Raw genomic sequence first — 70,635 nt, forward strand, 5'->3', positions numbered from 1 at the left:
TTTGTTGGAAATGTAAACAACAAGAAGGATCATTTTATCATATGTGGTGGTTATGTAAAAAGGCAAAATCATTTTGGGCACAGATGGGTAGGAAGATGCAAAAAATTCTAAAGATAAATATTCAGTCAAAACCAGAATTTTTTTATTGGGTTTTATGGATAAACAAATAGAAAAGAAATATGGAAGAATAATATTATATATGATTACGGCAGCAAGATTATTATATGCACAAAAGTGGAAAATGGAATCAACACCAACAATGGAAGAATGGCTATTGAAATTAATGGACTTAGTAGAAATGGATAAATTGACATGTTTACTTAGAGAAAAATCGACAGATACGTTTCTTAAGGAATGGAAGCCTCTCTTAGACTTTTTGTTGAAAGATCAAAATAAAATGATGATACTGGGATTTGACGATTAATTAAGACAGCCTATGGAGAAAAGGGATTCTGTTTGTATATATTAAGGGACAGGTTTGATGTATATTATATACTTATAGCTGATCTGTGACAAATCGGAAGTCAACTATTTTATTTTCATTTTTTGTTGTTGTATTGTTATGTTTTTTTGACTTTGTTTTGTTTGTTTTTGGAAAAATTTGAATAAAAAAAATTATAAAAAAAAAATGTTCCTCAATGACCAACTGGTTTGACAATAAACTATTATATGGGGTGTATTTTTACACCTGCGAGAGAGAGTGAGTGTGAGTGAGTGTGTGTGTGGCCTTTCCAATAACCCTGTGAGGTAGGGTTGGTGATTGGAAACCAAGGCAGCTCACAATAAGAAATAAATCCCTTTAAAAACCAATAACCATAAAACAAGTATAAATGCAAAAGAGCTTAAAGTGGCGTGATTCCAAATTTTGGGTTGGGTGAATGAAGTGTATTTATTTATTATTTGATTTATTTCCCGACCTTCCTCCCAGTAGGAGCCTAGGGCAGCAAACAAAAACAACTAAAAACACTTTAAAAATAATAAAAACAGACTTTAAAATATATTAAAACAAAACATCTTTAAAAACATTTTTAAAGCTTTAAAAACATTTTTTTTAAAGAAAAGGTTTAAAAACATATTAAAAAGCAATTCCAACACAGCCACAGACTGGGATAAGGTCTCAACTTAAAAGGCTTGTTAAAAGAACAAGTTCCTTATCACTTGAGGGTACAGTTTTCCCTGGTTGAGTAACCCCATTGAATACATTGGGACTCGCTTCTGAGTAAACAAACATAGGATTGCACTATAAATATCTTTACAGGTTGTGTAAACAGTGAACATATTTGATAGTCATGCTTATATAAATATTTTGTCATACTGTGTCCCAATAAGTATCCGATTTCACACTATGGTTGTACGATACTTCCTCTACATTTTAAGTATGCCTTGGGGTGGTCATGGTTCTCCATTGTTTTCATATTGAGGGGCAGATAGGCTGGGAGATGGTGAGTAGCCCATGGTCACTCACTACAGTTTATAGCTCATTTCCATTTTGAAAAATTAATTAAAACAATTTACATGCAGGCAAAATTTATTAAGTGGATTCATACAATACGTTTAAAGCACATCCAACTTGCATTTAAAGCGCACAACGTCTCCTAAAGAATCCTGGGAAGTGTCGTTTCCCCCTCACCGTTATAGTTCTCTTAACAAACCGCAGTTCCCATGATTCTCTGGTGGGGAATTAATGTGCTTCAAATGGGTGTTGAATGTGCTTTAAATGAATGGTGTGGATCTGCCCTAGATATGATGTGCATTCAAGAGTGAATTGAAAAGAACAATTTTAAAAGATACTTTTTACTCTTACTCATTTCTCAGACCTCTTTCTGAAGTGAAGGGTCAAATCTGTAAAGATGTTTGGAGCAGCCGCGTTAAAAGATAAGGGCAGGGCATTCCAGGCAGGGGGTTGCCAACCCTGCTTGGAGATGGATGTCTTTGCAGAGGATCCTTAGTCAAGCTTTACCAACAGCACAATCCAAACTCAGAAGTCAGTCCTGTTGAGTTCAATGTGGCTTAATCTCTTAGTAAGTGTGTTTAGAACTGTAGCCTTCAGGAGCATCCATCTGTACTCCCCAGTGCTCCCATCTAACATCTCCACAACACTAGGCTCCTTTGTCCCTACAGTGGCCTTCTGGTGACTGGCCTGGCTTGAAGGCACTTAAACCCTTCTTGCTGAAAGCAAGTAGACTAGATTAAATGTTCCCTACCCAGGCTCCATCTATTTCTATTTTAATTTCCAATCAGATTTTTTTTTAATTGTATGCTCCAAGCAACTGTGAGTGATGCTTAATGTATCATGCTTAATGACATTACTCGGTCCCGCCACATGACATCACTAGGGCCCGCCCCTCAAATCTTAGGTATTGGGATGCTTCTGACCAGGCAACCCTACTCTTCAAGTACATGAAAGGTTGTCACACAGAGGAGGGCCAGGATCTCTTCTCGATCATCCCAGAGTGCAGGACACAGAATAATGGGCTCAAGTTGCAGGAAGCCAGATTTCGACTGGACATCAGGAAAAACTTCCTAACTGTTAGAGCCATACAACAATGGAACCAATTACCTAGAGAGGTAGTGGGCTCTTGGACACTGGAGGCATTCAAGAGGCAGCTGGACAGCCATCTGTCGGGAATGCTTTGATTTGGATTCCTGCATTGAGCAGGGGGTTGGACTTGATGGCCTTATAGGCCCCTTCCAACTCTACTATTCTATGATTCTATGAATAAAATATTTTATTTCATCATGGCCAGCGACAGATCTCAATATGTCACAATTACATGTTGAGATTCAGTGTCATCTTGTACCAGTTCCTCTTTTTATGAAAGCTTTAAATAAAATACCAAGAATTGTGGCAGGGTCAGGGCAGGGGCTAATAGTATGAACAGGAACCGAGGCAAGGAGGGCCTTGTTTTGTGGGGCCTGGGGCAAATTGCCCCAGTTGCCCCCCCAACAGCCCTTTAGTTTTGCAATGTTACCAAATTGTAGGGCTTGTGCAGGATTGCAAAACATAGCAGTGTAACAGGCTCTGCTACTCCCAAGCTTTTCCCCAGCAATGCCTCTGAAAAGGGACCAAAGTGAACTACCTCTTATTTGCTGGTCTGCTTTCAGTGCACTCCTGCTCCAGTTCTAGGATCCAAGAAGTCTGTCATGTGTTGTGGTTAGCTCTCAAAGGATTACTCTCATAGAGTTGTAGGCCTATATTCTTTACTATGTTCACCACACACAGAAAATGGCTCCTGCTAACAAACTCTCCTCCCTAGCTACAAGGCGTAGGCTCTCAATTGGAGTGGTATAACTAGTCTTAGACTTGGCAACATTGTCTCAAAGTACAGCTTTGATCCACCGATTTTTACCTAGCACAAATGATATAAAAGTGGAAACTGAAACTGAAACATACTTTAAAGCTAACTGAAAGAAGAACATATTTGTAATTAGTACCCAAACAACCTGTAGAACCTTGAAAAATGGTTACACACTTGCTTTTTGTCACCCTAGCTCACTGCAGGCAGTACATTCAAAAACAACACAGCTACTGAGCTCAACTTCGTGCCCCCTCAGCTTGATACTCTGGGCATCTGGCCACCCAGCTTACCCACCCCTAAGGCTGGCCCTGTCCATGCATTCAGAGTATCCTGGTGGTTGTGTGAACATGGAATATCTCTTACTCTAAGAACATAAGAAGAGCCTGCTGGATCAGGCCAGTGGCCCATCTAGTCCAGCATCCTGTTCTCACAGTGGCCAGCCAGGTGCCTGGGGGAAGCCTGCAAGCAGGACCTGAGTGCAAGAACACTCTCCCCTCCTGAGGCTTCCAGCAACTGGTTTTCAGAAGCATGCTGCCTCTGACTAGGGTGACACAGCACAGCCATCATGGCTAGTATCATAATGCCGTTGTATAAATCTATGGTGCGGCCGCATTTGGAATACTGTGTACAGTTCTGGTCGCCTCATCTCAAAAAGGATATTATAGAGTTGGAAAAGGTTCAGAGGAGGGCAACCAGAATGATCAAGGGGATGAAGTGACTCCCTTACAAGGAAAGGTTGCAGCATTTGGGGCTTTTTAGTTTAGAGAAAAGGCAGGTCAGAGGAGACATGATAGAAGTGTATAAAATTATGCATGGCATTGAGAAAGTGGATAAAGAAAAGTTCTTCTCCCTCTCATAATACTAGAACTCGTGGACATTCAAAGAAGCTGAATGTTGGAAGATTCAGGACAGACAAAAGGAAGTACTTCTTTACTCGGTGCATAGTTAAACTATGGAATTTGCTCCCACAAGATGCAGTAATGGCCACCAGCCTGGATGGCTTTAAAAGAAGATTAGACAAATTCATGGAGGACAGGGCTATCAATGGCTACTAGCCACGATGGCTGTGCTGTGCCACCCTAGTCAGAGGCAGTATACTTCTGAAAACCAGTTGCCGGAAGCCTCAGGAGGGGAGAGTGTTCTTGCACTCGGGTCCTGCTTGCGGGCTTCCCCCAGGCACCTGGTTGGCCACTGTGAGAACAGGATGCTGGACTAGATGGGCCACTGGCCTGATCCAGCAGGCTCTTCTTATGTTATTATGTCCAGCAAAACATGCATGGTTTGCAGAATTGATTATATCTTTGCCAAGTTCCAAAAGTTTTAACAAAAGCCTGGAGAGACTTGAGGCGATGGCAGCACTCTGAGGGAGGAGGAATATTTGGAAGAGGAGAGGCACGCTGATTTTGAGCCAGCCGATCTGCTAGCAGGAAAATGCAGAAAGCTCGGCTGCTGCTTTGGCTCCCGCAGTTCCTGTGGCAGTGACCAGAAGGGTGACTGTTCTGCCAGGGTTTGTATGGAAAGGGATGCTCAATTGAGAACTAACACAGAAAGCTGCTCAGTGCTTAGGCCAGCCTATTTGTCCGTTGATCTGACTGTTTTGGCTGTCAGTGGATCTCTGGCAACGGTCCTTCCCATGACCTGCTACCTGGTCTTAGCTAAAGATAAATGATAAAGATGCCAGGGATTGGACCTGGGATTTAATCACTGCCCTCTGGTCCCTTCTCATGCCTATCCTTTTCTCCTGTAGTGCTGCCTACAGTTTGGGCAGTGGAGAAAATTAAGAAATGCTTTCTAAGATGAGGGAGCCGTGCAAAGCACGGCTAAGACCCCTTTTTGATTTTGCTTGATGCTGCCTAGGAATATAGAAAGCTACCTTATACCGACAGTCAGAGCCTTGGTCCATCAAGCTCAGTATTGTCTACACTGACTGGCAGTTTCAGGCAGGAGTCCTTCCCAGCCCTACCTGGAGATACCATTGGGGACTTTCTGCATACGAACCAGATACTCCGCCACTGTGCTGCACTCCTTCTCAAAGCTTGTCCTGAAGACTCAGTCTCTTTTGATGGGCAAATTCTGTACTCGGATTCAGGTCTTGCAACGTGGAGCTCTTGCTGCTTGTGTGGGTTTTTTTTTTTTTTTAATTCAGTGTGAACTGAAACACTGGCCTGTGACTTGAACTGCAAGCTTTTAGCAATTCTGAAATACTTCTATAGGCCACATTCACACCATACATTTATTCTACTTTAAACACTCATGGCTTTCCCCAAAGAATCCTGGGAAGTGTAGTTTATGAAAGGTGCTGAGAGCTATTAGGAGCAAGTGTCCTATTCCCCTCACAGAGCTACAATTGTCAGAGTGGTTTAACGGTCAGTCCTTCTTCCCAGAGAACACTGGGAATTGGAGGTCTGTGGAGGGAATAGGGGTCTCCTAACAACTCTCGGCACCTCCAAGGATTCTTTGGGGGAAACCATGACTGCTTAAAGTAGAATCATAGTGGAATAAATATATGGTGTGAATGGGGTTGTAGGGTGAATACTGAGCTATGGATGTGCCAATATATTTAGTTACAGGTAGAAACCAGGTCTACTGTATTTGGATGGATGGTTGTCCTATCTTTAGGTAACTTTAGTACTAACTAAAGTACAACTAAAAGGAAAAAAAACTTGTAACCTATCATCTTTCTTTCCCTCCCTCTTTCTCCAGAAGCCCTACCATTGCAACCAAAGGCCATAAAAGGTAAATAATGCTAGGTTCCATATAAGGGATTAAAAGCACAGATGCAAATTAATTCTCTCATTTTTAAAAGAATGCTTTTCCATTTTCTCCAGGATTGGGGAGGATTATCCAGGCACTTCAAAAACACACACCTATCTTTTTTTTGCTTGTGATTTGTGCCAGCCCCATTGTAACAGCAGTAGCGCAAAAACCTAACTTTTCAACTGCACCTACAGCTCTGCCCTTTCCTAAGCAAGTGAGGTGAAGGTGGGAGGCAAAAGGATCACAAAAACATTCTTGCACACTGCAAGATTACCTTTTTTAGAGACAAAGCATTATGTATATACTTAAAACAAAACAGCCCCATCACAGGTGAGGGAAAGCTGCCACTTGGGCTAGTGAAAATATGAATGCTGTCCAATAGGCACCCATGACATTCGTTTAAATTGAACAGCACTTGGAGACGTTGCTGATCTTGGTGGTGGTAAGAGAGAATTTATTTTTCCCTAGAAAGACGACTATATATTTCATTGCGACTGCAACAAAAATGGGATATATTACCAAAAACAGAAGCATCCCAAGCACGTATGTCTAGATCTCCTGTGCCAAATGAGAATAGCTACATGCTTGTGGTGGCTAGACAGGCCAATAGCTTTGAAAAGACCCCACCGATAAGGGATGCACCTTTGTTCATCACTTCCTGTGTCGGCTTCGTTCTGTGCCGTCAGCCTCTTTCTCTGACAACTCAGTTTCCTGTCTCTGGGTAAAGCGTTTCCCCTGAACGGAGACAGTGTAATAGAAAAGCATGTATTTCACTAACATTCATATTCTGCCCCAGAAATCTATTAAATAAACAGCCTCATCTGATGTAGCTAAAGTGTACTTAAGTCCATTGATTTCAGTGGACCGAAGCATGCCTTACTCTACGCAAGCTCGGGTTGTAAATTCAGACCCAGTCTGAACACAGTGCGAGAAGCTGGAACGCTCCACTGGAATGCCCGCCTATGAACTCCAACGGTGCAGTTAGAACTTTCCTGTGCTGCCTGTTGCTCCCTCGAGAATCCACCTGAAGCTAGAGATGTCTCTCCAAGTCTGCGCTGGCTTCTAACACGGAGTTTTTTCTATTTTTCCACAAGCAAACGTGACTCTGGATCCAACCAAAGCACATCCGCACCTAGTACTGTCCGAGAATCGAAAGCGCGCAAAGCATGGAGGTTTAGTCGCAGGTTCTCAAGACACCGATTCTGTCGCTTGCGTGCTGGGCTGTGACGGCTTTGCCTCAGGAAGGCATTACTGGGAGGTAGAGATAAGCGCTCGGGGTGGACAGTGGGCTGTGGGTGTTGCAAAGGAATCTGTCAAAATGAAAGGTGACGTTGCAGTCGGCCTGGATGACGGGATCTGGGCTCTGAATTCAGAAGTCCATTGTCTGCCCTGGCGGAGAGACTTCAGCAGAATCTGCGTTTATCTGGACTACGAGGGAGGGCGGGTGGCATTTTTTGATGACAGTTCCAGTGACTTGATTGCCACTTTCACAGCAGTTGCTTTCACTGGGGAGAGAATCTTTCCATTCTTCATGCTGCTGAGATACGGAGCCCAGATAAAATTACATAACTGAAACACGGAGCCAACTTTGGATGGCTTGCTTGCTAGAGAGGCTAGCCCAATCTAGTTGTCCTCCGGCCATATCGCAGAGAGGAAGGATGAAGTGTTATAGTTAAGTTGCTGCTTACCGGGTAATGTTTTCATATGATTGTTTGTATATCTAAAAAGCTGTATCTTTTTAAGTGAAAAATTAATAAAGCATCAATATTTCTCTAAGCGCTAGTATTTTCTTATGCCTCTCAAACACAAGGGTGGGGAAGGCATCAAACCACTGAAGCGTGTAAGAAAAATAGGTCTTCTCAGAGGTGAGCCAGCTTCATAGGCTTGTCAGAACTACTGGTGAACCCATTCTATTAAACAGGATCCTGGTGCAAAACATTACTATGACACACTCTATGTGGGGCTTCTCTTGGGCTTGACCTGAAAACTGAGGTTAGCGTAGGTTAACAGGAGAGAGACCCTGTCAGCACTTGACATCTTATCGAGGCAGCACCTACCCTTTGGAATCCCCTGCGTATAGATATCCGGCAGGCATCTTCACTGTGCTTTTGTTCCCTCCTACTGAGAGCGTTTTAGTTCACACAACCCTATCCAGACATGTAAAAGGCGATATGTGTTTACCTTATTGTCGATTTGAAATATTTTTAATAGCGAATTCCTTTAACCATCCGATTGTCAAGTTTAACGTTTTTAATTTTTGTAAACCACTTAGCAGATCTGTTTACAGCCAAGCGATATATAAATTCTTTTAAGAGTGAGCTGGGGATGGGAGGGCAGATAGCACCATCTCTGCTATCTTTTTGGCGGCTTTTGAAGACTTTCCTCTTTCAACAAGCCTTTTAAGTTGAGACCTATCTCAGTCTGCGTCTGTGTTAGAATTGCTTGTTAATATGTGTTTTTTTAAATGTTTTTAATCCTTTTTTAAAAGATGTTTTTAAAGCTTTTTAAAAAAATGTTTTTAAAGTTGTTTTGTTTTAATGTATTTTAAGGTCTGTTTTTATGGTGTGTTAAAGTGTTTTTAGCGTTTCTGTTTGCCACGCTGGGCTCCTGGGAAGAAGGGCGGCACATAAATCAAATAATAAATACAGGCAGGCAGCACCCGCTCACCCTGTATTTTTTGTTCCAGAACTGAGCTAGTAGTCCTTTCACATGATCCACACCTGGTTCCCTCCAAGCTTTCATCATTTCAGCAGCCTAAGGGGAGAGACTTGTCCCGGCTCTTTATTTATTTACTAGATTTACATCCCATCCTTTCTCCCAGCAGGAGCCCTGTTAAAACAGTTGGGTCAGAAACCCTTAATGATCTATTATAAACCCCCTGGATACCTGCCAGTACTATGTAGCGCTTGGAGAAAAGGTGAGCCCTCTGCAGAGAGAATCTCTTGCAACCAATTTGTTTTCAAAATACAAGTTGGAAAGCTACTAGTGCTACTGGCTGCAGGCCCCTTACATGGCTAATTAAAAGCCAGGTAGCTCTTCCCATGCCATTAGAAGATGGGTTGCTTCTAGATGAGGCAGGAATGTGCTGAGCCTCCCTGCTTTGTTGTGTAGGCCTTGCACTAGTCACCCAAGTTGTGAGCAGTGCCATTCAAATTTGATGTAGCCTACAGGTCATTTTTACGTAGCCTAAGGCACCTATGAAACCTTTCCCTACTGTATTTTATAAATATTGGCAATCATAAAATCAGTTTAGATTTCATTTAGCAGCACACCAGCTCTTCTATAAATCTTGTGGGTGGCTCTGAAAAGAGCCTTTGGGTCTCAGTATTTTGTCCCCCGGGGCAGGGTTATTTCATTTCCCCTCAGTCAACTACTAGAACAAGTGACGCAGAAGTCTTTGCTGCCACTTTTGGCATTTTGGCAGAAGGCTTGACTGTCACTTTTGGCACTCTGGCAGACTTGCCCACACTGGTAGTCGGCTTGCTGCTGGCAGCAGTATGCAGGGCTTCAGTCTTCTTAGGCAGCAGAACTGCGTGGATATTGGGCAGGACTCCACCCTGCGCGATGGTTACACCACCCAACAGCTTATTTAGCTCCTCGTCGTTGCGCACAGCCAGCTGCAAGTGGCGTGGGATGATTCGACTCTTCTTGTTGTCCCTCGCTGCGTTACCAGCGAGTTCTAGGATTTCAGCGCTAAGATACTCAAGCACAGCAGCTAAATAAACTGGAGCGCCACCTCCAATCCGCTCAGCATAGTTTCCCTTCCGCAAGAGCCTATGAACTCTGCCCACAGGGAATTGCAGCCCAGCTCTAGAAGAACGAGATTTCGCTTTGGCTCGTGCCTTTCCACCTGTCTTGCCACGACCAGACATCGCCAGAATCTTCTAACTTCTTCCTCACAAGTAACAGCAAAATCGACGTATCTTTCCACTAGAGCCCTTTTATACATTTCTTGATAGAGCTTCGCTGACTGCGATTGGTCGAAGATTAATAGACCAATAAAAATAAGGATTCTGTTTTTAAACCAATAAGAGAAGAGTATTATCCTAAAGGAAAAAAACAATTCTGTTGTTCGTTTTAGGGGGATGAATTTAGTGTATATCTATATGATACAGGGGAGAAAAGATAAAAACTGGCTATCCTATTAATCTGACACCAGTACTGATCCTTCTTTCCTGTTGTTTTAATATAAGTTGTTGGTGTTCGAGTATGTCTTTAGACTTTCTCTATAATATTGATGAACAGCTGGGCAGATTTTGCAAGTTTTCCCATACGATTTCCAGCTGATTCCCTTGCTTATACGTTTCCAGGGCGCGAAAGTTCCAAAGGTCCTTCCATGAGTTTGTTATGCAAATTGCTGATGATAATTCCTTGTTACACTTCCCAAGCATACATTTCTAAGGTTGAAGAAACCCAGGCTGTGGTGGAAAAAGCGAAAGAGGCGGGACTCGATATTCTTGTGCCTCTGACGGGTACGCGAGGGAAATGGTGGCTAACTCCTGCTCATTTTCCCGCCTTTTCTCCTTCCCTACACCTCTCGCTTGTTAGCTTAAAAAAAAAGTTACGCCTCACAGGAAGGTACTCTCCTTGAGAGACGTTGTAAATCAAAGATGTAATCAATAATAACGTGCAGAAATGAAAAAGATGGTTGTCAACAAATAACATTTGTTAGGATAACGTCATAATCTTTCTGTTTAAAATATACACTTGTCCGATATTATACCTTGTATGAGTTCAAATACTAATTTTAAACACTTCTATTTCCGTAACGGTTAACGGCAGATATAATATATAGCTAGATGAGGAGCCACGTTCTCATCTGTTTCAAAAACAGCAGTAATCACTAACAAAGAAGAAAAGTTGACAGCTACAACAACGTCAAGCCAAATTTAACATGCCCCTGAACCCCAAAATATATAATGGGGTACCCTGTATGATATATCGCTGTAATCAGGAGACTCTCCCCGTCAAGAATGACAATAAATTTATACAATCAAAATAATCAGGATTCAGATATTATCTTAAATACATAATGATGTCATAAAATCATAAAAAATAAGTAACTGGGGGTACACACCCCAAAATCTGCTCTGGGCCAGGACAAATCATATACCCCAGGAAAGGGGAGGGTGTTCCCTACGAGATGCCACTGCATCCCACCTGGACCAGAGCGTCTGCTGGGTGCAGGGTACATGGGAGGGCATCTATCCAAAACCAAAGCAGAAAAAAGCATACAGGAATAAATAAGTAACTGGGGGTACATGCCCCCAAAACTGCTCTGGGCCAGGAGAAATCATATACCCCCAGAAAGGGAAGGGTGTCCCCTATGGGATGCCACTGCGTCCTGTCTGGCCCACAGCTTCTGCTGGGCACCAGGCACTCACGAGTGCATCTATGCAAAATCAAACTGGACAAAAACAAGCAAAAAAAAAAGTAACTGGGGGTACCCACCCCAAAATCTCCTGTGGGCCAGAACAAATCATACACCCCAGGAAAGGGAAGGGTGTCCTCTATAACATACCAGTGTGTCCTGCTTAGCCCAGAGGTTGTGCAGGGCGCAGGGCACGTATGATGGCATATACTCACAACTAAAATGGACAAAAACATCCTCTACAAGAATCCATGGCTTCCTGACTTGCCCAGAATTTCTTGTGTGCAGAAGGAGTGGATCTGAGCAACTATACACATCCAAATGTTTAAATTAGGTAGGGGAAAAAAGGATCTGGTGGTGCCCACCCCAAAACTTTATTTGAGGTATTATATATCATTCATTCATTCATTTCATTCATTCATTGGTGATCTCTCGTGGCCGAATAAGATTGTAAGGTCTTTAGCGGTGGGTCCATAAGTGACTGTGGAGGCCAATTCTGGATCCACACAGCCTCCCATAGTGAGGACATAGGTTTCCAGATGGAAGATGGTCACGATGAGGATTTGCTTGACGTGCCTTCCGCTTAGCTCGCTTGTCCCTTTCGCCCTGTACTCGTGCTTCTTCAAAGTCCATAGCACCTTTGATAATGGCCTACCTCCATTTGGGACGTTTATGGGCCAAGGCTTCCCAGTTCTTAACGCATGTTACATCTTTTAAGATTAGCTTTGATAACATCTTTAAACCTCTTTTGTTGTCCACTGATATTCCTTTTTTCATCCTTAAGTTGGGAGTAAAGTACCTGCTTTGGAAGACGATGATCAGACATTCGAACCACATGGCCGGTCCAGCGAAGTTGGGGTTGGAGGATCATTGTTTCAACACTGGTGGTCTTTGCTTCTTCCAATACACTAACATTAGTCCGTCTATCTTCCCAAGTAATTTGCAGAATTTTCCGGAGGCAGCGTTGGTGGAATCTTTCAAGAAGTTGGGAGTGACGTTTATAGATGGTCCATGTTTCACAGGCGTACAGTAAGGTTGATAGTACAATGGCTTTGGAAATAAGCATTTTGGTCTCCCTACAAATATCCTGATCCTCAAACACTCTACACTTGCAGAGCTCAGACGATGCTGAATTTCATCATCAATGTCAGCTTTTACAGAGAGATGGCTGCCAAGATAAGAATAGTGATCGACATTCTCCAGCGTCACACCGTTAAGCTGGATTGATGGTGCTACAGAGGGAATGGTTCGCACCTGCTGATGAAGCACTTTGGTTTTTTTGATGTTAAGTGAGAGGCCAAGCTTTTTATATGCTTCTGCAAAGACATTTAGGATAGTTTGAAGATCTTCCTCTGAATGTGTGGAGACTACATTATCATCGGCATATTAAGAACATAAGAACATAAGAAGAACCTGCTGGATCAGGCCAGTGGCCCATCTAGTCCAGCATCCTGTTCTCACAGTGGCCAACCAGGTGCCTGGGGGAAGCCCGCAAGCAGGACCCGAGTGCAAGAACACTCTCCCCTCCTGAGGCTTCCGGCAACTGGTTTTCAGAAGCATGCTGCCTCTGACTAGGGTGGCACAGCACAGCCATCACGGCTAGTAGCCATTGATAGCCCTGTCCTCCATGAATTTGTCTAATCTTCTTTTAAAGCTGTCCAAGCTGGTGGCCATTACTGCATCTTGTGGGAGCAAATTCCATAGTTTAACTATGCGCCGAGTAAAGAAGTACTTCCTTTTGTCTGTCCTGAATCTTCCAACATTCAGCTTCTTTGAATGTCCACGAGTTCTAGTATTATGAGAGAGAGAGAAGAACTTTTCTCTATCCACTTTCTCAATGCCATGCATAATTTTATACACTTCTATCATGTCTCTTCTGACCCGCCTTTTCTCTAAACTAAAAAGCCCCAAATGCTGCAACCTTTCCTCGTAAGGGAGTCGCTCCATCCCCTTGATCATTCTGGTTGCCCTCTTCTGAACCTTTTCCAACTCTATAATATCCTTTTTGAGATGAGGCGACCAGAACTGTACACAGTATTCCAAATGCGGCCGCACCATAGATTTATACAACGGCATTATGATATCGGCTGTTTTATTTTCAATACCTTTCCTAATTATCGCTAGCATGGAATTTGCCTTTTTCACAGCTGCCGCACACTGGGTCGACATTTTCATCGTGCTGTCCACTACAACCCCGAGGTCTCTCTCCTGGTCGGTCACCGCCAGTTCAGACCCCATGAGCGTATATGTGAAATTCAGATTTTTTGCTCCAATATGCATAATTTTACACTTGTTTATATTGAATTGCATTTGCCATTTTTCCGCCCATTCACTCAGTTTGGAGAGATCTTTTTGGAGCTCTTCGCAATCCCTTTTTGTTTTAACAACCCTGAACAATTTAGTGTCGTCAGCAAACTTGGCCACTTCACTGCTCACTCCTAATTCTAGGTCATTAATGAACAAGTTGAAAAGTACAGGTCCCAATACCGATCCTTGAGGGACTCCACTTTCTACAGCCCTCCATTGGGAGAACTGTCCGTTTATTCCTACTCTCTGCCCCCGTTGCCATCCGCCGATAGCCATGGGACTTTTGATTTGGTTTGGTTGGAAGACGCCTGTGCGTGAATTTGTTTTATGTGGGGAGATCGGTGCACAACGATCAACACACACTCTTGATAGGAAAAGGCTTTGATCCAATGGCATGGATACCACGTTGATTGGAAGTCTTTTATCTGCTGCAGCCTTCATCCGCCTTCACAGCCATTGTAACATACACATTGTTATCCTCCACCTGTTCTGCCATTGAGGACTTTCTTGGATCGTTCTTTGTCTGGTTCCTCTCCGTTGACCTTACCGCCATGGATGACCCCGCTGGGAGTACATGACTTCCGATGGCATCGCTCACAGGGTTCATTGGAACACGCAAGCCCACTCACCACTGCAAGGTGACGATCCATACACATATTCATACAGGACAGGGTCCTCTACAAGATGGCATTGGTTCCAACCCAGGTCAGAGCTTTTTGTTCAGTTATAGCTCAGACAAGGTCATTTATCATTTCTGATTTTAGAGTGTTTTGAACTGTATTTAATTGTGCATTTTATAACTTTTGTGATCCGCCCGAAACGTTTTAGTTAACTGCAGGGAACAAATCTAAACAGCACCAACAACATTAATTTATGTATCAGAAGAATAGCCAAAATATATAGGAAAGATTATAAGAAACTTGGATGCCCATTCCAAAATATGATTTGGGGCACCACAAATCATAGTTCCACACATCAGGGATACTGTCTTCTATTAGATGCCATCCATGCATAGTTTAGAGTCTCATCTATGAAATTACATCTTTATGCTTCTTGAGTGAATCGTTGTCTGGTGATCCGGCCAAGTTTCCATCTGCCATGGCACCAGATAACATAGAGTCATACTGTGAGAAGAATTGTTGTGCATTTGATTTATTATATCTCTAAATAAATTACTACACATATATATTATATTTCTCCAACAGGTAAGAACCAAGTATACAAATGAACATATAAACAAGTGCAGACTTAATTTAAAAAACAAATAAGGAAGTCACATTTATCAGAACTGGTAAAACGGTAAAAAACATTTTGCTTAGAAATATATCAGAACATTTTTGCAGTTTACAAAATCAACACCATTTCACATGGGCTGGAATTAAACAATTTCACCCATTTGAAATAATCTCCTGGTTTTCAAACATCTCTGAAATAGTAGTAGATTTAGAAGAGGACCTTCTAAACTGCACATTGCACATCATCGTTATTGTTTGGTCCTTTATAGCCTCATTGCTACAATGTGACTTGGAGTACTATTTTTCTTTGTGAAGTCTTGGAACAACTCATCTGTTGCACAAACATCACCACATTTGCCCAGGGTGGCAAAAAAGTGATAACGCCCCCCCCAAGTCTTTTAAAAACCTCTTAAAAACAAAAGATCTTTACGAAATCAAATACAAAACATTGAAAAACACCTTTTGAAAATTACAAAACATTGTTGAAAACATCTTAAATATTATTCCAATACAGATGCACACTGGGACAAGGTCTCTCCTTAAAAGGGTTGTTGAAAGATGGGATTTTTTTATGTTTAATTTTTGTATCGGTCTTTCCTCTTACCTTGTTACAGCTCAAATATTATTATTTTAAAAAGCCATTGGTATTGGCGACAGAAGGAAACATGGCAGGTTAAACAACAATGATTTCTTGAAGATGTAATTTCATAATTGACACTCAAAAGCATTCATGGATGGCATCTCAGAGAAGACACTCTTCCAGGTGCAATGTAGTATGTTTTATGGTGCCCCAAACCATCTTTTGTGATGGGCACCTCATTTCCTTATTCTTTTCCTGTACATATTTGCTATATTTTCTAATACATATATGCCCTTGTCTGTGCCATACAGTTACAAGAAATTCTGAATTGGGTGGGAACACTCTCCAGAATGCATGGGTGTATGACCTGCAGTGCCCAAAGCATGTTTGATGGTGGAATCCCACAGTTCCTTATGTATTTTCTACATAGCTTGATTATTGTTGTTGTGCATAGATGTCGATACCTGTTCCGTATGACCACAAACCATGCCAGGCAGGATGCAGTGGCATCTCGCGAAGGACACTATTCACTTTGCTCAATAGCCCACAGAAGATTTTATAGTGGTCACCACAAATTATTTATTTATTTATTTATTTATACAATTTATTAGTCGCCCATCTGGCTGGCTGTCCAGCCACTCTGGGCGAAGTACAACATAGGCATATAATACCTAGACATTAAAAATCTAAAAACAATGAAGATAAAATATAGCCCACCCCAAAAGCCTGCCTGAAGAGCCAGGTCTTCAAGGCCCGGCGGAAACTCATCATAGAAGGGGCATGGCGGAGATCATTTGGGAGGGAGTTCCACAGGGTGGGGGCCACAATTGAAAAAGCCCTCTCTCTCGTCCTCACCAGTTTGGCTGTTTTGACTGATGGGATGGAGAGAAGGTCTTTTGAGGCTGATCTTGTTGGGCAGCATAGCTGATGTTGCTGGAGGCGCTCCTTTAGATAGACTGGGCCGAAACCGTATAGGGTTTTAAAGGTCAAAACCAACACCTTGAATTGGGCCTGGTAAGCAACTGGTAACCAGTGCAGCTCTTTTAGCACTGGAGTGAAATGATCTCGCCAGCAGCTGCCTTTAATCAGGTGCTCCGCCGCGTTCTGTACCAGTTTTGCCATATTTACTCTTCATTACTTTAGCTGGGAAAGACATGCATCTCATAGAGTACACCATCTTTTTTCCTGGGGTATATGATTTGTCCTGGCCCAGAGCAGATTTTGGGGCATGTACCCCCAGTTACTTGTTTTTTCCTGTAAGTTTTTGTCCAGTTTGATTTTGCATAGATGCCCTCCCATGTGCCCTGCACCCAGCAGAAGCTCTGGGCCAGGTGGGACACAATGGCATCTCGTAGGGGACACCCTCCCCTTTCCTGGGGTATATGATTTGTCCTGGCCCAGAGCAGATTTTGGGGCATGTACCCCCAGTTACTTATTTTTTCCTGTATGTTTTTTTCTGCTTTGGTTTTGGATAGATGCCGTCCCATGTGCCCTGCACCCAGCAGAAGGTCCGGGCCAGGCGGGATGCAGTGGCATCTCATAGGGGACACCCTCCCCTTTCCTGGGGTATATGATTTGTCCTGGCCCAGAGGAGTTCTTGCGGTGTGTACCCCCAGTTACTTATTTTTTCCTGTCTGTTTTTGTCTCCTTTGGTTTTGGATAGATGCCCTTCCATGTGCCCTGAGCTCAGAAGAAGCTCTGGGTCAGGCGGGATGCAGTGGTATCTCATAGGGGACACCCTCCCCTTTCCTGGGGTATATGATTTGTCCTGGCCCAGAGGAGATTTTGGGGTGTGTACCCCCAGTTACTTATTTTTTCCTGCATGTTTTTGTCCAGTTTGATTTTGCATAGATGCCCTCGTGAGTGCCTGGTGCCCAGCAGAAGCTGTGGGCCAGATGGGACGCAGTGGCACCTCATAGGGGACACCCTCCTCTTTCCTGGGGTATATGATTTGTCCTGGCCCAGAGCAGATTTTGGGGTGGGTTCCCCCAGTTACTTATTTTTTCCTGTATGTTTTTTTCTGCTTTGGTTTTGGATAGATGCCCTCCCATGTGCCCTGCGACCAGCAGAAGCTCTGGGCCAGATGGGACGCAGTGGCATCTCGTAGGGAACACCCTCCCCTTTCCTGGGGTATATGATTTGTCCCGGCCCAGAGCAGATTTTGGGGCGTGTACCCCCAGTTACTTATTTTTTCCTGTATGTTTTTTTCTGCTTTGGTTTTGGATAATATGTTTAGTATACGCTGACACTGTTTTAGTCTTGTGAACCGTCCAGAGAGCTTCGGCTATGGGGCGGTCTATAAGTTTAATCAAATCAAATAAATGAAATAAATAAATAAATGCCCTCCCATGTGCCCTGCACCCAGCAGAAGCTCTGGGCCAGGCGGGACACACTGGCATCTTGTAGGGGACACCCTCCCCTTTCCTGGGGTATATGATTTGTCCTGGCCCAGAGCAGTTTTTGGGGCGTGTACCCCCAGTTACTTATTTTTTATGATTTTATGACATCATTATGTATTTAAGATATCTGAATCCTGATGATTTTGATTGTATAAATTTATTGTCAGTCTTGACAGGGAGAGTCTCCTGATTACAGCGATATATCACACAGGGTACCCCATTATATATTTTGGGGTTCAGGGGCATGTTAAATTTGGCTTGACGTTGCTGTAGCTGTCAACTTTTCTTCTTTGTTAGTGACTGAAATTTCACACAAATAAGGAACTGGGAACTAGGAACCAACTTCAGCTTCGTCCTTTAAGGACTAACAAGTACATTTTTGCATAGGATTCCATGAATGGAGAGACGCTCTAGCTGTTTTCCTTCCTCTTCTTTTTTTTTTACTGTTTAGAAGCGCGGGCGCTCTATGCTCCCGAGCTTGTTTGTCCAGGAAATGACGTGAGTGTTTTCTGCAAGCAACCCTCGTGGAGCCACTTCTGTTAGAAAGAACAGGTAAGCGAGGATGGGAAGAAGCTTGGGAAGAATCGGGCCGTTTATGCCTGTCTAATTTAGTGTAGGACCTGGGAAATGTGCCTTTAAGGCTGTAAGCTTAAGCCGTTTTAGCAGGGAGTAAGTTCTGGTCAACTCTGTACAGGACTGCTGAGCTGGGAGGCTTGCATTACAAATTTTATCAACGGTAGGGTCTCTTCACATCAGGCAGGAGCGCTGGAGAAAAACGGCGTTTGCCAGCATTCTGTCTTCTACTCCCAAAGGAGCACATGTTCGCCCCCGTCTTGTAGCTCCTTAGGAACATGAGCTGCTGGCAGAGCAGCCCTCTCTACCCTCCCTGCTTATGTAAGTGGGTCATGTAGGATTAAAATGGGCAGGACCAGGGCTGGGCTGGGTTCGTGTCTCTTGAAGAACTACACACAGGGGGACCTTTTCCCATCAAATGTGGCTCTTCTGCTTGCTCTCGCTCTCTCCATACCCTCTCACAATCACTAAAGCAAGGCTGGGGGATCTGTGGCCCTCCAGATGTTACTGGACTGCAGTTGCCATCATCCCTGACCTAAAGCATCATGATGGAAAAAGCCATGCCTTGGGGCCTTCTTCCTTCCAGTTTTAAAAATACAGGAACCACCTCAGAGCCTGGACCTTAGATCTCTAAATACTAGTAAAAGAGCTACTCCTGCCTCTACTGATTTGGGGTGGTAGTGGAGAGTTGTACACTTCCTATTCATATTCACTGCATAGTGTTTTAGACAGGGATGGGGGAACCTGTGGCCCTCAAGATGTTGTTGGACTACAAGTTCAAGGTTTTGATTTTGGTGTACAAAGCCCTACACAACTTGGGACCAGGATACCAGAAAGATCGTCTTACCCTTTATATACCTAGTCAGTCACTGCGCTCTGCAGGTGAAGGCCTCCTGTATATACCATCTTTTCAAGAGGTTCATTCCACACAACATAAGAAACGGACCTTTAATGCTGTGGCACCTACCCTTTGGAATTCCCCCCCCCTTAAATATTGGACAGGCGCCATCTCTGTTATCTTTTTGGCGCCTATTAAAGGCCTTCCTCTTTCAATAAGCCTTTAAGCAGAGACCTTACCCTTGTTGTCTTTGCTGGAATTGCTTTTTAAAGCTGTTTTGTTTTAATAAGTTTTAAAGTTTTCTGTTTGTCAGATGTTTTAAATTGCTTTGAGTGTTTTTGTTTGCTGCCCTGGGCTCCTTCTGGGAGGAAGGGCAGGATATTAATTAATTAATTAATAATCAATCTGTTTCCTATCGCCCCTTACCATTGGGCATGCCGGCTGGGACTGGTGGGAATTTGGAAGCCTAACAACATCTGGAGGGTAACAGGTTCCCCATCCCTGGCTTTTAAAGTGCGGAGCAGTGGGAAGAGATGCATCCGTGTCAGTCCAGCTGGTAACAGCTCATCTGCAAGTGGGAATAAACATGTCGCAGTATTGTTTGAATTTGGGGAGGTGGTGCCTTTCTACTTGTTAAGCTCCTAAGATCCTTAACCAGGTGTGGGGAGCCTTTGGCCTTTGGATGTTGCTCTCATCATCCCTGGCCATTGGCTATGCTTGCTGAGGCTCATGGGAGACTGATGGGAGCAACAACTGGAGGGTCAAAGATTCCCATCCCTGTGTTAGACAGTAAGAAGTGAAAGGCATAAGCCCTCTTGGAAATGTGGTGCTGTGGGCAGCAGCTATAGAATTGCCAATCTATTGTAAGGTCTGCCTGCAACTCCATGCAGTAATAAAACATCTGCATAGTATATCCCTTGAGGGTATGATGTATGAATGTTCCTTCACCAAGGCAGTTATCATTTGGGAGCACTTGGTGTATTTCTTTTTGCCTTAAATAGGTGTCTGAATGGAGCCTTTCTTTATGTAGGGGGGCAGGCTGTCCCTTTTAGTATAGGGAAGTGGAAGAGCTATTGAAAGTTTTGGAAAAGTAGGATAGATCTATGCTAATCTAGTTAGGACTAACTAAGCCTAAATTCAGATAACTGAAATACTAGTAGAATTTTCCTTTCTTCACCCCTGCCTCAATCCCTCCTCCCACTTCACTCTGTTGGCGTTCCTCTGCTCATAGTTTGTAGGCCCCGCAGGGCAGGGCTGGGACCTGGCCTTGTTTGTTTTGGAAAACACCAAATATATAGATAATGACCTATGTAAAAATAATCCCCTCTCTTTGGTGATAAAAACAAGTTAGAAAGGACTTTGTCAGAAAGGTCATATTTGGGGTTTGAGGGCTTTCCCCTCTGGCTTGTATTTATTGATTTAACCACAGGACTGCCCATGAGTAGAATCCCAAGTAGGTTGGTTCTGGCTGCAACTCCTTATAGTTGTTAAGATGGCTTCTTGGAGGAACAAATTTTCATTTGGAAATGTCATATGTGGTTTAGTGAAGGATCGTTCAGGTAAATTGATCAGTTATGGATGGAAATAGAACTAGATGGCCCATCACTCAAGAATTACTTGGTACCACAAGTAGCTCACAAAGCCTTCATTTCTTAAAGCAGTGGCCTGTGATTTCACCAAGATCAACTGATGTTTCATGTGTGTGTGCTTTTCTCTCCTTACAGTCTACTTACCTTGCTAATTATGGAGCAAGGTAGTTCCTGCTTTGAATCAGAACTTGATTTCTGTCCTGAGTGTGGCACTGTCCTGCCTCTGCCAGTAGTCCAGGACAAGGTGACATGTCTCTGTTGCTCTTTCTTCATTGATGTGCGAGGTAAGGCTTTGGTCTCTTCCTGACACTCTTTGGGGAGGCGACAGACAGACAAGCAGTGTAGTTGGGGTACAACTTCCAACTGAGACCCCCCACATTAGAAATTCTCAAAAGGTGGTGTAGTCTTCCTGGAGTTGAATATCCCAAGAGCTGGGCATAATCATAAGTGTGGGCTCCCATCACTGTACTCCCCCATCTTCAGAAGTGAAGAAGTTAAGTAAATACTTAAACTCGTTTATCCTTTGTGAAACCTAAATTAATCCTCTCATTAAAAGAGGGATAGCAATTTTGCCCTCTCCCCCAGTTCCATTAATTTGAAACTTCAATTTTTTATGTGGGCATTTGAAGCAATAACTTACAGATCAGTCAGATGTATTCAGTCTTAAGAGTCAATTTGGTCCAATAAAACTGTGATGAGTTGAAGTCCTATATGCTGTATAATACCCAGTGAAGAAAACTAGTCATTTAACTTGTATGTATTGGTTTATCAATCTTTGTGTATATGGTTTCTACAGGCTGGACACTGGAATGAACATCCTTTCCTAACTTATAGTTCAAAATTGCATCATTGTACCAAGGAACTTGTGGATTTCCTCTGCCCTTTCTCATCATCTTCTGCCTTCACTGTGTCTCCCTACCTGTTTGGCATAATGCAGAATTTTCCGTTATTCTGATGTTTAAATATAGAGACAGATCTTATCAGAGCCACAGTTGTGTGCAGTTCTTACAAATGGCAGATGAAACTGTTAATCTAAAAATAATAATAATAGAGTAATTGTTGGCTTTTTAAAAGCTATTGTTTGGTTGGAGGGGTGTTGCCTGTTTGTGGGAAGAGATCTGAGTATTATCAGTTTTTCTTCTGCAAAATGGGCATTTTATGGTGTCTGCAATAGGTTTCTAAATGTGCCCGTGGGCCCCAGAAAAGTTTGGGACTCCTGCTTTGCCCTTAGTTTTGTGAGAGCGTAAAATAGCCTTGTAAATAAACCCACAAAAGCTATTAATCTGCCTTTTGTATTGATTTATTTGACTAGTAGCTTGTATCTCCATGCTAGCTGTAGTAGAAGGGATGCTCCCTCCTCTCTACAACTAGAATAGAAACCAAGCAAGCTGATGGAAGAGGGACTGGGGCAGATTGCTCCACCCCTCCTCCACCAACATGTTGTGTTTTAATGCTGGGCACTGAGGATATGAAGCCCATCTCATTTCTATATGGAACCCATTACCTAGGGAGGTGGTGGGTTCTCCAAAACTGGAGGCATTCAAGAAGCAGCTGGATGGCCACCTATCAGGTATGCTTTCAGTTGCATTGAGCAGGGGGTTGGACTCGATGGCCTTAAAAGCAGGGCTGTGGAGTAGGTACGCAACCTCCGACTCCGACTCCTCTATTTTTCTACTGTCCGACTCCAACTCCAACTCCTTCATAAATGGCAAATGTATATTAACAAGTAATAACACATTAACTATAGTAAAATGGTAGCACAAGGCATTTCATCACCACCACGTGAATCCAGAGCTTGGAAAAGTTACTTTTTTGAACTACAACTCCCACGAGCCCAATCCCTGGGGCTGATGGGAGTTGTAGTTTTAAAAAGTGACTTTTCCAAGCTCTGGATTCACGTGGTGGTGATGCAATGCCTTGTGCTACCATTTTACTATAGTTAATTTGTTATTACTTGTTAATATACATTTGCCATTTATGAAGGAGTCGGAGTCGGTACATTTCTACCGACTCCGACTCCACCCAAAATTGCTCCTGACTCCAAGACTTTGACTCCACAGCCCTGCTTAAAAGCCCCTTCCAACTTTACGATTCTGTGATCTCCTGCGGCCACCATAAAAACAGCATAAAAATGCAGCAGGCTGGCAGAGCAGGAAACGAGCGATCTGTCCCTCATTTGCCAGCCTGGTCAATTACCTGCATGGAATTCTTGTCACCTATGTCTTCAGGTGAGTTATTAAATACAAGACTGGTGTAAAGAATTTTAGGGCAGAATTTTAAGTGTGAATTTATGAGTTCTGTATTTGGTTATTCCTCATGCATTTCTTCTCTACACAGATTTTGAAAAGCGAGTTATACATCCGTCCATCATATTCAACAGGGTGGATTCAACATCATGGATGACAGTGGATGAAGGAAAAGCAGTCAAGGGACCATTGGTGAGTGAATGGGGAGGTGAAAGCAGGAATTATATTGATAATGGTTGAGTTGTCTGTGGCAAAAGTATCCCAGAGATCATTCTGCTTTTCATCCAAAAGGAGAACAAGGGTAAGTAGCCCAAAATTGGTGAGTGGGGTGGAGTGGCGTGCAGGTTGTGCCACTTAAGGACAGTGTTGCTGTTTCATGCCTACAGATATACTTGTAAGTAGTGGGCAGTATAAAAGAGAGTACTTAAATTAAAATCTGAATCTGCCAACTTTAAATGTTTAGATGCATGCTTTTAAAATACGAATTTGAAAAAAACCAAACAAACCAGAATCTTTCTTTTAAATTTGGGATTTTCAGTGTGGAATTGAAATCTGACAGACATTGGATCCTACCCATGAAGTATGGCTAACATGTCCTAATGTCAGGAACAAATGTGGGGGTGCAGTCTGTAATTCCTGGATCCGAAAATTGAGTTTGGTATTTCGGATGCTTTTGATTTTTTCTCCCGAATGGTTCCATTTAATAGAATTCCAGAGAGGTTTCATGCCTAGCTTCACAGCTGGAAAATATAGGAGGATAGTGGTACAGCTTTTGTATTGCCTAGCAACTACCACTTCAGGAGTTTGGCCTGTCAGTTCTGTCTTTGGCCTCTTCCACCACTAGGGGGAGATGGAATACCATAGTTGCTTAACAGCCACCACATAATGGAGCATTAGGATCTTTGTAGGCCCTGCCTCTACAGCTAAATGGAAGGCTATTATTTATTTATTGCACTTGTATACCGCCCCATAGCCAAAGCTCTCTGGGTGGTTTACAGCAATCAAAAACAGTAAAACAAATAAACAATTTAAAACACATATTTTAAAAACAATTTAAAACACTATTTTAAAATTTAAAACAATATAAAAACAATTTAAAACACATGCTAAAATGCCTGGGAGAAGAGGAAAGTCTTGACCTGGCGCCAAAAAGATAACAGTGTTGGCATCAGGCGCACCTCGTCAGAGACACCATTCCATAATTTGGAGGCCACCACTGAGAAGGCCCTCTCCCTTGTTGCCATTCTCTGAGCTTCCCTTGGAGTAGGCACCCGGAGGAGGGCCTTTGATCTTGAACGTAGTGTACGGGTTGGTTCCTATCGGGAGAGGCGTTCCATCAGGTATTGTGGTCCCAAGCCGTGTAAGGCTTTATAGGTTAAAACCAGCACTTTGAATCGAGCTCGGAAACATACAGGCAGCCAATGCAAGCGGGCCAGAATCGGTTTTATATGTTCAGACTGTCTGGTCCCTGTTACCAATCTGGCCGCTGCATTTTGCACAGGCTGCAGTTTCCGAACCATCTTCAAAGGCAGCCCCACATAGAGTGCATTGCAGTAATCTAATTTGGAGGTTACCATAGCATGGAGAACTGAAGCCAGGTTATCCCTGCCCAGATAGGGACGTACAGGCGGGCCCCGCTTATACAGCAGGTTCCATTCTGGACCCCCGCCATAAAGCAGAAATCACCGTAAAGTGGAACCCCATTGAGTATAATGGGGCGCGTCGTGCGAAAATGCCGCAAAAGTGCAAAAGTTGGCTTTAAAATGGGGAATGAAAGCCACCGCATTAGTGGAACGCCAGGAAGCGAAGCGCCGGGAAGCAGGGCCCTACTATAGTTGGGCCACCAACCAAAGTTTGGTAGAAGACACTCCATGCCACCGAGGCTACCTGAGCCTCAAGTGACAGAGATGGTTCTAGGAGAACCCCTAAGCTACGAACCTGCTCCTTCAGGGGGAGTGCAACCCCATCCAGGACAGGTTGGACATCCACCATCTGGTCAGCAGAACCACCCACTAGCAGCATCTCAGTCTTGTCTGGATTGAGCCTCAGTTTATTAGACCTCATCCAGTCCATTGTCACAGCCAGGCACCGGTTCAGCACATTGACAGCCTCACCTGAAGAAGATGGAAAGGAGAAATAGAGCTGTGTGTCATCAGCATACTGATTGCAATGCACTCCAAAGCTCCGGATGACCGCACCCAATGGTTTCATGTAGATGTTGAACAGCATGGGGGACAGAACTGACCCCTGCGGAACCCCATACTGGAGAGTCCAGGGTGCTGAGCAATGTTTCCCAAGCACCACCTTCTGGAGGCAACCTGCCAAGTAGGAGTGGAACCACCACCATGCAGTACCTCCCACTCCCAACTTACCCAGTCTCCCCAGAAGGATACCGTGGTCGATGGTATCGAAAGCCACTGAGACATCAAGGAGAATCAACAGAGTCACACTCCCCCGTCTCTCTCCCGACATAGGTCATCATACAGGGTGACCAAGGCTGTTTCCGTGCCAAAACCAGGCCTGAAACCCGACTCAAATGGATCCAGATCGGTCTCATCCAAGAGTGTCTGGAGCTGGCCTATTGGATAGGAGGCCCTAATTTCTGAGCAGCACAGGGGCTAGGGAGGGCCACCTCAGCAGACTATTAAGATGACAGAGCAGCTGATTCCACTGTCCTAATCTAGTCCGTTTCTATCCTTTCAGATTGATAGAAAGTGTCCCCAGTGTGGGCACGAGGGCATGGCATACCATACACGACAGATGAGGTCTGCAGATGAAGGGCAGACAGTCTTCTATACCTGCATCCAATGCAAGTAAGGAAACTGACTAACATATCATGTACTGCCTTTGACACCCTGTTTGCTCTATTCATGCTTTGCAAAATGTATTGGTTTGTCCCTTCTGGACTACTAGCACTATGATTACCCCCACCCCCCAACTGATGTGCGAAGTAACTTGGGCTACCAACTTTTGTTAAGATTGATTTGTTCAGTCTGCGTTTGGGCCAGAAACTGCTTTGGTTGCCTTAGCGAATTGATTCCCGAGAGCTGGAGCTGCAACAGTAAAAGCCAGGTTTTTAGTCCAGGTCAAGTGTATCTCAGGAGCAGCATCTACATGGAAACCAAGGTTACCCAGAGTTTTGGAGTGCAGTGTTATTAAACATCATCTTCTTGTCACATAATTGTTATCTTCTGTGAAATGGTTGTATATGTTGTTAATTCTTCTATGGGCTTTATATCCAGCGTCTGTGATTTCCATTGCGTAATGCCCTGACTCAACAATATTTACCATTTGGGTTTGTTTATTTTTAACTTGCAGGTTCCAGGAAAAGGAAGATTCTTGATCAACTTTACCCAGCTGCACGGCGGACACTGTCTGAGAAATTTAAGAGTCATTGTTTTGCCTTGTTATTGTGACAGCACAATATGTTTTTTGTTCCATGGAAGCATTCTCTTGCTTGAGCTGGATGATTTTGCCAATTGTGACTATAGGCCTTCTATACTGGGCCATGCTGGGGGCCGCAAACTTCAAATGAAAATAAAAGTAATGGCAGGAGCAGCACATGACAAGATGGCCTTGCAGGAAGTCCTAAATCTTCTTTCCTCACTCAACTTGTGGCTCTTTTTCTTGGTCAGAAAAGACGAGAAACAGTAGCTACCTGTGGAATGAACCAATTCCGAGCTAAGCATAATGTGTGCTACTCTTGTAAGCCTTTGCTGTTGCAGTAATTCATCATTGCTGCTGTTGCAGTAATTCATCATTGCTGCTGCAGCAGCAATCCATTTGCCAGGCTTCATCTTTCTCTCTACCCACCTGGTTCCCAACAATCTACCACCTCTTGCTGCTTGTGTTTGGAGGGAATTGTGGATGGCTGTGCCGCAGACTTTTATAACCATCACTAAGAAAGAAAATGAGGGACCACATGGATTGTTTTAGAAGAATCAAACCCTATCATTCCGCAAGGTGAATGTTATTCCCCCCCCTTTCCCTGCTGCTCTGTTTCTTCTGGTGTATGAGGCTGTAGCAGCAGCTTAATGAAGAAGAAAGGTGTGGGGCAACTGATAGCTTTTCTTGGACTAGATTTGGGCCTAGACCATATGTTGTTTACCCTAACCTATCGAGCTCTGGAACTCTGCAAGTGTGTGAAAAGTGGGTTACAAAGTACTGTAGTTGTGACCTACAGGAATCATAGTGCTTGATAAGTTGCATGTACTCCTGCAACCACAGCACAGTGTTCTTAAATTCTTTGGACTACAGTTTGCTTCTTCCCTCACCCACTGTGTTATTTGCATCCTGTTGGTCATGCTTAGTTTGACACAAAGAGAATGCTGAGGCTTTGCTTTTGAAAGATTTCTAGAGAGTGATTAATGATTGTGGCGAATATTCCCCTCCAGCTCCTCAACTAAGCTGTAATCTGGAAGATGGAAACACATCTTGCAGGTCATTCTGATGATTATAATCGGGATCTTTTTGGGTACTCTGACCATATATTGTAATATGCCCATGCCCTTTTTTAAACATTACTAGTGCATTCTGTATTAATGCATAGAAGCCTCTGTGTCCAGCACACGGCGTTCTTCAGCTCTTGCTCCTTCCACCAGGCAAACCCCAGGCTCTGAAACTATGTAGCAGATTCCCAGTATTGCTTCACTTTCCCCCCTGCAAATATTCCAACTCTCTTTAATGGCAGTGAGTTGGGTCTTGGTGTGGAAAGGGGGAAATCACAGGTATTGTGTTTCAGAAAGAAGCTCAAAATCCCAGGTTCAGTCCCTGGCCAAATGCCTTATATGCAGAGCTAAGAAGAGAATTTGAAAGAGGTGTGAACGCCCAGAAAAAACGGGAAAAATTGAAAGGTGGGGAAACCTGATTTTTTTCCTGGGTTTTTTTTTTCAGTGGGGCCTTCACTTCTCTAGAATTTGAGACTGGGCAGGTGGGGAGGTTTTCATGTGCATCAGGAGGAGGACCCTGTAGCGCTCCTGATGTTGTTGGGCTGCAACTCCCATCAGTCCCAGCCAGCATGACCCAATGTCCAAAGGACAATGGGAAGCTGGGGTCCAGCAAGATGTAAAGGGCCACAAATCCCCCACCCTTGATGTATATGTGCCTTGCCAGTGATGATGAGCTCCCCTTTTAACTACATAGAATAAAGCATTTTGTGGGTGTCTTTGCATATGCATCTTCTTGGTTTTATAGTGTTACAAGTGTCTGTTGGGAATCCTGGATGTAACCAGTACCCACCAAATCCCCTAACACCCTCCTCCCAGAGAAATCTGAAAATGTCCCTTGTGTTGTTTCAATATTCTATATAGTTTCTATTTCCACTGAGCAATCCTGTGCTGTAGCTTGATGGTATTGCATATGCTTTGAGAACAAAAGGTCCCAACTTCAACCCCTGGCATTTCCATTTAAGAGCTGTGCCAGTCAGTGTGTAGCTGATACTCAGACTGATGGACCAATAGTCTGATTCCATACAAAGCAGTTTTCTATGTTACTAATACTGAGATGCAAGTTCCATTATGTCTAATGGGGCTTACTCCCTTATAAGTGTGCTTAGGATTGCGGTCCTCTCCCACTCTCTTTTTTTTATGTTCTATGTTCCCCCTTTCTTTCTATGCCACTTCAAGAGATCAATTACCCTAACTTCCAAATGCTAGATTTCAAATTATGGGGATGATCAAGTTTTTCGAGGCCTCTCTACCATGATGACCAAAAGTTATTTACATGATGTGTTTATATTTTTTTACAGTATTTTGTAGATCGCTTTTCAACAAAAATGTCCAAAAAGCAATATCTAAAATGATTTAAATACAAGTATTAAACAAATTAAGTAAAAAAAAGTCATAATTTCCAGGAGTTGGTGTATTAGTCTGGTTTGATGCAAAAACAAGGGAGTCTTCTTATGGCATGAGCAAAGAAACCCTTTTCAAGTCCACAAAAGTATGTATCATGACAAACTTGTCTTTAAGATGCTACAAGTCTCCCTTGTTATAAATCGTCATATACAAGCCATCATTGACATAGGGCAGGGCTGGGGAACCGGTAGTCCAGCAACAGCTGGAAGGCTAAAACTCCCTTAGTCCCTGGCCGTTGATCATACTGGCTGGAGCTGATGGGAGTTGAAGTCCAACAACATCTGGAGGGCTACAGATTCTCCACCCCTGATGTGGAGAATTCCACTATTACCGAGATCTGTGATGGGTCTCAAAAGCTTTCCCTGCCTGTCTCCGTTCAAAACGTTTGGCCCGATATAAACAGCGGTGAGCCTCAATCATCTTTCAGCAGGGCACGGTTTACTGAGGTTTACATCCATCTTAACTGTGCTGCCTGGCAAAGCTGCATTTTGCTAACATGCAAGCGCCCTGCAGTTCGCAATACTTGGACAGGAGCTGTTAAACAAGGTAACCCTCGCAGCGCCTCTTACTACGTACGTGGCTTTCGCCCCTTCTACGTACGGCGGAAATGACTGCGGGGTCTAGCTGGGGGACAGGTTAATTCAAGGGACACTGAAAGGAAGTAGGAAGCAGCGGGACCGGAAATAGATTGGGGGAAGAGGAGAGAACTGCGGTGTGAGGGCGGTAGGTGCGTCTGAACATCTGTCGTGAGATTTTCTGAGACCGGGAAGGGCCTGGGTGAGCTCTGGGTCAGAGCTCTCCGAAACCCCCTCCCTCCTACAACTGGCGCCACCGTAGGCAGGGCCCCAAGCCGCCACGCTATGTCAGAGTCAACGGCCAGCGTGGGAGCCTCTTCGACGGTCACTGAGACTGAAGTGACTGAGCCGGTGAGAAGCGGGCGCCGAGGGAGTGGCCACCGTGGGCCTGGCACGAGGTGGGGAGGGGTACCTTCAGTGCCATGGCAACCGTGATGATGGAGGAGCGGCGGCGGCGGCTGTAGCAACCCCAGTGACTGAGACCGGGTCCACTGCGGTTGTCGTGGCAACTGTGGGCCTCGGGGCTCGTGAGAAGAGGTCCCACATGGGTGGGCTGCAGCGATCTTGTTTGTGGTGGGGAGGGGCGTGATAATCTGGTGGCCGTTGTCAGCAAGGGTGAGATCTGCCTATAGAAATCAATAAAGAAATCCAGGATTTTAGTGACGCTGTGATTAGACATGGGCATGTTTTTTCCCTTCTTGCTGCTCCTCCAAAAACTAAAAAGGTGGCACCAAAGACATAATACAGTGGCTTAGCCAAAAATATGTGCACTTCTTGATTACAAAAGCATGAAACTTGATGTATGCAAAGGATGGACCATGAAACTCAAATTAAGATAGAGAGGCATTCCTAACATTCTCAAAATTCAGAATCATGGCTGATTTTGGAAGTAGTTGGGGGATACTTTGGGTTCTGTGGATATTTACAGCAAGGTGTCAATTGTGAGTGGGCACTTATTCTACAGCCCACATATCCTTTGCCTGTAAATAGATAACCATTTTGAACCTTATGGACAAGATGTCCAGAAGCTGCAGTGAGCTGCTATTGGCTAATACGTTGTGGTTTCAAGGGCTGAATTAGCTACTTGTGCAAGTTAAGTGTTACACAATAAACATTCACTGCATTGTGCTTTGTTGGGGGCACTGTGCAGTGCATTAGTATGAGATCAGAGACTTTTGAGATTTAATATGCACTTCCATATAAATAACCACAGAGTTTTGCGGAACTTCAGAGACAATTTTTGTTTTATTACTCGTCTTTAAGCTGCTGCAAGGCTCTTTATTGTTTTTGTGGCAACAAACTGACAATGGCTGCCCCTCTTGAAATTGTTGCATATAAATATGCTAACTTGTATGTACTGTGTTAATGTATTGCATTACTGTGCAATACTGGTGCACTTTATAGTGGTATAAAGAAAATGCAAATTGGATGCACAGAACCTGCGATCACATAGCTACAGTCAAATATTGGATTTCTCAACTGATTTCTTTGGGCATCTCTCATTTCTGTCCCAGGGGATATTTAAAATGGTTTCTCCAAATAGAACCTGGAAATAGCCTGTACAGGCAATGAGGTCCACCTCTCCAGATTTTTTTTTTACTTGTGAGAAAGCACATGACATGATGATGTTGTGGCACAGGTGAGGCTTGATGAGAAAAGGATGAGGAGCTACTACGACTGTGGGGTCTTGCCTTCAGAATCCTTTCCTGCAGAGGTACAGGATTCCTAGGCAGGTGAGGTGGTGTGGAAAGCAATCACTGAGGGTAGTAAGTTTTGACAATCAAGTACTCGATATTGAACTGGGAAATTGGCATGCTGTTTTCAGTTATGCACAAGACAAACTTTCCCCTGTTTATCTGTCCTTCCGCTCCCAGGAGAATCGTAGTCTCACCATCAAGCTGAGAAAACGGAAACCGGCCAAGAAAGTAGAATGGTCAAGTGACACAGTGGACAACGAGCACTTGGGACGCAGATCTTCCAAATGTGAGCCACATATTCACCTGTCGCTATTACTTTGAGATACCTCCCCACCCACCCACACTGTATTCTTTTTATATCCCCACACACACACACACATGAACTCATCTTCCTGGATCTGTGTTAATAGGTTAAATAGTTGAACCTGCTAGCTCTATCTCCAACATGCTATCTGGGAGCCAATGTTTGACGTCTTGTGGTTTCCATTGTTAGCCATCATTTCTTATGTGTGTTGGTGTGCACAAGTGTACTGTGTCAAATGGAAACCTGGAGTAACTGAGAGACATTGGGAAGCTAAATGCCCAGTGCTCCCAGTCAGATAGGCTCTATAAACCTGATGTAGCTTGTGGATCAACTATGTACAAGCCATGGCCTTAGGGACATAGTTTGCTAGTTTAGCAAACAGTTTATTATTATTGTTGTTGTTGCATCTTTATCCTATCCTTTTGCAAAAAGCTGAGGGGGGAAATGTATGTGGTTCTCTCCCACTTTGCCCCACCCTTTTAAAATATTCCATCCTTGCAGCAACTCTGTGAGGTAGGTTAGGCTGAGAGATGGTAACTGGCCATGCAGTAAGACTCATAGCCAAGTAGTGATTTAAGCCCAGGTTCTCTTGGTCGCAGTCTATCACTCTGGGATGCACTAAACTGGCCCTCAGTTTTTTAGTAATGGTGGTGGTAGAAATGTTTCTGGGGTTTATTTTTCAGCTGTTGGGTGGGAGCAGTCTTGCACAGGAATGACCAACTGGCGATTCTAGGCTAGATCTGACACCTGGGACAACTCTGACACCCCATCTCCCCCCCCCCTGCACCTGTACCAAATTTTGATCAAGGTGTATAAAAATGTGACAACACTTCTGCTCATAAGAAAAAGGGAAATGCTTCCAAGATTTAACAAAGCAAAATGTTCCCCTTTTCAGTGCATTGGAAAAAGACGTTGTATGTATAACCATTCATATGCAAGCCTGTGAAGCCCTTGCTGCTAGATGCACCAACTCTACTATAGTACCTGTCTGCTCATGGGGCATTTGGTTTTATTGGCAAGGCACGCATCTGGCCCCAGCACTACTGTCTGGAGGACTGGATGGTCTCTGAGAATACCACAATTAGTCATTCCTTCTGTGGTGTATCAGAATAGGAGTGGGGATTGTGATTGCACTGTGTGGGAGGAGGCCTATAAAACTAGTGCAGATGGATTTAAAAATGCCTGGTAGATTTACATGTGGAGTACTTGTGCGTGATCTTGTATCCTGGTCCACCCACAGTCATCTAGTCCCAAGCTAGCCAGTGGTTCCCAATAATAGAAATGGCCCATTTCTACCTTCTAATAATAACCCCACTGAATGTAACTCAGCAGTAGGCATATGAATGGCCGCTGTGAGAACAGGATGCTGGACTAGATGGGCCTTTGGCCTGTTCCAGCAGGGCTCCTTTTACATTCTTGTAGCAGATCTTGGATTGGAACTGATAACCTTTTGAGACAAGAGGCTGCTTATGTAATTCTGGACAGAGAAGCTCTTACTGTGGGTGGCTGCCAGTTGCCAGCAGGAATCCTAGACACTCAGCGTGTCTGACTAGATGCTTGAAGAGAGCACATCACATGATAGCTGCAATGAGATAGTGATTCCCACCCTATCTGAGCAGGAGCTGAACTGATTGGCATGGGGAGTGATGGTAGGAAGAAAAAGATTACAGTACTATATTAGAGAGATTTAAACAGTGTAAACTATCTGCAGCATTGTTGTTATGTGCCTTCAAGTCAATTATGACTTATGGCGACCCTATGAATCAGTGACCTCCAAGAGCATCTTTCATGAACCACCCTGTTCAGATCTTGTAAATTCAGGTCTGTGGCTTCCTTTATGGAATCAATCCATCTCTCATTTGGCCTTCCTCTTTTTCTACTCCCTTCTGTATTTCCCAGCATTTTTATCTTTTCTAATGAATCACGTCTTCTCATTATGTGTCCAAAGAATGATAACCTCAGTTTCATCATTTTAGCTTCTGGTGATAGTTCTGGTTTAATTTGTTCTAACACCCAATTATTAGTCTTTTTTGCAGTCCATGGTATGCGCAAAGCTCTCCTCCAACACCATATTTCAAATGAGTTGATTTTTCTCTTTTCTGCTTTTTTCACTGTCCAACTTTCACATCCATACATAGAGATTGGAAATACCATGGTCTGAATGATCCTGATTTTGGTGTTCAGTGATACATCTTTGCATTTGAGAACCTTTTCTAGTTCTCTCATAGCTGCTGTCCCTAGTCCTAGCCTTCTTCTGAACATAAGAACATAAGAAGAGCCTGCTGGATGAGGCCAGTGGCCCATCTAGTCCAGCATCCTGTTCCCACAGTGGCCAACCAGGTGCCTGGGGGAAGCCCGCAAGCAGGACCCGAGTGCAAGAACACTCTCCCTCCTGAGGCTTCTGGCAACTGGTTTTCAGAAGCATGCTGCCTCTGACTAGGGTGGCAGAGCACAGCCATCACGGCTAGTAGCCATTGATAGCCCTGTCCTCCATGAATTTGTCTAATCTTCTTTTAAAGCCATCCAAGCTTGTGGTCATTATTGCATCTTGTGGGAGCAAATTCCATAGTTTAACTATGCGCTGAGTAAAGAAGTACTTCCTTTTGTCTGTCCTGAATCTTCCAACATTCAGCTTCTTTGAATGTCCACGAGTTCTAGTATTATGAGAGAGGGAGAAGAACTTTTCTCTATCCACTTTCTCAGTGCCATGCATAATTTTATACACTTCTATCATGTCTCCTCTGACCCGCCTTTTCTCTAAACTAAAAAGCCCCAAATGCTGCAACCTTTCCTCGTAAGGGAGTCGCTCCATCCCCTTGATCATTCTGGTTGCCCTCTTCTGAACCTTTTCTGACTATAATATCCTTTTTGAGATGAGGCGACCAGAACTGTACACAGTATTCCAACTCTACTATAGTACCTGTCTGCTCATGGGGCATTTGGTTTTATTGGCAAGGCACCCTTCTGGCCGCACCATAGATTTATACAACGGCATTATGATATCGGCTGTTTTATTTTCAATACCTTTCCTAATTATCGCTAGCATGGAATTTGCCTTTTTCACAGCTGCCGCACACTGGGTCGACATTTTCATCGTGCTGTCCACTACAACCCCGAGGTCTCTCTCCTGGCCGGTCACCGCCAGTTCAGACCCCATGAGCGTATATGTGAAATTAAGATTTTTTGCTCCAATATGCATAATTTTACACTTGTTTATATTGAATTGCATTTGCCATTTTTCCGCCCATTCACTCAGTTTGGAGAGATCTTTTTGGAGCTCTTCGCTATCCCTTTTTGTTTTAACAACCCTGAACAATTTAGTGTCGTCAGCAAACTTGGCCACTTCACTGCTCACTCCTAATTCTAGGTCATTAATGAACAAGTTGAAAAGTACAGGTCTCAATACCGATCCTTGAGGGACTCCACTTTCTACAGCCCTCCATTGGGAGAACTGTCCGTTTATTCCTACTCTCTGCTTTCTGCTTCTTAACCAATTCCTTATCCGCAAGAGGACCTCTCCTCTTATTCCATGACTGCTAAGCTTCCTCAGAAGTCTTTGGTGAGGTACCTTGTCAAACGCTTTTTGAAAGTCTAAGTACACTATGTTCACTGGATCACCTCTATCTATATGCTTGTTGACACTCTCAAAGAATTCTAATAGGTTACTGAGACAGGACTTTCCCTTGCAGAAGCCATGCTGGCTCTGCTTCAGCAAGGCTTGTTCTTCTATGTGCTTAGTTAATCTAGCTTTAATAATACTTTCTACCAGTTTTCCAGGGACAGAAGTTAAGCTAACTGGCCTGTAATTTCCGGGATCCCCTCTGGATCCCTTTTTGAAGATTGGCGTTACATTTGCCACTTTCCAGTCCTCAGGCATGGAGGAGGACCCGAGGGACAAGTTACATATTTTAGTTAGCAGATCAGCAATTTCACCTTTGAGTTCTTTGAGAACTCTCGGGTGGATGCCATCCGGGCCCGGTGATTTGTCAGTTTTTATATTGTCCATTAAGCCTAGAACTTCCTCTCTCGTTACCACTATTTGTCTCAGTTCCTCAGAATCCCTTCCTGCAAATGTTAGTTCAGGTTCAGGGATCTGCCCTATATCTTCCACTGTGAAGACAGATGCAAAGAATTCATTTAGCTTCTCTGCAATCTCCTTATCGTTCTTTAGTACACCTTTGACTCCCTTATTATCCAAGGGTCCAATCGCCTTCTTAGATGGGCTCCTGCTTTGAATGTATTTATAGAATTTTTTGTTGTTGGTTTTTATGTTCTTAGCAATGTGCTCCTCAAATTCTTTTTTAGCATCCCTTATTGTCTTCTTGCATTTCTTTTGCCAGAGTTTGTGTTCTTTTTTATTTTCTTCATTCGGACAAGACTTCCATTTTCTGAAGGAAGACTTTTTGTCTCTAAGAGCTTCCTTGACTTTGCTCGTTAACCATGCTGGCATCTTCTTGGCCCTGGCGGTACCTTTTCTGATCTGCGGTATGCACTCCAGTTGAGCTTCTCATATAGTGTTTTTAAACAACTTCCAAGCATTTTCGAGTGATGTGACCCTCTGGACTTTGTTTTTCAGCTTTCTTTTTACCAATCCCCATATTTTTGTGAAGTTTCCTCTTTTGAAGTCAAATGTGACTGTGTTGGATTTTCTTGGCAATTGGCCATTTACATGTATGTTTAATTTAATAGCACTGTGGTCACTGCTCCCAATCGGTTCAACAACACTTACATCTCGCACCAGGTCCCGGTCCCCACTGAGGATTAAGTCCAGGGTTGCTGTCCCTCTGGTCAGTTCCATGACCAATTGGTCTAGGGAATAGTCATTTAGAATATCTAGAAACTTTGCTTCTTTGTCATGACTGGAACACATATGCAGCCAGTCTATGTCCGGGTACTTGAAGTCACCCATTACTACCACATTTCCTAGTTTGGATGCTTCCTCAATTTCATATCTCATCTCAAGGTCTCCCTGAGCATTTTGATCAAGGGGACGATAGATCGTTCCCAGTATTAAGTCCCTCCTGGGGCATGGTATCGCCACCCACAACGATTCTGTGGAGGGGTCCGCCTCTTTTGGGGTTTCGAGCTTGCTGGATTCAGTGCCTTCTTTCACGTATAGAGCGACTCCGCCACCAATACGTCCTTCCCTGTCCTTCCGATATAGTTTATATCCAGGGATAACTGTATCCCACTGGTTTTCTCCATTCCACCAGGTCTCCGTTATGCTCACTATATCAATGCTCTCCTCTAAGACCAAGCACTCCAGTTCTCCCATCTTGGTTCGGAGGCTCCTAGCATTAGCGTACAGGCACTTGTAAACAGTGTCTCTCTTCAAGTGTCTTTGGCACTTGTGGTTTGGCCTGTGGTAATTTTGCTCTTCTGAATTTATATCCTGTGCCCCTGCTCTCGCAATGCCTACTTCTAGGCCTACCTTTTAAAACTTCATCATTTCTTTGGTGTTTATCCCAGGGAGGAGGTTTATTCTGAACCGGACCTTCCTCAGCTCCTGTCGGGTTTCCCCTGATTTCTTGACTATTGTCTCCATTTTGGTTAATGACTGTGCTGAGGTATTGATAATCCTTGACAAGTTCAATGTCCTCATTGTCAACTGTAAAGTTGCATAAATCTTCTGTTGTCATTACTTTAGTCTTTTTGACGTTCAGCTGTAGTCCTTCTTTTGTTTTTTCCTCTTTAACTTCCATCAGCATTTGTTTCAAATCATTACTGGTTTCTGCTAGTAGTATGGTATCATCTGCATATCTAAAATTATTGATATTTCTCTCTCCAATTTCCACACCTCCTTCATCTTGGTCCAATCCCACTTTGCATATGATATGTTCTGTGTATAGATTAAACAAATAGGGAGATAAAATGCACCCCTGTTTCACACCCTTTCCGATGGGGAACCAATCGGTTTCTCCATATTCTGTCCTTACAGTAGCCTCTTGTCCAGTGTATAGGTTATGCATCAGGTCAATCAGATGCTGTGGCACCCCCATTTCTTTTAAAGCATTCCATAGTTTTTCATGATCTACACCATCAAAGGCTTTGCTGTAATCTATAAAGCACAGGGTGATTTCCTTCTGAAATTCCTTGCTCCGTTCCATTATCCAGCCTATGTTTGCCATATGATCTCTGGTGCCTCTTCCCTTTCTAAATCCAGCTTCGACGTCTGGCATTTCTTGCTCCATATACAGTAAGAGACTTTGTGGCAGAATCTTGAGCATTACTTTAGTTGCATGGGATATTGAGGCAATTGTTCGATAATTACTGCATTCCCTGGGATCCCCTTTCTTTGGAATTGGGATATATATTGAATGCTTCCAGTCTGTGGGCCGTTGTTTAGTTTTCCATATTTCTTGACTAATGTTTGTCAAAATTTGGACAGATTCAGTCTCAAGAGCTTGTGGCAACTCTGTTGGTATGCCATCTGTTCCTGGTGATTTGTTTCTTCCAAGTATTTTAAGAGCAGCTTTCACTTCACATTCCAAAATTTCTGGTTCATCATTATACAGTTCCTCCATGAATGAATATGTCACCCTTGTTCTCTTTTATATAGTTCATCAGTGTATTGCTTCCATCTTTTATTTTATCTCGGTCAGTCAGTGTGTTCCCCTGTTGATTATTCAACATCCCTACTCGTGGTTTAAATTTCCCTTTAATTTCTCTGATCTTTTGGAATAGGGCTTTTGTTCTACCCTTTTTGTTGTGCTCTTCTATTTCTATACAATAACTACTGTAATAGTTATCTTTGGAGTATCCAGTACTAGTTGCTGTATTGTTGCATTTAGGGTTCTAACTGTGTTTCTATCTCCTTTTTCTTTTGCTTTCCTTCTCTCTTTAACCATTTTAAGAGTTTCTTCAGTCATCCATTGGAGTCTTTCACTCTTTTTAACTAGACGTATTGTCTTTTTGCATTCTTCCCTGATAATGTCTCTGACCTCACTCCACAATTCTTCTGGTTCTCTGTCAACTAAGTTTAAAGCCTCAAATCCATTCCTTATTTGATCTTTACATTCTTCTGAGGTGTTACTTAAATTGTATTTAGGCATTATGATTGATTTGTTGTTCTTCTTTAGCTTTACTCTGATTTTCAATATTACCAGTTCATGATCTGTACCGCAGTCTGCTCCTGGTCTTGTTTTCACAGAAAGTATGGAACTTCTCCATCTTCTGCTACCAATTATATAGTTGGTTTGATTCCTATATTGACCATTTGGTCAATATACAGTCGTCTTTTCGGTTGCTCAAAAAATGTGTTTGCAAGAAACAACTTATTGGCTTCACAGAATTCAATAAGTCTTTCTCCTGCTTCATTTCTGTCTCCTAAGTCCCATTTCCCCACAATTCCTAGTTCTTCTCTGTTCCCCACTTTTGCATTCCAGTCCCCCATGATTATCAGCATACCTGCAGCATTAGGTGCAAACATTATGTATTCAAGAGTGCAAAAAACCTGCAATATCATTAAGCATGAGAGGGAAGGAAACAGAGGATGGGAGGATTAAAAATAGTGGGGTTGTGGTATGCGTTATGGAGCAGCGATGTCACTGCATGAGTGGGGTTTGGCAATTAACAACCAAGGAAAGGGTAAGGGGGGGAGATGGGCTTGAAGGAGGAGTGTCTGTGACCAAAAGTGAAGGTGAGTTGCTTCATAGTTGTAGGGCAGGAAAACATAAGAATTGCCCTGGTAATTCTGAGTAAAGGTCCATATAATCCAGTATAATATTTCAATTTATATCCCCCCCTTCCTCCCAAAGGAGACCAGGAAGTGAGAGACTATAGACAGAAGGAGGAAAGTGTGTGTGCGTAGAGCATTTATTCTTGATGTTGCCACTCTTGTGCTTGAATGTTGTGTGTGGGCTGAATCTGCTGGTGTCTTTTGCACTGGTGGAAGGCTCTTTAATCCAGCAGAAGCTTCAGTCAGCAGAATGGGGATGGAGACGGTTCTTGCTGATCCCTTCTCTTCTTCTTCTCAATTCCCACCCCGGTGCCCAAAATATCTGCTCCAGAGGGTTCTAGAACACTTCAGAACAACATGTTGGTGAGAGGGGGAATAATTAAAAATTGCTGTGCTTCCCATTCTGCTGAAGGAAGCCTCTGCTGGATCAAAGAGTCTTCCATCAGTGCAAGAAACTCCACTGGATAACACCTTGACATCTTTTGTAAGGAAGATGAGGAAAGAGGATAGAAAGCATAGAGGCTACATGGCACAGTGCCGCATGCCTTGCTTTGGATATGCCTTGGGTAGTTCCTACTAAGGAGTCTGTTCCAGGGCCCCATCACGGCTGCCTCTTCTTTCTTCCCCGCTGTCGGCAACTTCCCCTTTTCTGGTCCTGGCCCTTCGCCCTGTTTCCCCTCCTTCTCATGGTTTCCTTCTTAACTTCTTTCCATCCTGCCTCTTGTCCGATGCTGTCCTGGCCTTCCACCTCAACCCTTGTAGGTTCCTCCACATATGGGATTATCTGTATTTTCAAATCCTCTTTCTTTTCCCCCCTGAATGTTTCCCACCCTGTTGTCTCTGACCCTCGTTCCCTCTCCTCCCACACCACAGGCTGCTGCATCTATGAGAAGCCGCGGGCTTTTGGTGAGAGCTCGACAGAGAGCGAAGATGAGGATGACGAAGGCTGCGGCAATGCCCACTGCATCCGGGGCCACAAGAGAGGCCAGCACGGGAAGGCGCGGGGTAAAGCAGGAGACCCTGGCCCATCAGAGAGCAGCCCCCAGAAATCGGAGCCACCTGACCAAAACCACACCGGGGCCATGCAGCACTGAACCTCTCCCTGCCACGGGGCAAGGGAGAAGAGCCCCAGCTCCCATCCCAAACAGGGACTGACACCGCCCCAACTCCGGGGCAAGGGGGAGGGAAGGGAGGCCCCACGCATCCAGCTGCCCCATCTGTCTTGTGCCAGGGCAGATGCTGCCTCGACTCCAGGGCAGGTGGGGTGGAGGAGAGGGGAGGGCACACGCATCCAGCTCTCCATCTGTTTTGTGCCAGTGCTGCTACTGTCGTCTGTCTGTCCATCCGTGGCTGGTGAGTCCGTCTGGTGCTGCCCATCCCCACTCCACCCAACACAGAATGCATTCAGAGAGCCTTCTGGGTTTCTTGGCTGAATTTCTCCACCACCACCCCGCTTCCTAATTAAATATTTGTATCAGTGACAAACAAGGTGGGAGACGGTTGCTGCTTTGGAAAGGGCAGTGATGGAGCTGTCTCCAGGCTCCTGTCAGAGACTTGCCTGCCCTCTGTCCCCCTCCCTCTCCCTGTCTTTAAATCCCCCTCCTCCACACCACCAGTTCCTGCCTGTGTCCCTCTCCTTCAGTTCGCTTCTCCCATGTTCTTCTCCAGCTCTTTCCTTGATTGTATGCATTCATTCTCACCCTACTGTCACTGGTCCCATCTCTGCTGCTGCCTCCTGTATCCCGCTCTCACCTCCTTGCTACTGCAAGGTCACTGCTTCTGACACACAGCTGCCTTGAAGGTACAGCTTTTAGGTCTCCCCGCTGTCGTAAACTTTTCCAGGAGCCAGAAATACAAGACTTGATTCTATCACCTCGTTGCTATAACAACCTTCATTTCTTGTCTTCAAAAGCATCTTTCTACGAGGACATCCCCTCGCTCCTTTCGTTATGCTATGGAAGGCTGTGAGATGTTTTCTAATAAGCGGGGATGGGGAGAAAAGCAAGAAAAATGGGGTGGAGGGCACCCAACTCATGAGATGCTGGCTGGGGAGGCTAGCAGCTGGTATTGGAGTTGAGGAAGGGAAGTGGTAGATAAGGAAGGGGCTGGAGGTGGAATATGGCACTTGGGAAAAGGCTGAGCCTAGTTTGGAGAAGGTCCATGATGATGAAAAGAATCCTGATCATTTTTCACAGTGAAATGGAATGTCAGCAGAAGATGACTTTATGACCTTGCATGAAGAAAGTTAATCTTCAGTTGACTTTTCATTCTTTGGCTGAAGGTTCATACTAAACAAGACCTCCCCCCTCCTGAAACTGTACATGGATAAAAAGGATTCTGGTATTGTGATGTGGGATGTGGACACCTGCTTCCTTTGCATGACTCACCAATCACTCAATTGCTCTGGCTACTTGTGGTTTGATGGGTGGGGGGAAATCTTGGCTGAATTGTTCAGCCCTCAGTTTTGTACATCCCAACCCCTCTCTGGCCTCCGTGTGCCAATCTTGGCATGCTTCTAATTAAAAATCACTTTCAGCAAGAGAAGTACAGTTGTGAAAAGTGTTCCATAACATTTTGGGAAAGTAGGTGGGCCTCAGGCCAATTTGGAAAGCTCCTTAATGTTTCCCAAGCTTCTAATGACTGAGGCACCCTTGTTTGAATTAAAATTGGAGGCACACGTATCTAAAAAAAGTATTTCTTACGGAGTGAAAGTAATAGATGTGCTGTTGCTCTTGGAGCTTGCCCCATGCATTTTTGCATCAGTCACAAGAATCCTCACTGCATAACAGGGAAGCAGAGATGCAGTTGGCAGCCTTGTCTCTTAATTAATTGGTTTTGTGCATCACGCTTGAGTTCCTATACACAGTGTTCAAATTGCCGGGTGGCCAAAGTGGGCCTGGCCACCCACTTTTGTGATAGCCTTCCTTAGCTACTCTACTTGGCATACAGGTGAAGGGGCACAATTTGGCTCAAATCAGAGGGAAGTCAGGATGTGGGGCTTGTGGATTTCATTAGGCAGAGCTCCTATCTTTTCCCCTATAATTTCAGCACAGTTTTGGAGCTACTATCCTAGAGTAAGCCACAGATTCCCATATATGGACAGAGTAAGGGACCTTGTAGATCAGGCACTGTTGTGGTGCTATTATCAGCCTTTCCTGTTTGAACAAAGGAAGCGCAATGTCATGTTCAACTCACCCATATTGGGCATTTGGTGGATAAGAGCAGGGGTGGACTTCCTCTGTTTTGGCATTGGTAGCAGTGTCCATTGCCACACGGCACAATACTGAGCAAGTAGAACCACTGGGCTATTCCAGCACGAGTTGCTGCACAAATAATAACAATGATAATCTCTGTTTACTGGCAAGAACGTAGCAAAATTTCTCCTCTGCAGCATAGCTGCTTGCTCTCCCACCTTGTCTTAAAAGGAAACTTATTCAAAACCTTTTTAAAAAGTGCCTCCAGAATTAAAATACAAATGCCTGTGGGTTTGTAAAGAAATCTTTACTTCCTGAATCACTCCAGTAGCCTAAGCCCTGTGCTGCTTAACTAACATGAGAGATGTATCCCCATCTCAAATGTATTGCAACCCAAACTGCCAAATTTTGTCAAGATCATTGCCAATGGCATACACTATGCAAGTGTTGTGATTATTTGATACATCAATTAAATTCTGGTTCATTTAAACACCAAGTGCTGTTTGGCACATGGACTGATAAATGAGTCTAGACGTTGCTGCCCCAGCAGGTTGGGGATTGTGTCCTCCTACTGTAACAGAAGAAATGGGCCATATCGAAAATTGATAGGCATAGAAGGTGAGAAACAGGAAACTGAATTCTGTCCTTCAACCTAGCCACTTGCCATCCCTCTTACCCCCTCCAGCCTCATCAGCCAAGGTGTGGACGTCTACAGTTTATCTCTGCAACACTGAGGCCCAGAAACATACTTTTAAAATGAATTTTAAAAACTATCTCATGAATCTGACAGATGCCCTTCATTTGCATTGCAAGGCGCATTGTATAGTTCATAGTACAAGAGAGGGCATCAGCTGCTCCAAGATTCTTGGTTACTTATATGTGTGGGCAATCGTTAAGAGGAGGGGCTTGATGGACCTTCAGGTTCTTATGTATTCTATGGCTTTAACTGCTGAGCCTGCAGCCCAGGTTAGGCTTTGAAGGCATACTCTGTAATGATTTTGCCGAAGGCCTAGGTGTGATCTGTGCTGCCATGGGAGTCTGGCAACCTCCATGGAGGAAATGCCCTAAATAAATAAAATGTCAGTTTAACAAATAGTGCATAAAGTTGTTAAATGGACTTGCCGCTAGAAGACAGGAAATAAGTGTTTATTGGACCGGCTTCTTCATCCTGATATGGTGATGGCCCTTGAGCCTGCTTCAACAGTGGCTTGTTAAAACCTCTCTCATGGACATGAAACAAACTTTCCTAAGTAGGTGCAGGAGTATCCTAAGGGATATAGAAGGCCTTCTTTTTCTGTTTGTGCATTTGATTCACTGGGAAGAATGACACCTTGTTCTTCTCCTGCTGCCTCAGAAATTGTCAGATTATAGCTGCAGCCCAGCAGAAGAGTTCAGACCTTGCATGGGGAAAGACCCACATCCCTGGTGTCTCTTAAAAGATCTCAAGTAGCAGGGCGTGTAAAGATACTGAAGGCTACAACATGTTCATAGACAAATAGATCTGCTGTTTGCTTGGCATAAAAAAAGCTGTTTGAGATCCTTATATTGAAACTATTGCTGAAGAGTGAAGGACTGGGAGTAGATGGTTTATAAACTTGTCTGTATATATCTTGCACTTAAACAAACAAACTTGTTACACCAAGGGGCAATATGCATGACCCCATATTTTACATAATTTATTCTGCTTTTACCATGTTGCATAAATGTTTAGCTGGTCATAAGTCTAGCTCCTCACCCCTCTAGCTTCTGATATGCCTACACTGTATACGCATTTTCAAGTATATCATGAGGGCTAGACACTGGGTTTGTTGGGGTTTTGTTCTTTTGAAAAAAAAAAGTAAAAGGAAAGTAATTTCAGCACCAAATTTCACATTCTTTGCTTTCACAGCAAGAGCCATGTTTTCCCCCAAAAGCTATGCAAGCCACGAAAAGAGAGTTCATTCAGAAGAAGGCATGATTATATGCATTTGAAAAACAGCATGGTAAAACATGTGCTCACCACCACTTCTATATCTGCAGTCTCCTTTTAGGATATTCTTAAGGAGAGTGTACGCAGGGCATGGACCAGAGTAATAAGGTTAGCACACGAGTGGTACAAGTTATGAAACTGGAAAATTCAAGCAGTCCATCAACATTCAGCAGGCACCGACAGAGTCAGCACGGTTGTGCATCTGCTGAGGACCAACTGACAAGAGCTCTGGGAAGCTGTTCCTCCTTGCCACTGCCATCTGCTTGTTGCTCTGGCCCAGATACTAGTGGAGCAAATGGGCAAAGGAGGATCCGTAGATGCCACTGCCTGCTTGCTCATTGGCTCTCTGTCTGGCAAGCAAGCAAGTGGTACCAATGAGGAGGAGGAGCTGCTAGAGAGAAGAGTGGTGAGGAGGAAGGCATGCTGATGGAGGGTGCCCTGCCCAGGGGCTCTTTGAAACCTGGAGTGAGCTCTGGGCAGCATACATGAAATATTCCTGAATTGGAGGAATGTTCACAGAAATACTCTGTTGAAAAAAGTGCAGGGAGACTACACATTTCTTGCCAAGCATGCTTGCCTTGGTCAAACACTGCTGTGCGGATGCAATGTAAAAAGGATCAACTTGTGTTTTACTGTACAGTGAGACTTTGTATTGACAGGTAAGAATTAGTGTATAGCACTAAATGTCAAGCATCTCCCCCACCCTATACCTCCAAATAATGTAGACCATTTTCAGAACATTTGAATGGAAAATCTGCTTATGCACATTTTGTTTTATTTTTTAAAGGTTTCTCCATTTTCTATCCTACATTAACCGTAGCATTCAGAAGTGATGCTTTCTAGAAAAAGGCTGTAATCTTAAATACACATATGGGGAGAGTAAGCCCCACTGAACAAAGAGGGAGTCACTGCTGAATATACATACTGAATATATATATAAAGTTGTGCTGTAGTGACATCTTGGTAGCCAGATCTTATGCACAGGGACTTGCGGTAACCCCCCATTGAGTTCAATGAGACTGAAGTTTGCTTAGCTTTGCAGGCTGAAGCTATGCGTGTTGGTGTGGAAGTAAGTTCCACTGCACTCAATGAAACTAAACATTATCATCATTTTATTTAAATATAGTGGTTTGCTATATTTTTCCCAGATCATGCTCGTGAATATCAATCTGATATTCAGTAATTTACAGGATGAAACTTTTTCTGAGCTAAAATAGTGGGGAAAGCTTTGCCTACTGATATTTTCATGTAACACTCCTCCTCCCCCAACTAGCGGTGCTAATAAAAAGCAGAACATCCTAGTTTCATATAGCAAGTGAGGGGGATACCTCCCACTTTGAAACCATTTTGTATGCAAGATCCTCTGCAGTAGAGACAGTAACAGGACCAATAGGAGTGTTGCTGAATATGGTTGCCACTCTTGGCCTGATTCCTGTGCCATTTTGAATGGCAAGTGTTTGAAACATTTCACTGTGTGGAGGCAGATGGTGGGATGGGGGACGTTTCACCTGAATTTGTGTGCCAGGCTGCTGTTAAAGGTACAGGAACAAGGGCGTTTAAAAAAAAAAAAGTGGGAGGAGCCATCATCCTGTTCCATCCATATATTTTCCTTACTAGGTTTATGTGCTCTAAAAAGTTTAGGTAACTCTTTTCTTCGGTGCCCTCCATCATATCTCATGTTGTAGAGATTTGATTTCTTGCATCCCCCTCCCCCCCGTGTCACTCCTGGCCAGTTTAACAACTTTATCAGGAGTGGGCAGAAAGAAGCTGAGGATCTACCAATGGATCTCTGAGTGATTTGCCACAGATTTGCAAAGGTTTCTGGTTCCCAGTGGTTTAACAGTAACAAGAACAACCCTCTCCTCCACTTAGACTTGGCTGCTGAAATGAAGACGGCTAACCTGGAGCGGCCTTCTGTGAGAACACTGAAAGCACAGCTCAGTTCTGGTACTGAGAACACATTCCCAGGCTCCGGATGTTTTCAGAGGCAGCCTGCTCGTTAATTCTAACTGTGCCTCTTTTGCATCTGTCTCTGGTTAGTTTAGATCTTGGGGTTCTAGTAATAAAAAAAAAAGTACATCCAACAAACCTGAAGTCAGCCCACTCCTGAACTTCACTGGGTTAGGTGAAGCTCTATCTGCCCAGCGACTGCAGAGAGCGAGCGAGCGAGTGTTATACTTTTGCCTGTGGAATTTTATGTCCGCAGTGCCATTGTTAAAAGGCCCTGGAGCTCTGCTTTGGGATGGGAAGAGGTAACTCTCGTTTTAAGAAATTATGCCTTAATCTGCACAACTGATTCTTATGCGTTCCCCTGGCAATCTGCAAGCAAAGACCTGACAAAAGGTGGGTCTTTGCTTAGCTCCACACCTGACTGTATCCCCCTTGAAAGGTGCTTGTGTGTTTTTTCTTCCCTTGCTGTGGACATGCCGAGGCAGAAAGGCTGTGCTAATGTGGGAAGAATCCAGGTGGGGTTTCTATACCAGGCCCAGCCTCTGGAACAAATGTGAAGCTGAGTGCTCAACAGTTCTTACCTAGGAAAGATATTAATTACCTTGAGCAGAGCTGGCCTGAAGGGGTTAGAGCGATGCATCACACTTGGAGAGAAAATGTATTTTAGTATCGGAGCAGCTGAGGCATGTTACATGGTTTCCCACATCCAAAGGAATGAGGCAGGAGAAATCTGCCGTAGCTGATCTCTGGGCCAGTTTATACATTCCTCAGCATCAAGTGCTAAACCTTCAGGCCCAGCCAGCACGACCAGTGGTCAGTCAGAAATGATGGGAGTTGTAGTCCAGCAACATCTGGAGGGCCACAGTTTCCTCATCCCTGCCTCGGAAGACGGCCTACGTTGCTATTTGCTGTTCAATCAAGAATGAGCAGTGTTTAAAAGCATGGGAATCAATGGCCAAGGAGTTGGTTCTCTCAGGGAGTGTAATGCCCATCTTGTTTTTGACTTCCTGACAGATGCTTTCTCGTATAGATCCAGGGATAGCCTACCTTAGTGCTCTCCAGGTGTTGCTGGATTCCCAACTCCCACCAACGCCAGCCAGCATAGCCAATGGATTGTCAGGGGTGATGGAAGATAGAGACCAGCAATATTTGGAGGGCACCACGTTGGCTATTCCTGCAAGGTCTATCACATATATTTTGTCAACGCTTACATAGCATGCCATTAGGCTTTCCTCTGTAAACAGTTTTAAGCCAATACTCTGATCCCAAATGTGTGTACATGCCATAATTATAATCAAAGACTGAGTTTCTCCCACCACTCCATAGGTTTGCCACCATATTTTCCTGGCGCTGCTCCTGTGCCTTTGACAGCAGCAGCCTGACAAGCAGAAATGTAAGAAGTGGAGCTTCTCTTGGCACGGCAATAAGGTTCAGCAAAGCTTCACCTACTGAATTTCTGTCTGATAGGCAGAGCCAATAAAATAAGTGGCCATCTGATCACTGAAAGCAGGGGGGGTAAACATTTTGGGCCCAAAGGTCATATCATTGAAACCCCTCCAGAAGCCACATGCCAGCAGTAGGCATGGCCAAAATATATTATTTTTCCCCAGCTGTAACTTATGTACTGTAATTGGAACAAGGGTATAATGCTTCTCAGCTATGGAGTTTATTTTATTTGTTGTTTCCCACCAGGTCTGATCCCCATAGCACCTTCTTTTAAAACAGTTTTCCAAAGACCTTGTAGATCATGGCCAAAAAGGATTGCTGAGTCCTCTTTCTTCCCCACTCCTCCCCTGCCCCCAGGTAAGGCTTCTGTAACCACAGAATCAGCCAGATCAGATCAGTCAAAAATTAAGCTGTTCTGCTGCAGTTATGTCACACAGAAGCAGGAGCTTGAGTGCACAGTGTGGCAGGACTGAGAACACCTGCATCTGCAGAAATGTTTCCTTCTAATGCAACTATGGAAAGTACCAGAGAGCCCTGTGTCCACTTTTACATCTGGTTGCTCTCTTTGAGGTGTGTGGCATGGCTCACTTACTATAGTCATCCCTCACATTTCTGAAACGGGAGCCCTGTGGAAGGGCAACTCATTTAAGACTCCAGGTTTGAAATTTACTAAATTAACCTTGAGATGTACTGCATGATTGGTCCTCTATATTACGGCAGGGAACTGGAAAGGAGAGGAAAATTTCTTATGTGATGTTACACTAGCGCTGCCCCTGTAGGACGTTTTCCACTGGCTGGCCACTCAAGCCTTCCAAACTAATTCTACAGTACTTCAATGAAGAAAGCTCTGGTTTCCTTTGCAATTATGCTTTTTAAAAATTTATTTACCCATTATTTTACAATCAAAAAGTCCATTCCATTGAAGCATTCAAATAACTTGACACATGAAAAAATTATTATATAGTACACAGAATAAAAAAATACACAGTGCTAATTGTGGTATGATACAGTCTCTCCCTTGTATTCATGCATATTGTCAGTATAATGTATTGTGGGAAAGGGAGTGGTCTTTGAGGAAAGAAAACATGTTAATTCAAGAATAAAGAACTTCACATTTCCCCTCTCAAGTGGTACCTGGCTGAAGTTTAGAGACTGGTTAGAGTCACTGACAGATTAGGCCTCTCCATTTCTTTGCTACTTAGCCCTCTTTTTAAGTTAGCCAGAAAGATAAATGATCAAATAGCACCACCCACTGGTCATTTAAGAAATAACTGCACTGTGCACTTCAATGCACTTTAACACGACTAATGCATGTTGAAGATCCGGTTATTTCTCTTGCCATTCAGTAATGTACTAGGGACCCTGCAAAGGACATAGAAACAAAGTGGTCCTTAACTAGAAGGTTGGTGAAAGGCGATATTGCAGATTGATAAATGCATCACAGTGATGAAATGGGGGAAGAGTCAGATAGTACAGCTAAGGGTATTGTTGTCACAATGCTTGAATCCCCAAGATTAAGCTCCCTTCTGCCCCATCGTAGATGGTGAAATGGAAGGTAATGCAACAGACATCGTTTTGTCTGGTTAGGTGAAAAAACCACACCCTCTGTCAACACCAACACCCCAATGGCTGCAGAAGAAATTACCCAGCATCTTCTGCTGAAGTCTTCTTCCAAACCAAGTGACATTTTCCACAGGATGTTGAGCAAGTTCTGAAGACTTGGCCAAAAGCGAAACCAGTCACTCCTCCCCGATTTAGTCTAACCAAGATCTGTTCGGCTCAGTTATAGGGCGGGCCTTAATCTGACCCAGGGGCAGGCTCAGCCCTGGAATCTGATTCCAGATCATAACAAAATTAAGGGGGTCCTGGCCTGTACAGACATAGCACTTTTTCTTCCTCACCATGTAACCACAGCTTGTAGCTTCCAAAACAGCTTGAGATCTCTCTTTTTAAAAGAAGCCCTGTGGGTGAGTCTATTAACTCTTGCAGGTCCATTCCTAAATCCAGAGCCTCATACTTAGCCAAAGCCTCAACTTCTTCACCATCACCACCACCACCACCCTCCCCAAATCTAGCTGCCTCCATGCTGCGGGCCTGAACTGGAGAAAGTTGGCTTGGCCATTTTGTTGAGGGGCCCCCAGGCTTGGTGAGCAGGGATTGCCACATAGAGAGGCTCCAGGTGGATTGTCCAGGTGAATATGGCTGGCAGGTGGCATCCGAACTGCATTAGCTGTGGAGAGAAAAATGAAGATGTAAAAAAATGGTAAATGTCATCAAGGCAGTGGGGTGAGGGCAGCTTGCATTTCTGGGTGCCAGTTGCTCAGCAGAGAGATCTCAAGAGTGTCCACATGTGAGGCTGCAGTCATCTTTGAGCCTGTATTGCGCTATTTTAGGCAGTAATTTTCAGTCAGTTTTGATGGGGCACAAGCACACAACTGTGCCATGGGAGAGCTGTTTGCTTGTGCTTTGATAAATAAAAAATAGCTCTCCGCATGCCCAGCCACTGAAAAGATTAGGGAAGGACCTTTAGCTCAGTCGCAGGGAGCACATGCCTTGCATGCAGGATGCCCCAAGGTTCTGTCTCTGGTTAATAAAAGTTTTTTAAAAGGATCGGGTAGCAAGCAGTGTGAGATATCTCTGCCTAGGATTACAGCAACATTCAAAGGGATGTTGATAGGCTGGAGCACTGGGCTGAAAACAACAGAAATAAATTTAACAGGGATAAGTGCAAAGTTCTACACATAGGAAAAAGAAACCGAATGCACAGTTATAAGATGAGGGATTCTTGGCTCAGCAGTACGACATGTTGGAAGGATCTTGGGATTGTTGATCACAACAGTGAGCCAACAGTGTGAAGTGGCTGCAAAAAGGCAAATGCTGTTTTAGGGTGCTTTAACAGAAGTATAGTTTCCAAATCATGTGAAGTACTAGTTCCCCTCTATTTGGTACTGGGCCTCATTTTGAGTACTTCGTTCAGTTCTGAACACTGCACTTTAAGAAAGATGCAGACAAACTGGAACAGAGGAGGGTAATGATAATCAGGGGACTGGAAATAAAGCCCAATGAGAAGAGACTGAAAGAACAGGGCATGTTTAGCTCTGAGAAGACTGAGGAGATATGATAGCACTCTTCAAGTATTTGACACAGAGGAGGATATTTGAAAGGTTGCCACACAGAGGAGGGCCAGGATCTCGTCTTGATCATCCTAGAGTGCAGGGCACAGTATAATGGGCTCAACTTACAGGAAGTCAGATTTCAGCTGAACATCAGGAACAACTTCCTAACTGACAGAGTGGTACAACGATGGAACCAATTACCTAGGGAGGTAGTGGGCTCTCCAGCACTGGAGGTCTTCAAGAGGCAGCTGGATAGCCATCTGTCGGGTATGCTTTAATCTGGATTCCTGCATTGAGCAGGGGGTTGGACTCGATGGCCTTATAGTCCCCTTCCAATTCTATGATTCTATGGTGACCCACTGTCAGTCAAGGCAGAGAACAGTAGGCTAGGTCAGGGATGGGGCATCAGATGTTGGATTCCAACTCCCATCATCCCAGGTCATGGGCCATGCTGGCTGCAGCTGATAGGAGATGGAGTTCAACAACATATGGATGCCACCTTTTCCCCATCCCTGGGCTAGATGGGCAAATTGTCTAGCCTGGTATAAGGCTCCAACACTGGAGGCATTCAAGAGGCAGCTAGACAGCCACCTTCAGGGATGCTTTAAGCTCCTGCATTGAGCACGGTGTTGGACTCGATGACCTCATAGTGCCTGTTCCAACTCTACTGTTCTAAGATTCTATGCAGGCATCTTCCTATGTTCTAAATTAAAATAGAATGTCCACTTCACTCTTACAGCTGAAAAGATTTAGGAGGAGTTATCATAAATGCTCATTGTTGTATAATCTCCCTGCAAACAAATCAGAATGATCAATGAAAACCAGGCATCGTATGACCTCTGCATAAGCAAATCAAAATAAATGCTCAGTAAAGAGGGCATCTGGATGAGTCCTTGGTTTCCTTTTTTTGCAGTGCATTGAGTTTAATGGGCTGATGATTGCATATAGGATGATTGTTACCTCAACCCAGGTAAGTAAGTTCTAAATCAGGCATGCAAAAACCTGTGGCCTTGATTTGGTTTCTTCTTGCTTCTTATATCTGATTTGTTCCACATTCCCAGTAAAGTGTGTGTGTGGGGGGGGTTGGAAAAACAACAACAATTAGAGCCTATCTCAGTTTTCACCAACCAGGTTCCCTCCACTACAACTCCCATCAGCCACGGCTAGCACAGTTATTCTGGCTGGGGCTGATGGGAGTTGTAGACATAAGAACTGAAGGGCACCAAGTTAGTAAAGGCTGGCCTAACTCTTCCACATCCTTGCAACACTGGTCCATATTACACTGGTTACCTCTTTGCTTCCGAGTACAATTCAGATTTACCTTTAATGCCCTTAAACAGTTCAGAGCTACATTACTGCCTGCATTGGGGATAGGGAAACTGTGGCCTTCCAGATGTTCTTAGACTACAGCTCTCATCATCTTTGACTATCGACCCCACTTGCTGAGGCTGATGGGATTTGGAGTGTGACAACACTCCTGTTCTAAAACTTCTCAGGCCTGCAATTGTTCAATGATTCCTAAGCATCTACAGTATTTCCTACAAATGCCTTGGACCATGTGGAGCACATGCTTTGCAGGCATGAAGTTCCCAGGTTTTAAAATTGTTTTTAAATTTTTTAAAGTGTGTTTTAAAATTTGTATATTTGTTTTTAATGTTTTTAATTGCTGTAAACCGCCCAGAGCGCTTCGGCTATGGGGTGGTATATAAATGTAATAAATAAATAATTAAATGCCTAGCAACTTCAGTTATCAAGTATCCCAAGATGGAGACGGTAGGGTAGACTCACCATCTGCAGACTTCTCTGATGACTTCCTGGGGAGAGAGAAAGAGAGAGAGAGAGAGAGAGAGGGAGGATGGTATTAGATGAATAGGTAAAAATGCTTAACTTTACTTGTCTATATGGCTGAAGCAAGAGAAAACTGAAAATGGGTTGGCTCTGTCTCATATTTCTATTTCTCCTCAATAATAATAATAGTAGTAATAATAATAATAATAAATTAGTTGCTTGATACCCATAATGCTAAAACAAAAACAAATAAAACACACTATAAAAACATAACAATCATCAACAACAAAACAATAGCAATAACACCCCCATGCAGCCACAGGAAGGATTGGCAGCATATTAAAACAAAACATCATCTCGATCTAGGAAATGCCCGGGAGAAAAGGTATGTCTTTACCTGGTGCTGAAAAGATGTCAATGATAATGAACATAATTTAACTTAAGGAATTCACTGCCAAGAGATACATAGTGATGATCACTGCCTTGGATGGCTTATAAATGGAATTAGGCAAATCCACAGAGAATTATTTATCTATTTGATTACAATATTGACATGACAACATAAGAAAAGCCCTGATGGATCAGGCCAATGGTTCATTTAGTCCAGCATCCTGTTCTCACAGTGGCCAACCAGATTACTATAGGAAAGCCGCAAGCAGGACCTGAGAGCAACAGCAGTCTCTCCGCTTGTGAGTCCCAAGAACTGGGATTCAGAAGCATACTGCCTCCGACAGCGAAAGTAGAACATAGCCATTGTGGCTAGTAGCCATTGATAGCCTTCTTCATGAATTTGACTAACTCCCTTTTATAGCCATCCAAGTCACTACAACTAGTGGGAACAAATTCCATAGTTTTAACTATGCACTGTGTGAAGAATTCCCAATAGGGTAACATCCAATAACAAACATTTTCTGGGTGGTTTACATTGGAAAATCAAAACCTTAGAATAGAAAAGTAGAGCCAGTGTGGTGTAGTGGTTAAGGTGTTGGACTCTGACCTGGGAGACCAGGGTTCGAATCCCCACATAGCCATGGAGCTCACTGGGTGACCTTGGGCCAGTCACTGCCTCTCAGCCTCATGAAAACCCAGTTCATAGGGTCGCCATAAGTCGGCGTCGACTTGAAGGCAGGACATTTACATTTAGAATAGAAAAGTAAGGCAACAGCATGAAATCTGAAACAGAATAAAAATAGTAGTAGTAGTAGTAAATTTATTAACTCTCCTTCATCAGTAGGTCCCAATATAAAATACATTATTAAAAACAGTTAAAAACAAAACCAGCAACACTATAAAATTAGAGAAAACGCAGCAGCAATGAATAATATCAGTAGAAACTTCCTCAAAAGCACTAGGGAAACTAAAAGGTCTTTCCCTGGCAGGCACTGAAAAGACCACAATGTAGGAGACAGATGAGCCTCTCCAGGGAGAAGATAAAAAGCCTGTCAGCAGCTATGAAAGCTAAGCAGGGATGGGAAAACTATGCCCCCACAGATATTGTTGGACTCCCAACTCCCATCAGCCCCTGCCAGCATGGCCAATGGTCAGGGAAGGATAGGAGTTGTAGTCCAGCAACAACTGAATGGCCACAGGTTCGTTCCCCTGTGGAATATCCGTGTTCAGAGGCAGTGTGTCACTGAATATCAGTTGATGAGGAAGGGCTGTTACCTTCCTGGCCTTCTGGTGGGATTTCTGCCGGCATCTGACTACCCACTGTGGGAAGCAGGATGCTGGGCAAGATGGCCTTTTGGCCTCATGCAGCCGGGCAATTGTGGCATTCAGGCAAGAGTGCTTTCGAGTAGAGTCAGAGGCCATGTTAGGTGTGAAGCAGCCCTTTCAGTTCAGTTTTCTCCATCTTTAACTTAGAAACAGAGCAAGCTGTTTTATACTGAGCCAGAGCATAAGAAACATCCTGCTGGATCAGGCCAGTGGCCCATCTAGTCCAGCATCCTGTTCTCACAGTGGTCAACCAGATGGCCTTGGGAAGCCTGCAAGCAGGACCGGAGCACAACAGTACTCTACTGATCCTGTATCTTTAGGAGAAGAGCAAGTCAGCCAAGTGCAGGTGTTCTTGCAACACAAGGTGGAATTCTCCCTTCCCCCTGCACAACATTTAAAGATACAGAAGACCTCTTGGTTGCCAGGCTTAGCCTCCAAGAGGTATTCTGTATCTTTAAAAGGGAGAATCCCACCTTGTGGTTTTTCCCATTACAGTGTTGCAAGAACACCTGCACTTGGCTGACTTTCTCTTCTCCTAAAAATACAAGATCAGTCTCAGGCCCCGAACCTGGCAACCCTATACTTAACTCAAACATGTTATTGCAACTTCTACATTATCCCAGCAAGGGCAGAGCTGTTACTACTGCAAACGACACAATCCGAGTGACCTAACCAAGGTTAGCAAGAGGGCTGAAGGCAGGTGTCCTCAAGCCCAGGTGAAGACATACCTTCCAACATTTCACAGGTTACATAAAGCTGTGGTGTGCTCACCACACCCTAGTTCTCAGCCCAAAGATCACGGCTTGAATGTCACCCTTTCCCGACCGAGCCATTATGACACATTCTCTACTTTCTGTATTTGTTTGCTCCACCATGGCCTGTCCCCACAGTCCAGCTGTATCAGCCAAGAGGGGTTTTGGGCTGAAGAAAAAAGTCATTCTCCTTCAACAGGGGTGGATGAATCTGTGGCCCTTTAGAGGTGGTTGGCCTCCCATCAGCCAAGCAGGCATGTCCAACAGCCAGGGATAAGAGGAGTTGCCATCCAACAGCATCTAGAAGGCAATAGGTGCCCCCAGCTCTGGCCTAATGATAGGGCCGGTCCTGGCTCCTCCTTCAGAACAGGGAAGGGCAGCTGAAAGAAATGGGTGGAGAACTAGACCAAAAAGAACTCCGGCTTCTCTGAAGGGTTACTGTTCTATTATTTTAATGTTGAATTTCATATGTAAACAAACAGCTATGTTGTGCTTGCTATGTCAGGGTAGCCGGTGGGGTGTCCTCCAGACATTGTTGAACTCCAACTCCCATCATCCCCAGCCAGTGTGGCCAATTGTGAGGTATGATGGGTACTGTAGCCCAACCAGTAGGGTGTACTGGCAAATTCAGAAGTGAAGGGTCCCTTCATGATAGTCACAGCCACACCCCTCCCCTCTTTTTTTTTGCTGCTGGGTTGAGAATGAGATACTTGCTAATGCCTTCTCTCACAACAGATGTCCCTAGAAGCCAATCAGCATGAAAGGAGAGTGTGTATGCTACTGAGTAGAGTCTTCCCAGTGGCTGATTCACCTTCTTTCACTCTGATTGGCTCCAGTCAGCAGAAAAGGACAAAGATGCATGTTAGAAGACTTTTCTCAGCAGCTAATACACTCCCCTTTTATGTTGATTGGCTCTTAGGATGTTGGAGACATAGGGACCCTGCGGGGACCTTGCTCCCCAAAACGTAAGAGGGCTAAGACCCCCTGAACCCCCAGACAACTACACCCCTGAGCCCAACAACATCTGGAGGGCACAACATTGGCTGCTCCAATGTGCTTATTTAAAGGGACAGACCGACAATGTTGGATGAGCATCTTGAGATTGCAGTACCAAATAAGCTTCTAAATTGTAGGGTGTGTATGTATGTATGAAAAACAAGACAATCAGCTGCAAAACAACAGAGCACGAGACACAACGTTAATTCTTTTACAGAATCATGAATGTCAGTAAGTGCAATTTACTGAAAAACTATGTCCAGGTGTGTCTGTCTAATTTCACTCTTCTGGACAACTACTACTGATGCAGGTGCCTTACCTTCCTTTGTATGTTGCTGCCCTAGTGAAAGATCTGTTAAGTTTGCAGGGGGGGCATTCATAAAGTTGGAGAACACTGCTACATGATTCTAAAGCACACAACGTTCTCCAAAGAATCCTAGGAACTGTAGTAGCTAAGGGTGCTGTGCATTGTAGCTCTTGAGGAGTAAACTGCAGTTCCCAGGATTCTTTGGAGGAAGCCATGTGCTTTAAATGTACGGTGTGTAGCAGGAGTAATGTGTTTTTAGGTTGTTGTGTTGGTTTTGATAGGTTTGTTAGTTATAATTGGCTTTAGTGTTTATTGTCGTAAGTTGTTTTGGGTTGCTTTGCAAGGAAATGACTTTATTATCATCATCATCAACAACAACAACAACAAAACAACAACAACAGCAACAACAACAACAAAAGTTTTAAAAGTATGGTGTGTATGCAGCCTCACTCCTATGAACATGTGTGCTCCTAAAATCTCTTCTCTCCCTGACTACACCTGTATAGGCTAGTCCCCATCTTCTCTGATTTTGGATTTGTACCTTTAACACTGTTATGTCTGCCTGAAATTCAACAGATGCAACACTCCCCATCACTGTGGTGGGAAAGGCCTGCACCTGTTTAATTTCTACCTGCCACATAGTTATAATAGGCACAATGGCTTTGGTAGGAAGGAAGGTGAAGCCCCTTCCACGTAGACTTTCAGACACGCATGACTCCACATGCCACTTGTTCACCTGGGGTTCCATGTGCTGTTTATTCCTGAGAATCGGGAGTGGCTGGCTATGATCCAGGCTGAGGCATGTAGTAACATAAACACATCATCACCCTGGGCTGCCTTACCTAATTGTTGGCCTGAGAGTTATCAGGCATGAGGAGGGTGGTGTCCCTGAAATCCTTCCCATCAGTTACATGCCCTGTGCCTCAGCCATCCCAATTAAAGTGTGACAGCCCTCACTCTGCCCCGTGACAGGCTCCAGCCTCCTGATGCACATGAGGTCATCTGCAACCAGCTCAGCTTCTAGGAATTTACAAGCTGCGTGTGCCTGGGGCAGAGGTGTCAGGCTGTGCCACAAGTTTTGTTCCAGCACCTTGGGCTCATCCACAAGGGAGCCATATTAGTCTACTGTATGTATCCAAAGCAATAAAAGTGTCTTGCAGCACCTTACTCTCTAGCACAAACTTTCAAGGACTACATCAGGTGTGGGGAACCTTTGGCCCTCCAGATGTTGCTGAGCTACAACTCCCATCATCATTGGCCATGCTTGCAGAGGTTGATGGGAGCTGCAGTTCAGCAACATCTGGAGGACAGGGGACTTGTGGCCTTCTAGATGTTGCTGAACTACAATTCCCATCATCCCTGACCATGCTGGTTTGAGATGTAGTCCTGCAATGTCTGGAGGGCCACAGATTCCCCATCCCAGCTTTAGGCCATGAAAGCTTATGCTAATAGATATGTTAGTCTTGTTGGAAGACTGTGTTGTTTTAAAGACTGTTATTGTTTATTAGTTTTAGTTGGCAACAGATAAGAGTTGCCAACCTTTATTCATTTTCTTTCTTTCTAGAAAGACTTCTAGAATTGTTTGCTTGTTTGTTACATTGATATTCCACCTTTCCTCCAAGGAACTTCCCCCCTGCTCCATTTTTATCTTCACAACGGCCTTGTGAGGGAGGGTAGGCTGAAAGACAGAGTGACTCAGTAAACTTCGTGGCTGAATGGGGATAGGAAGCCAGGTCGTCCCAGTCCTAGTCTGAGTCTCTGCCCACTACAACATGCTGCCTTTGTTCCCAGCTTCTGTTATTCGCACATTTACACTACCAAGATTGTCTTTGGAGTGCTAGTTTTCTTCCAGCAGGGCACTTGTGCCATTAAAATCAAGCAAGCAAGCAAGCAATATCTTCTTAATATTTTAAATATTTTAACTGGTTTTACTTTAATTGTGCTGTTTACTGCTTTGTTGGTTGCCACCATGGGCTCCTACAGGAGGAAGGGCAGGATAGAAATGAATGAGTGAGTGAATGAATGAATGAATGAATGAATGAATGACCTAGGGAGCTGGTGGGCTCTCCAACGCTAGAGGCATTCAAGAGGCAGCTGGACAGCCACCGGTTGTGATTTTTTACAGGTAATAGTAGTTTAGCTTAATCGCTGGAAGATGTAGTCCAGCGACATCAGTGTACAATAGGTGATGTTCAGGACATAGACCCAAATGATGATGTTCCTGCCCTGAAACCCTGAACTTGTTTGTGCTACAAATTATTGCATGACGTTACTGCTTAGCCGATGCCAACTTTTCTTTCCTCCAAGACTATCAGATGTCATTTCTGACTGCTTCACAAGGACGTTGCACGCAGCTAATGAGAGGAAGTCTTTTTCTGCCACTTCCTCATATCTGGAATACTAGAAGTCTCTGCTATGATGCAGCAGTTGTAGCACAAGCTATTGCCACTCTGACGACTGTTCTGCCAAATGGATTGCATCACCATCTCCAAGGGAAGAAGGCCACAGTTAGTGGATGCAGTTTGTCAAGACTAAGGCCCTGGGCTTAATCCTCTACACCCCCAGTTATTTCTGTCCACCCTTGAATCACCCTTGACAAGGTTGTCACCTCACAACCCAGCAAGTGCCTTTCAATCACTCAGCGCAGCCAGAGATCTCTGTTTCATACCCGAGAGGGTGTCTACCAGTCAGAATAGAGAACACTGGGCTAAACAAGCAAGTAGTCTGATCTGGTAGAGGTATGTCTCCAGTTTAGTAGTGAATATATTTTATATATTTTTTTATTATTTATTAAATTTATATACCGCCCCATAGCCGAAGCTCTCTGGGCGGTTCACAACAAACAAAACCAGTAACATACAATTAAAAACCACATATCATCAATTAAAATAAATTAATTATACAAAAGTTAAGACAAAATTAAACACATGTTGAATGCATATTAAATAGTAAAATGCAGGAATGTTAGAATGCTAAAAATGCTAAAAGCTAAAATGCTAAAATGCTAAAAGACCTGGGAGAAGAGGAAGGTTTTTACCTGACGCCGGAAAGATAGTAATGTTGGCGCCAGGCGTATCTCATTAGGAAGAGTATTCCATAATTCGGGGGCCACCACTTGGAAGGCCCTTTTTCTTGTCATCATCTTCCGGGCTTCTCTCTGAGTAGGCACCCTGTGCCTGTGCAAATCTGTGTGTTGCAACCTGGCAACCCTAGACCAAATGGGAAGGCAGGGTTCTTCTTGCAATTTTTAAATAGCTGCATAGGAAAGGCGAATTTCACTGGGGCTGCTTCCACACTAGGGCCCTTTAATGCTGTTGCAATATTAATGTCATGGCACAGCCTGTAAAGCAGCCTTCACAGATGTTTTGGACTACAGTTTCCAGGATCCATGGCCATTGGCCATGCTTTCTGCAACATCTGGAGGGCCAGATGTTCTCCACACCTGATTTAGATAAAGATTGATACAGAAATATGTTAAATAATAAAAAGGTCCTCCACCCCTGCACTACTAGAGACTCATTTTAGATTTGTCCAAGGGTCTGGCTGGAAGGCAGCTTTGCACATTAGTACCACCACTGAAAAATCAAGCATCCGGTCTTCCTTCTTGGGGACATGGCCTCTCCTTGTCCAAGGGATTACAGCAGTTGAGATTGGAAGCACCTGTGCAATTTCCAATGGCAATTTCTGCATCACTTGTGAAGATTCCCAGAGTGTCTTCCATACATTTTGTCCTTTGTAAAGTTCTTCACTTTTTCATTTTGTCAATGATCCTGTTGCTCAGGTGAACACTGGATGCTCCACCTGTTACTCATAACTGAAGTCCCAAATCCCGTGTTTATGTGGAACTACAGTCCATCTGCCACAATTTCAATTACATTCATAAGAAAAGAATACCCTGCTCATATATTCTGCCTCCTTTGTAAAGACATAATCCATGGCCATTCAGCCTGTCCTCATATGGTAACATCTCTTTCAAATGGCATTCTTTCCTGAGGGACTGATGATCATTAGATTTGCAGAACATCCCTGGACAGGCACAACCAGGTCAAGAAATTAGCCTTAATCAAAGGGATCCTCATCCCATGGGAAGCCTCAGCCTCCTAGAGGCCTCTCGTTTTGCCAGATGCATTTTCTGCCTTCTCTCTGCTCTTCACATTCTCTTGTCTCTGTTAGGTGCATGCGCCATTATTATTATTATTCCTTTCTCTTGTTGTTCCAGGTCCCATTCCCAAGGGTGAGAGGCCCATCATAGCAATGATCCAAACCATTTCAACAAAGTAAGCCTCTGTTACCCAAATTAAAGAACTCTGGGGAAGGGCTGTAGCTCAGTGGCAGAGCATCTGGCTTGTATGCAGAAGGTCCCCAAGCATCTTCAGATAGGGCTGGGAGAGACTCTCTGATTGAACCCCCGGGGAGCTGCTGCCAGTCAGTGTTGACAGTGCTGAGCTAGAAGGATCAATGGTCTGACTCAGTATAAGGCAGTTTCCTATGTTCCTAACGTGCTATATAGGAAGAAAAGTTGGAATAGGGTAGCCCAGCCTTCCCCAACCTGGTGGCCTCCCAGATGTTGTTGGACTATCCCTCCCATGATCCCTAACCATTGGCCATGCTGGTGGGAGTTTTTCCTGGTTGCTTGCCCCACTCTCTTTTCATTGAATTTTTCCACTGGTTTCTGGAGTGGCAAAAGGGTTTAACAGAAACATAGAAAGCTGCCTTGTACAAAGTCAGACCCATTGATCCATTAGCTCAGTGTTGTCTACACTGACTGGCAGCAGCTCTCCAGGGTTTCAGGCCAGGGAGTCTTTCTCAGCCCTTCCTGGAGATGCCGGGGATTGAACCTGGGACCTTCTGCATAAAAAGCAGATGCTCTACCACTGAGCTACAGCTATCTCCCATGAGGATATTGGAAACTGTCTTATACCATGCCATGTCATGCCACATGATTTCTTTGTCTACCTAGTTCTATATTGCCCACTCTGACTGGCAGCAGCTCTCCAATACGCTGACGGTCCCAGGTTCAGTCCCTGGCATTTCCAGTTAGGGCTGAGAAAGACCCCCATCTGGCGAGCTGGTGCCAGTGAACTATAAGGCAGAGCTCTTCCCCATCACCAGCTACCTCATATTTTATTAACATGGAGATGCCCTGGATTCAACCGAGGCGTTTCTGCATGCAGAGCCGGTGCTTTACTATTGAGCTGGTGACAGGAGAGTGTGTGTGCATGTGTTAGCAGTTAGGGTTCCCTCTGCTGGGTGGGTTTGTATACTCAGTGAGCAGGCTGGACCTGGAGCTCTTGTTCCAGGTACTAGTCCTGGTGCTTCACAGCTATATAACTATGGCCAATTCATGCACTTCATCGTTCTAAGTGTGATGATTACATGTTGCTGGACAAGTGACAAGCAAGAGGAAGCAGTCACACTGACATCCTGTCTTTCATACCCTAAGTGATTATTCCTCAGGAACACACACTTCTTTGGCCAGGCTATTAGTTCTATATTCCAGCGTGACTGTCATTTTAGACAATTAAAATTGTCCAGGCATGTACACACCAAGGCAAAAACTCTTTGACTGAGTCTGAGTGATGTTAATAATATTATTGTGACTGTAGCAAGGTATGAAAAACACCAGTTTAAGGTGCTACCACTGGTGTATAAAGATCTAAACGACTTGGGCCCCAAATATCTGAAGGAATGTCTCCTCTCACATCTAACTGCCTGGGTGCTAAAATCAGCAGGGGAGGCCCTGCTAGCCATCCTCCATGGTCTGAGGGATGGGGGTACATGAGAGGGCCTTCTCTGTGGTGGCCTCCAAGTTGTGGAATGATCACCTTGCTGAGGTGGCATCATTGTATGCTCCATCACCCAACAAGCATTTAAAGGGCTCCTCACCATACATTTAAAGCACATGGGTTCCCTCAAAGAATCCTGGGAACTATAGTTTACCCCTCACACTTCCCAGGATTCCTTGGGGGAAGCCACGTGCTTTAAATGTATGGTGTGGATGTGACGTTTGTTGTGCCACAGCAACCTATGCTCAGGCTCAAGAACACTTGCCCGCTGCACTCGTGCCTCACTGTGGTACAGAAATGGTGTAAACTGTCCTTGAGTCTAAAACTAATTTCTCAAAAGGGAAAGGAACAGGGACCCCTAGCCATAGCCAGATCTGGGCAATATATTGTTGACAGAGAAAAACGGAAAATATGAACTTGGGGGATGGGGTTGCAGATGGTTAAAGGGGCCAAATGAGCTGAGCCCTGGAACCAGCTCAATGCCAAATCCACCTTGTCCCTATGCTCTGCCAGTGTGCTGGAGACCTGCAGGTGGCCTCACCCTTTCTCTAGGAAGGGCAGCATACATACTTCTAGACTTTTCTCCTTACCACAACCCAGTGAGCTATTTTGGGTTGAGAAAGAGTGACTGGCCCAAATGAGCTTCATGGCCGAGTGAGGATTTGAACCTAAGTCTTGTTAGATACACTAACCATTATTATACCATACTGGCTAAATTGGCAGTGGGGAAGAGGAATGCTGCTTCTCTGAGGAAGGGGCCCATTCCTAGTTCAACAGATGGTATAAACATTGGTCCATCTAGCTCAGTATTCTCTACACCAGAGGGAGAGACGCTGTGGCCTACAGATGTTGCTGGACTACAACTCCCATCAGCCCTAGCCAGCATGGTCAATGGTCAGGGATGATGGGAGCTGGAGGGAAAAGGTTATAGCTCAGGGGTAGAGCATCTGCTTTGCATGAAGAGGGTCCCTAGTTCAACACCTGGCATCTCAGGTAGGGCTGGGAAAGAAACCTGAAGAGCCACTGCCAGTCAGTGCACACAGCACTGAGGTAGATGGCCCAATGGTCTGGTTTGGTATAAGGCAACTTCCCGTGTTTCTGTGTCTAAGTCTGCTGTGTCCTACCTGGAGACAACAAGGGTTGAACCTGGGACCTTCTGAGCTACAGCCCTTCCACAAGGGTGTCCCTGGAGCCAGCTCCACTTGCAGGCAGTCTGAAAGCAGCATGGCCAAGAAACAAGAGCAAAACCATTCTGGCCACGCTGTGCCTGAGAGGCTCAAAGCAGCCCAAGTTCAGCAGTGGCAACACTCACATCTGCTACCATCCTCTTGCCCCACCAGTATCACTGTGTGTCTTGTCTGGCTAGAACTGCAAGGCAACTTTTTCTTGTCTCCACCTTAATTATGTAGGAGAAGGTGAAGCAACAGGAGGCAAAGATTTGCAGGATGGAGCAGATAAGTTACAGCTGGTGCAATCCAGCAAGACAGATCGGCTGAGTGACATTCCCACAGCACAAGGTTCTTCCATTAATTTCCAAATTTAATATTATGCTTTACTGTGTTCCATTTTAGTAGACACAAGTAAGGAAGTTCATATCAGATTATCCTCTTGTTATTGTTGTTGTAGCAAGAATGTGCAGGTTTTAAAACTGCCGGGGCTTCCCTTTCGAGAAAACAAAAATTCAAAGTAGAAAACAAGATGCTAGGATGTTGTAACTCAAATTTGGGTATAAATAGATCAGCTTATACCTGGAGAACAGATAATATTAACAGCAAGCTTTGCATGTGCATGCACACGCACACACACACACACTTGCTAGAGACTCACGTGCATGTGCAAAAAGAGAAACTCCTATTTTAAAAATGCTTCTGTGACATGTAATGCATAATTGTCCATTCTGTGTGGCGTTTCTGTCATTCCTCTGATTTTGTTCTAACAATTTTTCATTCTTCTTTTTGCTTTTTGGAGTACTATCAAGCTTCCTTCCCGATCTTCTTCCATGAGGATTCTAGTTAAGGTTGCCAACTTCTTTACCAGTTCATGTGCCTGTGGTTTTAATACAGCAGCTTGCTTTGCAGACATCAGCAAGTGAATATACATGTTTCCGTACCTTAAAAAAGATTCATGCTTTTAAAAGCTCAAGCTGCAAAAGCTCAAGCTGCAGTAAATGCATAGCAGCAGGCTATACCTTTTTTCCTGGTCAGTTGGCAGCTGTAATTCTAGTCCACGGTTTGTTCTGAACATTATCTAAGATCTCTGCTTCATAAGGGTTCACCCTTCTTATTTCTCTTGTACTGCATTTGGATTTTTTTTCAGGATTGCCAGCTTTTTTCTTGCCTCTGCTTTTATGCCTCATTAGGAGGCAGAAATATTTATTTCCATGCTGTGAAAAATGCAGGAGCAGGAGCAGACTAATTTCTGGTCATCTGGCAACCCTAGGAGGTATTTTTAAGCTTGGAACTGAAGTCCTTTGTCTACATTTTTAGCTCTCCATCAGTTCCCATCAGCCCCAGCCAGAATAGCCAATGTTCAGGGATGATGGCAATTGCAGTCCTGCATCATCTGGAGGGCCAAAGGTTCCTCATTCCTGCCATAACATAAAGTGGTTGTGTTCTTCCTCCCCCTTATATCTGCTGCTTTTATATCCAGACAATCTATAATGCAAGTGGTAATGATGTACCAGATAAGCCTGTTTTCTGTTTCGGTTGTAGTAATTGTGTGTTGTGTGTGTTTTTTCAATGTGGAAATCCTGGGGACTGGCTGGCTGACAGTGCAATCCTAGACATGTCTGTTCAGCAGAAAGTCCCACTGAGTTTGGTGGAGTTTAGCCTTACTCAGATAAATACAGGATTGCAGGCTCAGACAGGACAGGTGCATGGTCATGGGGAACATTTTGCTGCAAAATCTGCATCAGTTAAAGACATGGAGCCCTGCTAGGACCTTGAAGATGGTGAAGTTGTGTGGGCCAGTTCTGTAGAGATTGTTCTCTCCCATGCTCCCCTTACGTACATACATATGTACGTACTTATATATATAAACAAAAGCACTAAAAACATTTTAAAACATAAAAACAGACTTTAAAATATATTAAAACAAAACATCCTTTAAAAAGCTTGAAAAGCATCTTTAAAAAGTAGAAAAGGTTTAAAAACATATCAAAAAGCAATTCCAACACAGACGCAGACTGGGATAAGGTCTCAACTTAAAAGTCTTGTTGAAAGAGGACGGTCTTCAGTAGGCGCCAAGAAGATAACAGAGAAGGTACCTGTCTAATATTTAAGGGGAGGGATTTCCAAAGGGCAGATGCCACTACACTAAAGGTCCGCTTCCTATGTTGTGCAGAACAGACCTCCTGATAAGATGGTATCTGTGAGCGCAGCGATCGACTGGGTATATAAGGGACAAGACAGTCTTTCAGGTATCCTGGTCCCAAGTTGTATAGGGCTTTGTACACCAAAACTAGAACCTTGAACTTGGACCGGGAGCAAATGGGCAGCCAGTGCAGTTCTTTCAGCAGTGGGGTGACATGTTGGCGATACCCTGCCCCAGTGAGCAGTCTTGCCGCCGCATTTTGCACCAGCTGCAGCTTCCGGACCAACCTTAAGGGCAGCCCCACATAAAGTACATTAAAGTAATCCAGCCTGAAGGTTACCAGTGCATGGACAACAGTGGTCTTGCTATCCTGGCCCAGAAACAGCCGCAGCTATCTTACCTTATGTGAAATGCATCCATCGTACAGTAATGGTGCTATACAAATAGTAATAATTCTTCTTGGGCATCATGTCATTTCCGCCTCCTTTGTGTTTCTCCTAGTGATCAAATTGATAGGCCTGCTTTCCCACAAGGGCAGAGTGTTGCTGCTGTCTTGCTGCCTAGGTCTGCAGCAGGGGTGGGGAACATGTTGGTGGAATCCAACCCCATCATCCCTGACCATTTGGGGCTGATGGGAGCTGGATTCCAACAGCATCTGGAGGCCCACAGGTTCCCCACTCCTGGGAGCCTACAGGGAGCCTCCTACAACAGCAACTCAGAAACCGCTGCAATTCAACTAAAGTTAGTAATATCTGCCTGGAGGTGCCAAGAACTGAACCTGGGATATTTTGCATACAAAGAATGTGCTGTACTAGGTCAGTCGTCTTCAGCTTTGGGTCTACGGCTCCCATGATCCCTTGGGCTACAGTGGCTAAACTGGCTGGGGGTGATGGGAGTTGTAGTCCAATAACATCTGGGGTTCCAAGGTTGAAGAACAGTGCAGGTCTACCTCTAAGCTACAGCCCTCCCTTCGCTTGGAAGAGATAAATTTGCTCTCCAAGCTTGGAGGGTATTTTGGTTAGGGAAAGCACAAGAGAAAGGGTTATAAATACTCCTCCATCACCACTATAGTGATTCACACTGTATCCTCCCCCCTGGTTGCTATTCACCCAAATTGCATAAGGCCTAGTCATGGATCTTTACTATTTTGCAACAGGGATGGGGAACCTGTGGCCCTCCAGATGTTGCTGAATGATAGCTCCCATCAGCTCCAGTAAGCTTCTGGCAAAGAATTTTTTTTTAAAGGAAGACAGAAAGAATCCAAGATATGCACATGGATTATGGATTCTCGCAAATTTATTGCATATTTTGTGAGAAAAGCTCGTGCTGCATCTATGTCTGAAATGAAAGGTGTCAGTGCATAAACTCAACTGGAATTCATGCCTTCTGCACTGAAAGCCCTACTCCCAAGACCTTTAGGGGTTGATTGTGGTTATTCAGCAATAAGCAGCACTCTGCACATACTCAGAGACACTCGCAGGTCGTACCTTTCTCTCCTGGATGCTGGTCGCAGGTATCCACCCTCCACGGCGCCTTCTGGGCTTGGAAGCGAGGGACACCTGGGCTGTCTTGGCATTGAGGTGTTGGGTGATCTTGACCTCCACGGCCAGCTTGACGTTGGTCCGAAGGTTCTTCCTCTCAAAAACTTTCTTGCACTGAGGGCAAGACAGCACTTGGGGGCCCTTCCCAGCTGCAGCCGCCTCCTCCCAATAGCGAGTGATGCAGGCCCGGCAGTAGCTGTGATCGCAATCCAGGATCACCGGGTCCTTAAAGTGACCCCTGCAGACAGGGCAGATAGCCGCTCTCTGCAGCTCAGCCACGAGCCCTTTGCTTTCCATGGCGCGTGAGGTGCCTGTGGTGTGTGCTGCGTTCTGTGGTTTGACGCCAGCAGCAAAATACCTTGTTCCTTATAGAAGGGGGCGGGGACACACGGGAGGAGCATCCTCCCAATTCCAGCTGCAGGTAAACAACTCTTACATAAGCAGCCAGTTCTTCCACTCAGCAAACTTGGCTCTCTGTGCCACAATTGTGGCAGGAACTGCCTCTGGTATGGAAGGAGAGTTTGTGTTGCTCTTCGAAAAGTTTTGCAGTCTGCTCAGCGATAGCTGTTAATGCTGCAGGGGAGGCAGATGGGGCCCAGCTGAGGTTTTATCCCAAGTGCTAGGGCTGGAATCCTGATTCCCGTGTTCCTGACCTTGAGCTTTGTAGATCTGTCCCAAACTAGGAACGGATCTAAGGCCAGTCCAAAACACTTCGCTGCCTGCAGCAAAGGACAAGATAGGAACATAGGAAGTTGCATTCAACTGAGTTGGACCATTGGTCCATTTAGCTCAGTTTTGCCTACACTGACTGTCGGCCAGTCTCCAAGATTCCAGGCAGGCGTTTCTCCCAGTCCTACCTGGAGATGCTGGGGATTGAACTTGTGACCTTCTGCATGCAAGTCAGATGCTCTACCACTGACCAAGAGGCCACTTCTCTACGGCATCCCCTTCCATACGCAAAAGCCAAATAGATTAGCAGATGACACTTACTTCAGCACTGATGGTGATGGGATGAGATCCTCCATAACACTTGAGGCCAGCAGGCTACATTAGGGGATACAGGGCAGGCTGTGTGGCACACACAGCTGTTCCTTCCAGCTCCTTGCCACCAGTCCCTGCCTCCCAGCATCTGCTGCCTGAGATGTCTGCTTCACTCTGCCTAATGGTAGGGCTGGCCCTGAATGATTTTAAGGAGCTCTGGTAAATGCATGCGCATGAACACTAAGGATCATGCTACGCACATCCTGCCATTTCACATGCAGCATCTTCCATCATATGTTTTGAACAGTTTATAACATATTGGGAGGCAATTATGTATTTTTCTATTATAACTCTGACCTTCTAGGTTTTTTTAATCTATGAAGGGCAGGGCTGTTGCAGATCAAATGAATCCAGTATAGAGAAATCAGGAAAGAGCCTTTAGCAATGTATAAATATCACCATAAATATTGTAAGCTTGGGATGGTGGGCAGCAGAGAGAGAATTGGCCTGGATGGTATATTGGGATCCCATACAACTCTGTGATTTCAGAACTAAGATTTCTGTCAGTGCTTTCAGACACTCACTATTTTCAGGTGGGATTCAATCACATACTGGCAAATTCAGGTTGCACAATTATAGATGATTGGGAGGTCTTGCACAAAAACCTTATTTTGCAAAAGATCTGACTTTGTGAATAGGAGAGTGATGGGGAAAGTGTGGGATAAAACTTGCTTTGATGCAACATCATCTAACCACCCTGTAAACAAATCTGAATCTCCCTGCAAACAAATCAGAGTGAATGCTCAATAAACAGGTCATCTAGAAGAGCACAGTGAGTGGAGGTATCAGTGTAAATTACTCTTGATACGACTTTTGATAGCCCTTGACCACAGTCAGCTGATGTGCTTCAGTAGGAGCTAAGGGTTGTTTTCAATGTAGAGTGGAGTCAGGGTCCCATCAGTGTAAGGATTACCTCTAGCACAACTGGATGTCCCCTTCCTCCCCCTACCTGCCCCCTAAATCTGTACTAGAGGTTCCCCCATCGCTCCAGAACAGATTTGAGGAGGATGCAGGACAATTGTGGGGAGAGGAGAGGGCAGGGAATCCCACTGTGGTACTGTAGCACTAATTCTTGTGCTGCCCAGATGAGTTAGCTGAATAGAGCTCCAAGATGGTCCAAGAAGGCGTGAGTGGTGGGCGTAGATGACTCGTCCTTATCCCCCTCAATTAGCCAAGGGGAAGGGCCAGACAGGTTGCAGTGAAGGGGAGGACAAAGCAGGGAGCCTGCAGCCGTTTTTGAGACAGCCTTTTCTGTCCTTTTCTCAGTACCAGTTCAATCTGAGTTGCCATACCTCAGTGGCAGAGCATCTGCCTTGCATGCAGAAAGTCCCAGGTTCAGTCCCTGGCATTTCCAGATACGGCTGGGAATGTCCTCTGTTTGAAATGCTGGGGAGCCACTGCCAGTCAGTGTGCTGTAGACAATACTGACCTAGATGGATCAATGGTCCGGCTCAGTGTAAGACAGCTTCCTGTGTTCCTGTGCGCCTCTCTGTAAGTGCTGATGGTCCTTTGATGGGGAGTAGTGAATCTGGGGCCTTGATTAAAAAGAAGCTGTTATCTGCATCTATGCTCAGCCTGTAAACATGTGTGTAAACAAGCCATACATCACCAAATGCCAGTCATTTCTCTCCAGTGAATTCATACCAATCCAAAGGAAACTGAAGTCTGGGTACACACTGCATCCCCGAGATTCTTGGAGAACTGGGAGACCTGGATAATCGTGGAGGGGATACAGCTCACAAAGTGATTCTGGATCCTCAGAAGACTAAGGGGAGATTTGATAGCACTGTTCAAGTACTTGAAAGGTTGCCACACACAGGAGGGCCGGGATCTCTTCTCGATCTTCCCAGAGTGCAGGACATGGAATAATGGGCTCAAGTTACAGGAAGCCAGATTTCGACTGAACATCAGGAAAAGCTTCCTAACTGATAGAGCCATATGACAATGGAACCAATTACCTAGAGAGGTAGTGAGCTCTCCAACACTGGAGGCATTCAAGAGGCAGCTGGGCAGCCATCTGTCGGAATGCTTTGATTTGGATTCCTGCATTGAGCAGAGTGGTTGGACTTGATGGCCTTATAGGCCCCTTCCAACTCTATGATTCTATGGTATGGAAGAATGAAAATGGAAATGGACTGCCTTCAAGTCGATTCTGACATGGTGACCCTATGAATAGGGTTTTCATGGTAAGTGGTATTCAGAGGTGGTTTATCATTGCCTTCCTCCGACGCTGAGCTGGAAGAATAAGGCTAACCTAATAAGTACATCCCTATTTTCATTCATGAAATGTTGGGGGGAGGTGGAATGTAGAACTAGCAGGGGATAGACCAATTCCTGAGTAGGGAATCCAGAGTACAAGGTTGAGATCTTCTGGGGAGAGGCATGAGACGCCAGAAAAAATATCTCAGTAATCAGCAGCAA

At 44.4% G+C, this 70,635-nt stretch overlaps 4 protein-coding genes and 1 non-coding gene across 5 annotated transcripts; 2 read left to right on the plus strand and 3 right to left on the minus strand.

Annotated features, from left to right (window-relative positions):
* Positions 1-9,418: 9,418 nt before the first annotated feature.
* LOC133378835 (histone H2A-like) lies at positions 9,419-9,931 on the minus strand. Its single transcript, XM_061613449.1, has one exon. The coding sequence runs from the start codon at positions 9,926-9,928 to the stop codon at positions 9,419-9,421; it is 510 nt and encodes a 169-aa protein (XP_061469433.1). The 5' UTR covers positions 9,929-9,931.
* Positions 9,932-18,400: 8,469 nt separating this feature from the next.
* POLR1H (RNA polymerase I subunit H) lies at positions 18,401-27,542 on the plus strand. The gene is made up of 5 exons (XM_061619126.1): positions 18,401-18,500; positions 21,084-21,232; positions 23,286-23,386; positions 25,898-26,007; positions 26,513-27,542. Exons 2-5 carry the CDS (start codon positions 21,103-21,105, stop codon positions 26,535-26,537), a joined length of 366 nt encoding a protein of 121 aa, XP_061475110.1. The 5' UTR covers positions 18,401-18,500; positions 21,084-21,102; the 3' UTR covers positions 26,538-27,542.
* A 2,158-nt stretch (positions 27,543-29,700) lies between these two features.
* Positions 29,701-45,206, plus strand: PPP1R11 (protein phosphatase 1 regulatory inhibitor subunit 11). Its single transcript, XM_061619124.1, has 3 exons — positions 29,701-29,972; positions 31,496-31,604; positions 40,174-45,206. The coding sequence occupies exons 1-3, from the start codon at positions 29,907-29,909 to the stop codon at positions 40,392-40,394; spliced, it is 396 nt and encodes a 131-aa protein (XP_061475108.1). The 5' UTR covers positions 29,701-29,906; the 3' UTR covers positions 40,395-45,206.
* Positions 45,207-48,710: 3,504 nt separating this feature from the next.
* On the minus strand, positions 48,711-68,132 carry LOC133380910 (RING finger protein 39-like). The gene is made up of 3 exons (XM_061619125.1): positions 67,120-68,132; positions 52,764-52,789; positions 48,711-50,089 (listed from the first exon to the last, which is right to left on the minus strand). Exons 1-3 carry the CDS (start codon positions 67,468-67,470, stop codon positions 50,086-50,088), a joined length of 381 nt encoding a protein of 126 aa, XP_061475109.1. The 5' UTR covers positions 67,471-68,132; the 3' UTR covers positions 48,711-50,085.
* TRNAK-UUU (transfer RNA lysine (anticodon UUU)) lies at positions 61,352-61,427 on the minus strand. The gene has a single exon. It is a non-coding gene; the product is annotated as a tRNA-Lys (tRNA).
* Positions 68,133-70,635: the final 2,503 nt, after the last annotated feature.

This window comes from Rhineura floridana, chromosome 3 (assembly GCF_030035675.1).
Source record: "Rhineura floridana isolate rRhiFlo1 chromosome 3, rRhiFlo1.hap2, whole genome shotgun sequence".
NCBI classification, from domain to species: domain Eukaryota; kingdom Metazoa; phylum Chordata; class Lepidosauria; order Squamata; family Rhineuridae; genus Rhineura; species Rhineura floridana.

What these genes read in the sequence shown, in the direction of transcription:
- LOC133378835 (XM_061613449.1), bottom strand. Translation starts at nt 9,928, where the DNA reads ATGTCTGGTCGTGGCAAGACAGGTGGAAAGGCACGAGCCAAAGCGAAA.
- POLR1H (XM_061619126.1), top strand. Translation starts at nt 21,103, where the DNA reads ATGGAGCAAGGTAGTTCCTGCTTTGAATCAGAACTTGATTTCTGTCCT. An exon ending in TTTCTTCATTGATGTGCGAG is followed by an intron (nt 21,233 to 23,285) that starts GTAAGGCTTTGG and finishes TTCTCTACACAG; the next exon opens with ATTTTGAAAAGCGAGTTATA. An exon ending in AAGCAGTCAAGGGACCATTG is followed by an intron (nt 23,387 to 25,897) that starts GTGAGTGAATGG and finishes CTATCCTTTCAG; the next exon opens with ATTGATAGAAAGTGTCCCCA.
- PPP1R11 (XM_061619124.1), top strand. Translation starts at nt 29,907, where the DNA reads ATGTCAGAGTCAACGGCCAGCGTGGGAGCCTCTTCGACGGTCACTGAG. An exon ending in AGACTGAAGTGACTGAGCCG is followed by an intron (nt 29,973 to 31,495) that starts GTGAGAAGCGGG and finishes TTCCGCTCCCAG; the next exon opens with GAGAATCGTAGTCTCACCAT. An exon ending in GGGACGCAGATCTTCCAAAT is followed by an intron (nt 31,605 to 40,173) that starts GTGAGCCACATA and finishes CCCACACCACAG; the next exon opens with GCTGCTGCATCTATGAGAAG.
- LOC133380910 (XM_061619125.1), bottom strand. Translation starts at nt 67,470, where the DNA reads ATGGAAAGCAAAGGGCTCGTGGCTGAGCTGCAGAGAGCGGCTATCTGC. An exon ending in CCAGCATCCAGGAGAGAAAG is followed by an intron (nt 52,790 to 67,119) that starts GTACGACCTGCG and finishes CTCTCTCCCCAG; the next exon opens with GAAGTCATCAGAGAAGTCTG.